The sequence below is a fragment of the Hibiscus syriacus genome, unplaced genomic scaffold (genome assembly GCF_006381635.1).
Source record: "Hibiscus syriacus cultivar Baekdansim isolate YM2019G1 unplaced genomic scaffold, ASM638163v2 tig00110422_pilon, whole genome shotgun sequence".
NCBI lineage: Eukaryota > Viridiplantae > Streptophyta > Magnoliopsida > Malvales > Malvaceae > Hibiscus > Hibiscus syriacus.
The window spans coordinates 134,097-206,038 of NW_024062732.1; the positions used below are offsets into that span (position 1 = coordinate 134,097).

At 33.9% G+C, this 71,942-nt stretch overlaps 6 protein-coding genes, 1 long non-coding RNA gene and 2 pseudogenes across 9 annotated transcripts; 1 reads left to right on the forward strand and 8 right to left on the reverse strand.

Moving 5' to 3' along the window:
- Window positions 1-10,394: 10,394 nt before the first annotated feature.
- On the reverse strand, window positions 10,395-11,015 carry LOC120124627 (ethylene-response factor C3-like). The gene has a single exon (XM_039143250.1). The coding sequence runs from the start codon at window positions 11,013-11,015 to the stop codon at window positions 10,395-10,397; it is 621 nt and encodes a 206-aa protein (XP_038999181.1).
- A 2,980-nt stretch (window positions 11,016-13,995) lies between these two features.
- Window positions 13,996-16,279, forward strand: LOC120124628. Its single transcript, XM_039143251.1, has 4 exons — window positions 13,996-14,283; window positions 14,343-15,041; window positions 15,646-15,997; window positions 16,134-16,279. The coding sequence occupies exons 1-4, from the start codon at window positions 13,996-13,998 to the stop codon at window positions 16,277-16,279; spliced, it is 1,485 nt and encodes a 494-aa protein (XP_038999182.1).
- A 7,167-nt stretch (window positions 16,280-23,446) lies between these two features.
- Window positions 23,447-24,089, reverse strand: LOC120124663. Of its 2 annotated transcripts, none has more exons than XR_005516292.1 (3): window positions 23,949-24,089; window positions 23,776-23,848; window positions 23,447-23,681 (listed from the first exon to the last, which is right to left on the reverse strand). It is a non-coding gene; the product is annotated as an uncharacterized LOC120124663 (long non-coding RNA). The 2 variants fall into 2 exon arrangements; XR_005516291.1 differs by having other exon boundaries at window positions 23,942-24,089.
- A 1,201-nt stretch (window positions 24,090-25,290) lies between these two features.
- Window positions 25,291-58,897, reverse strand: LOC120124657 (GRF1-interacting factor 1-like). Of its 2 annotated transcripts, XM_039143263.1 has the most exons (6): window positions 58,893-58,897; window positions 50,830-50,836; window positions 26,794-26,875; window positions 26,134-26,210; window positions 25,978-26,062; window positions 25,291-25,904 (listed from the first exon to the last, which is right to left on the reverse strand). In XM_039143263.1, exons 3-6 carry the CDS (start codon window positions 26,866-26,868, stop codon window positions 25,506-25,508), a joined length of 636 nt encoding a protein of 211 aa, XP_038999194.1. In that variant the 5' UTR covers window positions 26,869-26,875; window positions 50,830-50,836; window positions 58,893-58,897; the 3' UTR covers window positions 25,291-25,505. The 2 variants fall into 2 exon arrangements, with proteins under 2 accessions (XP_038999194.1, XP_038999195.1); XM_039143264.1 differs by lacking the exons at window positions 50,830-50,836; window positions 58,893-58,897 and adding an exon at window positions 27,063-27,219.
- LOC120124630 (protein ACCELERATED CELL DEATH 6-like) lies at window positions 31,131-34,556 on the reverse strand. The gene is made up of 6 exons (XM_039143252.1): window positions 33,898-34,556; window positions 33,665-33,814; window positions 33,028-33,578; window positions 32,328-32,938; window positions 31,693-31,954; window positions 31,131-31,172 (listed from the first exon to the last, which is right to left on the reverse strand). Exons 1-6 carry the CDS (start codon window positions 34,484-34,486, stop codon window positions 31,131-31,133), a joined length of 2,205 nt encoding a protein of 734 aa, XP_038999183.1. The 5' UTR covers window positions 34,487-34,556.
- On the reverse strand, window positions 44,218-45,267 carry LOC120124631 (annotated as a pseudogene).
- On the reverse strand, window positions 46,628-47,209 carry LOC120124660 (annotated as a pseudogene).
- On the reverse strand, window positions 54,395-54,990 carry LOC120124659 (pathogenesis-related protein PR-4-like). The gene is made up of 2 exons (XM_039143266.1): window positions 54,700-54,990; window positions 54,395-54,614 (listed from the first exon to the last, which is right to left on the reverse strand). Exons 1-2 carry the CDS (start codon window positions 54,955-54,957, stop codon window positions 54,444-54,446), a joined length of 429 nt encoding a protein of 142 aa, XP_038999197.1. The 5' UTR covers window positions 54,958-54,990; the 3' UTR covers window positions 54,395-54,443.
- An 8,789-nt stretch (window positions 58,898-67,686) lies between the features above and the next one.
- Window positions 67,687-68,275, reverse strand: LOC120124658 (pathogenesis-related protein PR-4-like). The gene is made up of 2 exons (XM_039143265.1): window positions 67,979-68,275; window positions 67,687-67,872 (listed from the first exon to the last, which is right to left on the reverse strand). The coding sequence occupies exons 1-2, from the start codon at window positions 68,234-68,236 to the stop codon at window positions 67,702-67,704; spliced, it is 429 nt and encodes a 142-aa protein (XP_038999196.1). The 5' UTR covers window positions 68,237-68,275; the 3' UTR covers window positions 67,687-67,701.
- Between the last annotated feature and the right edge of the window lie 3,667 nt (window positions 68,276-71,942).

A 71,942-nucleotide genomic window follows, 5' to 3' on the forward strand; every position in this document is an offset into this window, starting at 1 on the left:
GAAGTGCTTAAGCGTCGAAAATTTATTTCAAGAAAATCAAATTTGTAACTCGAAAATCGATTTCGCAATTCGAAACTTAAATTTACAACATGAAAATTGCAACTCGAAAATGAAATTCGCAACTCGAATTTTGAATTCGCAACTCGAATTTCATTTTCGAGTTGCGATTTTCGTGTTGCGAATTTAAGTTTCTTGAAATAAACTACTCTTCTTCTGCAAATTGAAGCTTGAATGAAGTGCATTACTTCAACCAACAAACAAAGGGCGATGGCATAATGTAAGTCTATTTACCAAATACTAACTTCACAGGGTTAAAGACTAAATGACTGTTTAGCAGTACTGACAGCAACCAAATGAATTTACTAAGTAATCTAAGTAAAATGATTAATCTATCTATATTATATGTAAAATATTATATTGAATTTAAATTACGAGTAAATTTAACATCAATTTAAATATGAAAATGATTAATTATCTAATAATAATACAAAATTAAGAAAACTAACCCTCGGTGGTTGATTTTCTATTTGTGGCCGTGAATGGTTGTGAGAGGTTGGCTGTGAGAGATGGAGATGGAGGGGGTCGTCGGAGATGGGGACGGATGTCGCCGGAGATGAGGACGGATGTCATCGGAGAGAGTGAGAGATGGAGATGGGACTGAGTTATGATTTAAGGGTTTAGGTTATGAGTTGCAATTTAGGGGATACACACAAAACATTTGTGTTGCAAAATTAAAAGTTGATTTACGAAATTTAAATTCGCGTTGCGAATTCGAAAATCGAGTTGCGAAAATGAAATTCACATTGCGAAATTGAAACTTGCTTTGCTAATTAGAAAATCGAGTTGCGAAAATGAAACTCGTGTTGCGAATTTAAAAATCGAGTTGCGAAAAAGAAATTCGTGTTGCAAAATTGTCAAATTTGAGTTGCGAATTCGACTTCTGTGTGCGAATTCCAAATACTGTGTTGCGAATTCGGAAACTGTGTTGCGAAATTGGCTTTCGTGTTGCGAATTCGAAATTGAGTTGTGAATTCGTTGGTTATTTTTGCAAATCCAAAACAAAGTTGGTTAAAATCGTATATTATAAGACATTTTCGATCACTCAAGTTATTTTCTCTTTTTATTTTCCCATAATGTATCCTAATTGTTGGCCTAATTCTTCTTTTGATGATTGATTCAACCTCTGATAAAAAAGATATACTATGGTTATATTTCATCTCTTCAATAAGTTTAGTAATGAGCATAACAGACCTATTGTTCCGATCTATGATTAGCTTTTCAGGAAATTTCCAAACAAACAATTTCAACGAAACCTTTCGATTTATGGTTTATGGTTGGGGCAAGCTCTTCTATTCTAGTTTATGGTTTTTCTTGGATATATAGTTCATCCGGGGGAGAGATCGAGCTTCAAGAAATAATGAATGGTCTTATCAATACACAAATGTATAACTCTCCAGGAATTTCAATTACACTTATATTCATAACTGTAGGAATTGGGTTCAAGCTTTCCCCAGCCCCTTCTCACTAATGGACTCTTAACGTATACGAACGAGTGAGGTTTGTTTGATAAATTTCTACCTCTCTATATATCTCTAAGATGTTTGGATATTTTAAAACTCCATGGACATGCAGAAAAGAAATGTTATCCTCACTCTGACCAATACATAACTTTGACTTGTTTAAATAACAATTAAGGTGAAGTAGGGTTTGGAACAACGATTCTCTTTATGATAAACAGATCTATTTTGCAAGTTCTTTATTACGGGAAGTTCTTACAAAAGATTGGACTAATGATGTATACAATACTTGAATTCTCGATGTAGATGTTGCATAGTTAGTTCTCATCCTTCAGAGACTACGAGTGTAATAAACGCATCTATTGACAAAATGATCACCCTAAGATGACCATCTCATGGCTATTGAGAACGAATCAAATCAGATGGTTCTATTTCTCAATATTTCTAACCTTCTCCAACGAACCAAGGTCGAAAATATTGAGAAAAATCAGTCATTCTCCACTGATGAAGGATTCCTCAAAAAGTTAAGGATTAGTAATATGTTTTAGAAATCGAATGGGTTCGATCTTATACATACGCGAGGAAGGTAATCAAAAAATAGAGAAAAGATAAGTTATTCTTTACTTTTATCACTTAGGAGTCGTGTGAGATGAAAGTCTCATACAAGGTTTCTAATGAGATAAAGAAGTGAGGAATCCTCTTTTCGACTCTGACTCTCCCACTCAACTCATTGCTTCTCTTTCTGTTACTTCTAAAGTAGCTTCTTCGGCTTTAACCACTCGAATTTTTTATATTCCTTTTTATTTCTCATTAAACAAATGTCATATTTTTCTAGAAATCCTAGCCATTCTTAGCATGATATTGGGGAATCTAATTGTTATTACTCAAACAAGCATGAAACGTGTGTTTGCATATTCGTCCATAGGTGAAATCGAATATGTAATTATTGGAATAATTGTTGGAGACTCGAATGGTGGATATGTGAGCATGATAACTTATATGGTGTTCTATATCTCCGTGAATCTAGGAACTTTTGCTTGCATTGTATTATTTGGTATACGTACCGAAACTGATAACATTCGAGATTATGTAGGATTATACACAAAAAATCCTTTTTTGGCTCTCTCTTTAGCTCTATGTCTCTTATCTCTAGGAGGTTTTCCTCCACTAGCAGGTTTTTCGGTAAACTCCATTTATTCTAGTATGGATGGCAGACATACCTATATTTCTTAGTTTCAATAGGAATCCTTACGAGCGTTGTTTCTTTCTACTATTATCTAAAAATAATCGAGTTTTTAATCACTAGACGAAACCAAGAAATAACCATTCACGTGCGAAATTATAAAAGAACCCCTTTAATATCAAACAATTCCATCGAATTGAGTATGATTGTATATGTGATAGTATCTACTATACCAGGAATACCAATGACCCTGATTATTACAATAACTCGGGATACCATTTTTTTGTTTAGCTTCTAGTTAGCTTCTAGAATCCATTTCTTAGTTCAAGTTCCCTCTTTACTAACTGGAATCAAAGAATTAGTAGACTTGTTCTGCCCAAAATGGGAATTCGCTAGGGTTATGAACTTTAATCTATAATCTGCTTATCGGGTCAATTCCATGATTATAAGTTCATTCCATACCGGACCAAGCCAGAATAGGGCTATATACATTGTCATTATGAGAAGGTGTTATTCGAGCGTGTCTAAATAGATACTATGTTTACATATAGATCATTACCATACAATGTTACATTCCATTTAGGATTAAGAATGGGCGTAATAGGGCCTTCTTTTTTACATATCTGTCGTTATTTGGAAACTTATTCATCTCTTTTCTTTTTTCTTCTATTGAATCAAGAAATAAATAGGTTTGATTGTCCATCTTTTTAATATAATCTATATCTATTTAATATAATCTTAATATATATATAAAATATCCTTTGGATACTTCAAATCGAAGCAATTGGATGTCTGACTCGGGCCTATATGACATGACCGATCAATAGAAATACTCCAACACTCCACCTTTGTCATATATTTATATGAACAATATATTGAGAAATTGTCCATACGTAAAACTAAAAGTTTTTACATGACAAGATCTATTAATTTCTAGCCAATTAAAAGGATCTTCTGATCAATCCAAAGATTATTTCAATTCCATTGGTAACGAGGATTCGGAATATCACACATTGATCAATCAAAGAGAGATTTAAAAACTAAAAGAAAGATTGATTCTTTGATATCATTCCTTTAAAACGAGACAATATATTTATATTGTAATTATAGTTTCATCATAAAATATTAGGTTGAGCAAGAACAAACAATTTTTATTTATGAACATGAGACTTTCATCTCCTTGTCACCCTATCTTCAATTAACCTTAACTTAGGTGAAAAGGAGAAAAACCTTCTTTTCTTATTTTAGTTAGGTTTAAGTATGACTAGAATAATATTCTATGACAAGTAATTCATTTATTTTTAACCCAATTCATTTCTTATCTATTATTTGATTGACTAATTCTTTATATTGTAATGCTTGAAGGGTCAAATGCTTTGGTAATTCCTCATGGGTGGATGAATCAAGATAATTTTATATCAGAGTTCTAGATTTTTTTCATCCCTCACTGAAATAATATCTATGCGTTTGCAAGGATAACTTGTTTATAGCTAAAAAGAAAGATCGATTCAATGGCTCTTTATGAATAATCCACATTACTATTTTCAATCAGACGGGAAATATGTCAACAAAAGTTTTGATCATATGAACAAGATAATAAGGAATTGTCCGCTCTCAGGTTGGGCAGTAAGGGTCGGAGAAGGGAAATTACTCATTCCTAAAACCAACATTCTTAAGACTAAAGAGTCGAAGGGGGAAAGCTCTTTGTTCCTAGTTCTCCTATAGCTATATCCTCATGAACCACAAGAATCCTTTGTTAGAATGGGATTCCAACTATGCACCTTTTGATAGTTTGAGAAGAGTTTCTCTTTAGAGAGCACAATACGATGAAAGTTGTAAGTTGTGTTCAAAGGGGAGTTATTGTCTATCTTTAGCCTCTATGGTAGAATCAGTCAAGGGCCTGAGAGGCAGTGGTTTAACCTATGATGGATGACAACGGTTCGAGTCTACTTATCTTCAACTCGTGAACTTAGCCAAAATAAAGTTATATGACAGTACCCAATTTTTTCGATTCGATAGTTTGATCTATGATTTATCATTCATAGACGTTGATAAGATCATTCCATTTCATTTAGCATCACCTTAGGATGACATAGCCTTAAAGTAAAGTTAAGTTAAGGGCGAGATTCAAACAAGGAAAGGCTTACGGTGGATACCTAGGCACCCAGAGACAAGGAAGGGCATAGTAAGGGAAGGGTGAAAAGAACCCCCATCAAGAAGTGAAATAGAACATGAAATTGTAAACTACTAAGCAGTGGGAGGAGCAAAGGGATCTAACCGCGTGCTTGTTAAAGAATGAACCAGCAATTCATAGGCAATGGATTGGTTAAAGGAACCCACCGGAGCTGTAACGAAAGTGAGTCTTTATAGGGTAATTGTCACTGCTTATGGACCCGAACCTTGGTGATCTATCTATGACCAAGATAAAGCTTGGGTGAAACTAAGTGTAGGTCAGAATCAACTAATGTTGAAGAATCAGTGTATGAGTTATGGTTAGAGGGTGAAATACCACTCAAACCCAGAACTAGTTGGTTCTCCCCGAAATACGTTGAGGCGCAGCAGTTGACTGGATATCTAGGGGTAAAGCACTACTTCGGTGTGGGCCACGAGAGCTGTACCAAATTGAGGTAAACTCTGAATATTAAATATGACATCAAAATAACAGAGGTCGAGGTCGACCAGTGAGACGATGGGGGTTAAGCATCATCGTCGAGAGAGATACAACTCGGATCACAAGCTAAGGCCCCTAAATAACCGCTTAGTGATAAAAGAGGTATGGGTGCAGAGATAGCCAGGATGTTTTCTAGAAACAACCACCCTTGAAAGAGTGTGTAATAGTTCACTAATCAAATGCTCTTGTGTCAAAGTTGAATGGGGCTAAGCAATTTGCCGAAGCTATGGGATGTAAAAATGCATCAGTAGGGGAGTGTTCCTCCTTAGGGGGAAGCACCATACACTTTTTAGCTATTAGGAGAACCCTAGTACTCTATTTCAGATCTATGAAAAAGGTCTCAGAGATCTTTTTTCCTTTTCAAAGATACATGAGTGAAGCAATCGACCTATTGATACTGGAAGACCCAAAAGATTCTTTCAATGTATCATTTCTAGGTCTAATGGAATTCTTAGGTATAAAAAGAAGCCTTTTCAAATAGAGATTTTTTCTTTCGGCCATATTTTGATTGTTAATACGATATATAAGGACTGCTACTACAAATAGTACTACACCTTTGATCGTGAAATGTCTAATGTGTCATTTCTAGTACAAAGTATGATACTCTAAATTCGGGGGTCCGAGAGTCTTATAAAACTTTCTTGGTGGAAAAAATGTGAATGAAAGATCTCACTGATTTGAATTGGGCCCATGAACCAAAGAAATAGTGAGAATTCTTGATCTCTCTCAATTCAAAATTCTAGGATTTGAATTGATATCATTTCATTAATTCCCCCTAAATTGCATTGATTTCTCCTAAAGATTTTATTTCAATTACAATTTGGTTATTCACCATATACAAGGATCCTCGCTAAGCATCCATGGCTGAATGGTTAAAGCGCCCAACTCATAATTGGCAAATTCGTAGGTTTAATTCCTACTAGATGCACGTCAATATGACCCTCCAATAAGTCTATTGGAATTGGCTATGTATCAATGGAATCTCATCATCTATACATAAAAAATTGGTGTTGTATATTCATATCATAACATATGAACGGTAAGAACTAACATTCTTATTGAGACTCAAACTCATAGGGAAGAAAATATATTTATAGATGGAATCAAATATGTAGTAGTTACAGACAAAAGTATTCGAGTAATGATGAAAAATCAATATATTTCAAATGTCGAATCAGGATCAACTAGGATAGAAATAAAGCATTGGGTCGAACTCTTCTTTGGTGTCAAGGTAATAGCTTTGAATAGTTATCGACTCCCTGGAAAGAGTAGAAGAATGGGACCCATTATGAGACATACAACGAATTATAGGCGTATGATCATTACGCTTCAATTGGGTTGTTCTATTCCACCTCTTAGAACGAAAAGAACTTAAATCAAAATAGTTAATAGCATGGTGATACATTTATACAAAACTTGTACCCCAGTCACACGCAATGAAGCCGTAGACAGTCAAGTGAAATCTAATCCATGAAATAATTTGATCTATGGACAACATCATTGTGGTGAAGGTCGTAATGCCAAAGGAATCATTACCGAAAGGCATAGAGGGGGAGGTCATAAGTTTCTATACCGTAAAAGAAAAGAAGGACTTGAATAATAGAAAAAGAAGATGAGCCAGATATGATTTATATAATTCTAATAGCGCTTCCTCCCCTATCTGTTAGTTATAGCCCTATCTTTTAAGTATAGTAAAAGTCTTTCCATTTCGTTACATACTAGCAGTTTCATATTCTTCTTATTCCTGGTATGAGACTCCCTATAATTAGAAAGCATGAAAGACATTGTAGACATCGTAATGACTTTTCGAATATTCAATATGATTCCACAAGATCTAATTTCGTTCAAGTAACAAATTCTAGCCAATTGAAAGGATCTTCTGATTAATCCATAGATCATATCGATTCCATTAGTAATGAGGATTCAAAATATCACACATTGATCAATTAAAGAGAGATTCAACAACTAAAAGAAAGATCGATTCTTTGGGATCCTTCATTTATTCAAACGGAATAAACGGATATAGAATCAGACTGATTCCTTAAATGCCTTTATCGATATTCCTCAATGTCCCGGCTATTCAAGGAACGTGAGAAGCGTATGAATAATCATTTTCTTCCAGAAGAAATCGAAGAATTTCTTGGGAATCCTACAAGATCCATTCGTTCTTTTTTCTTTGATAGATGGTCAGAACTTCATATGGGTTCGAATCCTACTGTGAGGTCCACTAGAGATAAGAAATTGTTGAATAAAGAACAAGATGTTTCTTTTGTCCCTTCCAGATGATCTGAAAATAAATAAATAGCTAATATATGCAAGATAATTGCATATTTATAAAATACCGTCTCAATTTATCCTATTTCATCAGATCTGGGATGTGATATGGTTCCGAAACATGATCTGGCAATTCCAATAAGATTTTATTCTTGAACAAAAATCCATTTTTTGATTTATTTTATCTATTCCATTACCAGAACATGGGGATACGCATTACACCACGATTTTGAATCTAAAGAGAAATTTCAATAAATCACATATATATCCACTCTATCAATAACCGAGTAGGAGAAGCGAAAAGAAACTAGACGTTTTAATGGCTCTCCTGTAAACCACGAGGATTAAAAGCCTTTCCTAACACCGAGTGCTAGCGCTTTACTAATAGAATATCAAGGTTCCTTTTTATGATTTTATAATCAATAACTTGTCCATGAATGAGTAATTACCCGTCAAGTACATATATAATCAACATTACTTGTCAGCATTCCACCGCCCTTTAAAACTAGACGTCACAGTAAGACGAGAAAATAATATCGCGCTGCCTCTTTCTTGTCCTTATTATATATATCACCTAGTTTCGTCATAAAACGAAAATTATATATCAGGTGATAATATATGAATATATTATATTTATAAATTATAAATTTTATTCGAATTATATATTATATAATTTTTTATTTTTATATATAACTCATAGATTGGCGTTTGGTTCGCTGGAATATTTCTGAGGGAATTGGAATCTGTGAATGAATTAGAATCTGTGAATGAATTAGAATCTGTCAGGAATTAAAATTCAATTCCATATTCTGTTTGGTTGGCAGGAAATTGAATTAGAATCCAATTTCATATTCTGTTTTGTTGGCAGACATGTCAGATGATTTGATTTCAGTAATATAAAATGACAGGATTGTCATTCTTGTTTTTTTTTTTACTTAATTTTAGTTTGTTTTATAAATTACTTGTAGCAATATATTATAAATATTTAAAAAAATATTAAATTTTAATTTTATTAATTTATTATTCATTTCAATAAATTATAAAAATCATGTTAATAAACATCATAAATTAAAATCATCCCAATTAGAGATTGTCATGGGTTGGGTTTTTAGTCGACCCGACCCGAGAACAAGGGAACCTCCATCCGAGACCCGACCCGACCAAATTAAAGTTTCACCCGACCCGACCCGAATATATGAATTAGAAACCTAACCCGACCCGAAATAATAAAAAAATTATTTTTATTCAATAAAAACAGTGACTTAATTGAAAAAAAATTATATATAGAGAGGTATTATTGTAATTATTCCTAAATATATAAGATAAAATTATATATTTTTGGGTCGAGTCAGGTCGGGTATTTTTCACCCTAAACCCGAACCCTACTCAAATATCACACTTAAAAAAAACTGACCCAATCTGACCAAAATAAAGTTTCACCTGACCTGACCCGAAATAATAAAAAATTATTTTTATTTAATAAAAGCAGGGACTTAATTGAAGAAAAAAATTATATATAGAGGGGTATTATTGTAATTATTTCTAAATATATAAGGAAAATTATATATATTTTCGATTCGAGATAGATATTTTTCACCCTAAACCCAAACTCGACCCGACCCGAATATTACACTTAAAAAAACCGATCCGACCCGACCAAAATAAAGTTTCACCCGACCTGACTCGAATATATGAATTAGAAACCCGACCCAACCTGAAATAATAAAAAATATTTTTATTAAATATATGAATAAGTTACCAAAAGATTGATGAGGGTAGTATGGTCAAATTTCAATTCCCTCCAACAAGGGGATTAAATTCCATCATAGAATTGATGGAATTCACTTTCCCTCATTTGATGGAAAGTTGAAGTCATGAGTGATTCTAATTCCCTTTAAAAATTTGAATCAAACATGAGAAAATGGTAGAATTAGATTCCAATTTCCCCTAATTTCAAGGGATTCCTGCGAACCAAACGCAGTTTAACATTTTGAATTTATTGATGAAAATAGGACACAAACTGTACATCAAGATTAATCAATGCCCTTGTCATATCCGGTAGAAAGTAATTGACACATAAAAGTTATAGATTAAGTTAGGTGATTGTTAACATTTATGACAAACCAATTATTTAAAACATAAATTTTAAATAATTATTATTGAATAGAATGTGAAAGAAAAATAACAATCACATTGTACTTTTTATTTTATAAGGAAAAAATGAAAATTTTAACGATTAAAAATGTTATTTTAGATGCCGATTTAATAGTGTCAGGATATCATCTATCATATTTCTTATTTGAGTAAACTCACACGTACAAATACTATTGTTGAAATCTAAATTATATATTAACGAAATCACTCACTAGATTGATCATTCTTATCATTAATAAATAATAATTAGAGCAGGGTTCTTTGAATAGAGTCCGCCCAACTGTAATATATCAAATGAAGCAGAGTGTCCAATCCCAGGATAGGTCTTGCCGAGGCCCCTTCCTCTGATGGTCATCTGACATTGGCTTAAAAAGTCATAAGTTAATGAAAAAGAATTACCTGTACATTCAGCTTCAAATTAAATTAATGTGATTATTATAATGATTGAATGTTTTAAGTACGATTAAACTCAAAGATTTGTAACAAACGCTGATAGGGTGTATTTAGACGATATTTAAAAAAGTTATATATCAACTAGTGTTATTTTTTTATTATGAGATCACCATAAAAAAAGGATTAATTTCTTGAAGATACACTAAATTATTCGCCAGTGAGTTGCACTGTCAGATATACTTAGAAGTTCCTCCAAATAATCAGAACCCAAATCCTCAAACACGATCATATTATCCATCTTCTCTTGCTTGATTTTCTTGGTCTCCGGTCGTTTGCGCTTCATAGAATACCTTTCCTTCATCGTCAAAACAGGAGAACAACCTTGTTGGAATCCATAGTTCATTTCCTGAAGTGACTTGTGAACTTGATCAATGGGGAAATTGAGTTTGGTCATTGGACCTCGCATTGCCAATGCAGCTTGATCATAGGCTAAAGCAGCAGCCTCAGCAGTATCAAAAGTTCCAATCCAAACTCTAACACCATTCCTGGTCGAATCCCTTATCTCAGCCGCATATTTTCCCCACGGCCTCTTCCTTACTCCTCTGTATGAAATCTCTTTCGATTCCACTTCATGATCGTCGGAGGTTTTATTAATGGAGTTTTCTGGGAGTACTTGATTTAGAACTCCGAAAAGAAGCATTTCCTGGGAATCGTTTTCGTTGAAAGGAAGGGCCGGTGCGAAGTTTTCTTGAGAAACATAGGAAGAAGATGGTTCAGGAGAGAAATGGAGACCTGGGTACTGAAAGAATGATGAAGAATCCATGTTCAAAGTAAAATTGGAGATGATAAATACTTGTTTTGAAGGTTAGGGTTATTTATAGAACAAACATTAAAAGCGTCAAAGATGATTGTTTGGTCGTTAATGGAACTCAAATGGACGTCGTCACTGTGGAGAAGAGAGTCAAAGGAAGTGGTCGTGGGGCATGGCGGCCATGTCACTTTAAATCCCTCCTCTAGCATCATCCTCATGACTTCACTTTGATTATGTCCTCCCTATCAACCCCATTTTGCTTAGCCGATGAATTACATAGTTAATAATCACAATTAGTTGGTATATGGTTTTGGGGTAATTTTAGGGATCTCATGAGTCTAGTTGGATTGGGTTTTTCGTTCAACCCAACTTTACCAAAAAAATATACACCCTTAACTCAGGTTTAGGGTAATTTCACTCAACATGAAATCCAACTCGTTATTGAGATAAAATTCGAACCGGATCAGATCAACCTGAAACAAATATATTTATAAAAAACATTATTAATTTTATTCAATAAAATATAGATTTAATTGAAAATTAATAATATACATAGGAGTATTATTGCAATCATGGTTAAATATATAATATATAATATATAATTACATTATTTTTTCGATTGGATAGAGTATTTTCCACTCTGAACCCGACTCGATTCAATCCGAACTTATCCTAAAAATCCAACCCAAACTCAAATTCAAAAGAAAGCTCAACTCAATAAAGTCAGATTGAGTAGAAACTCGTTGAATTCAGTCCCGTGCCCATTCCTAATAGTTTTAGTTTAATAAAATTTTTGGGTTTAAAATACTTTTTTTACTCTAGTATTAATTATACATATTTTAATACCTTATGCTCGAAACTTTAATGCGTATTAATAATTTTTTTCTCCGAATGGAAAGTCTGTATATAAAAAATGTTATTTTGTATCAACAAGGTTGGTTCAAGTGGTAAACAACTTGATATCGTTTAAGAAAGGTCCTAAGTTCAAGTCATTGTGTATTCAGAAAATCCATGGTGGGAGACTTACCCAAATCATATGTGCGACCCGGATTGGTCCAGATTAATCAGGACGAAGCCTTGAACTAGAGGGCAATTAGAAAAAAATAGTATTTTGTAATATTGCACGAGTGGGGCTATTTTGGATTTTAGACAATATTCAAAGAGCGCCTACCAACATGATTTATGGACCTTATTTACTGCATTATTTAAAAATATTTTGCTTTCATTTTTTTTAGACGAACGAACTCGAATCTATTGGAAAACAAAGGGATGTATTATGAAAATATCCTCTCCCTATATTTAGAAAAATCTAAAATAGAGACGTAATTTAAAAAAAATCATGCATGTATTATAGTTAATGAAATTTAATTCTTTTATAACTAATGATGGTTGGTTATCATTTTAATAATATATTTTAAAAAAATTAAACTTATTTTTTCTTAAAGGTATAATAAACGTACTTGTTGATAATTAAGCTAAATTTTGTTACATCTTAAGAGTTTTGATTTAAAAAGATGATTAAATATTAGAGGTATATATATGAGAAATAAGCTACGCCGCCTCTTCTCATTTTGAGCAAGTGATTTAATAACTATATTTTAATGTAAAACCGCATAAGAAGAACACGTGGGAACAGCAGACTTTTAACCAAATCATTAGCGAATTGAAAATTAGTACTTGGATGGGGGACCATTGTTAACTCTTTCGAAATGTGCATGAATCTAAATATCGCATATAAATCCATAAAGGAATGTTTAGGGGATTCTTTTCCTACAAAAGCCTTCAACAGTAATAATATTTTTTTACTTAATATTTGTCACGTGTACGTATTACCTGCAAGTTGCGGTTTTTGCAGTATAATCTTATTGAATTTTACAACCTTGTCTGTCCCCGGTCCAAATTAATTAGGCAGATGGAACCTAAATCATCTTTAAAATAAAAGTTGTATGAAAAGGATACAGTCCTTAGGTTTATGATTCATCCCCCCATGCAACTTTAACAATTTATCAAGGCTTCAGTTTTGAAAATTTTGTGTGGATAAGCCCATAGTATCTTTCCCGAATAAAATAGAACTAGTTGATAACCCTTTGGTGCTTAAGATTTTAGTTTTAAGGTGACACGTACCACGTCACTCAAAATAATGATATGATGTGTATCACCTCACCAAATAAACATATAAAAGTATCATGTCAATAATATATATTGACCGTTAACCAATTAACGGTTTCTATCCAATAATATAAACTATTTTAGTCAAAAATTAGAACGTTGAAAACTAAAATGCTTAAAAAAAATAAAAATGATCATTTGGGCAAAAGAGAGCTAATTTTATCATTATACCTTAATTTGATACAATATCATTGATGTGTACGAAAAAAAAGTATTACTTCGACCAATATTTCTAGGTCGGGGAATTTTGCTGCACTCCGCCTAGTGTTTTGTGGCCTTGATCGGTGTTCTCTTACTGTTTTCTATATTTGGTATAAGCATAAACAGAGTAACAGATACGGACCGACCCGTACAGAGGAATCATATTACACAAGGACCAAAGTATTGTACACCTATTTCACTATTTGTAAATGTAAGTTGAGGTATAAATAGGCACCAAGAAACAAATATCTAATATGTAATATGATCATAGTCCTTTTATTAGGATATATTATTTGTTAACCATATGCTTGTTAGGTTAACTGTTAGCTTGTTTTTTCTGTTAGCTTTGGTAGTTAGTTAGCTCATAGTGCTTGTATATAAACAGCCTGGTACATCACTTTTTTTAATATATGAAAGACGAGAATTTCATTCTTTCCTTGCTATCTTGATTCATGGTATCAAAAGTTTTGTCTCTTTTTCACGCTTCATCATGGCTACTTCATTGAGTGATAGCTTCGACAATGGGGCTAATCCCTATTCTTTGCGTCAGTTCAATAATCTCGGTGTTGTTTTGGTAACTCAACTGCTATCCAACGATAACTTCCATAGCTGAAAACTTTCGATGGTGCTTGCTCTCTCTGCCAAGAACAAACTCGGATTTGTTGATGGTTCCATTGCAACCCCTGATCCGTCCATGGTAGATCAGTTCAATGCTTGGGCTCGTGCCAATAATTTGGTGAATTCTTGGATTCTGAATCCAGTTTCCAAATATATTGTTGTCAGCTTGCTTTATCATACTTTTGCTATCAAGACTCAATCTGGTAATCGCAAGAACATGCCTTTGTGCAGTTATTGTAAAATTCTTGGTCAATCGAAGGATAGATGTTACAAATTGCAAGGTTATTCAAGAGTTATAATTCCTAAAATTCATCTTCGAATTCTTTGACTAATAGTAGTAAACGTTCTCAGGTGGCTCACACAAATTCGACGGTTTCTCAACAAGATTCTTCTTTGATTAGTGATGTTTTCACACCTCAGCAATGCCAGCAATTAATTGTTATGCTTACATCTCAGCTTCAAAATGCTTCATCTTTGGACGTTCCTTCCACGTCCATAAATAATACCATGCAAGGTAAGCTTTTATCACATATGGACAATTTATCTCTTGGAAAGTCGAATTATTGGATTATAGATTCTGGAGCTTCACAACATGTTTTGTTATTCCAAGTCTCTTTTGAATCTTTATTTCCTATCACAAGTTGTCCAGTTACTTTGCCTGATAGGTCTACAATACCAGTCAAATTTGTGGGAACATTCAGATTCTCTCCTGATTTTGTTTTGTATGGTGTATTGTTTGTACCAGATTTTCAATTCAATCTACTATCAGTTAGTGCCTTGTTAAGCAATTCTGATTTTAGTGTGTTGTTTTGCAAAACAAATTGTTTGATCCAGGACCTTCTTCATCGAGTGATTGGGAAGGGTGAGTTGTTTCAAGGTCTCTACCTGCTGCAGATGTCTTCTTGTGCATCTAGTTTTCCTTGTAATATTGTTTCTAGTGATTCGTTCATTGCTTGGCATAACAAACTAGGTCGTCCTAGTTCCCATGTTCTGCATTTTCTTAAAGATGTTTTATTTCTAAAAACTGTAAAAGCGAGAGATCCTTGTCAAGTTTGCCCATTAGCTAAGCAACAAAGATTATCGTTTCCTATTTCATGTTCTCATGCTAAGCAACATTTTGAATTAATTCACTGTGACATATGGGGACCTTATAAGCATAAAACATATTCGAATCAGACTTTGTTTCTTACTTTGGTCGATGATTTTTCGAGATCTACTTGGGTTTATTTGTTGTAACACAAATCTGATGTTAGTTCGATAATAACTGGCTTTATTTCTATGGCTAAAAAACAATTTGGTTTTGATGTTAAGCGTTTCAGGTCTGATAATGCACCCGAGATGAAATTTATTGAGTTGTTTGCTAGTTTGGGAATAGTTCATCAATTCTCTTGTGTAGAAACACCTCAACAGAATTATGTGGTTAAGAGGAAACACCAGCATTTGTTGTCTATTGCTAGAGCTTTGTATTTTCAATCAAAAGTGCCATTTAAGTTCTGAGATGATTGTCTGCTAACCGCTACATACTGATTAATCAGCTTCATTCACTTATTCTGGAAAATAAGTCTCCTTACGAGTTTTATATGGTCATTTATCGGATTATGGTCGTTTGAAAGATTTTGGATGCCTTTGTTTCATTTCCACATTGAAATCACAGATAGATAAATTTTCTCCTCGTGCTTTACCTACTGTGTTTCTTGAATATCCTCCAGGTGTAAAGGGGTATCGGGTTTATGTGCTAAAAACTCATAAGTTTATGGTTTCTCGCAACGTGGTATTTCATGAGAACATTTTTCCATTTCAAAACGTTCAGTTGCCTGATCATTTTGTTGATGTTTTCCAGGATTTTTGTTTACCACACATTGTGCGAGATTCGGTTGATCACTCACATGTTTTCGAAACTCAACATACACATAATGATTCATTGCTTGAGGAGCAAACCAATCATGACATTATTGTGGAGGAACACAATGTTTCGTCTGGTGTTGATGATGTTTCTGGCGAATCAGGTATTGCAGAAGCAAATAATTCCTAATGTGGTTCCACAGCCTGTTCGACGATCTTCTCGTGTTTCTCAAAAGTCATCCTATCTTCAACGTTATTATTGTAATAATGTCTCATCTCAATGTTATTATCCTATTGAAGATTATTTGTCTTCTTCGAGGTTGTCCTCTGAGTACAATGGTTTCGTTGCCAACATTTCTTCTCAATGTGAGCCATCCTTTTATCACCAGGCTGTCAAGTCTTCCGTTTGGAGAGATGCTATGGATGATTGTAACACCCCAATTTAGGGGCTAAATTTTAGAATTATAAAGTGGTGGATTTAATTGGTATTTTGGAAAAAATTGAGGAAAAAATTGTAAAGTCGCAAAGTTAGAATAGCTTTTTAAAACATGTCTAAACTCTCCCCGTGAGTTTTCCAGAGAATTTTTCAATTTTCCCTCCCTCGTTGACTCTCTTTTCCACTTCGATCTATTCACCGTTCGGCCTCCGTTCGACGAACCGAAACCACCATCGTGTTCGTTGTCGACCGATGAACCAAAACCCTCAAACCTTTCGTCATGAATCGTCGTCGTTCGTCGTTAATTTCAGTTGGAAGTATCGTCGGTTTTAACTCGATTTTCGTTGGTTTTTCGTCGATTCACGACGATTCGACCATCCGTTTTCGACACCTCCCGCACCATCGTGTTTCTTGCATCGTTCCGAGTCCGCCGGTGTCCTCCGTTTCTCCGTCGTCGCCGGCGCGTGGAGGGGTGAGAAAGTCAAAGTTTTTGATGTTTCGAAATCGAGCTCTTCACCGTTCAAAATTGTGAATCGAGCTCGGTAAGTGTCTCAAAATGTGTCTTAAAATAATTATTAGGAATTTTTCCGGGAATTTTTCGACACCGTATCATTGTTCACACGCCGTCACTGCGTGTAGGGGTGTTAGTTTTGTAGTTAATTTTTGTTAGGGTGATATTTGTGTAAAATTTGGGTGTTAGTTTTGTAAATATTTGTAAAAGGTGGCTAATTTTGTAATTAATTTCTGTTAGGGTGATATTTGTGTAAAACGGTCGACTGTTGACCGCTGCGTTGACCGTTGACCGGCGTTGACCACTATTGACCAGAACTTTGATCGGCGTTGAACGACCTTTGACTTTGACCAGGTATACCTATCCTGACGTTTTTCGACGTTCTGAGTCGGATTTCGTAGTCCATTTTTCGAAATTCGGACCCGAAGGCCTCGAAATTGCCAGTCAAACCCAATGACTTTGACTTTGACCGAAAAGTCATATTTTATGTTTTGACATCTCGAATCTATTTTTGGGGTCCGTTTCGCCAAACTCAAACCCGGTAAGCTGTTTTTGACTGATTTATCACCCGATTCGATCTGTTTTTCAGAATTAAGCTCCGTTTTTTTGTAATTTCTGTTGATATGGATCCGAGGAAATATTGGAAGTTGAATTAAAGATCAAAGGCGTTCGAATGGAATTTATATGGTCGATCAGTATGGTACGAAAATCGAGGTAATACTTTACTACCTCTTTATGCTTTATAGAACATGTGAATATTGGTAAATGCATGATTAAGATAATGTTGGTCTCATTTGTGTAGTTAATTAATTTAATTTATACACTCGATCCGAATACGTTAAAAAAATTCGGTAACTGATTATGACTCATATGACTATTATAAGAAATTGGAAGACAGTTGGAATTAAATTACAAGTTCTGGGATTAAGTGATAAAGGAATCAGACATGGATATGTAGATTATAATTTATTCCGTCCAAGGTTAAACGTTAAGGGCACTTGGATGAGAAAATGAGAATACCCCGGTTTGGTAAAATTACAAAAATACCCTTATGTTGTAAAATGTCAAGAATTATCCCTGTAAGTTGATTAATAACTCTGAAAGGATATATTGATCTGATAAAAGTACAGATGTACATAAGAAATGCTAGTTTGCTTAGAAATTATGGATAACCGGTTTTTGAACCCTAAGAGGGTTTGTGCAAGATACTAGAAATCTGTTAAGGAATCATTCCAAGATCAAAGAATGTTCGGGAAAGCAATTAACAATAGGATCTTTAAATTATAATTATTTTCGTTATGAGTTAATACCGAAATTATCTGATTAAGAAATTACGAAAATACCCTTGAGAGGTAAACTAGTCTGAGTTAACCCTGAATGAGAAAGTACTTTGAGAATTCGTACTTAACTCAATAAATTACGAATTTAATGGTTAAGATCCGTCTTTGTACAGAAAATTCCTGATAAAATGTTTGTAACTTCTGAGAAGCAATGACCTGAAAATTTCCGAATTAAGAATAAATTATTAAGGGTGCTCTTTTGTCAGAATTGCTCGAAAGAATTGGAAAAGATGGTACGTTTAAATTAAATAATAAGATCAGATGGGTTATAAAGGGTTGAAATACACTGGATCAGTAAAATGACCAAAATACCCTTGTAATGGAAATGACTCAAGAATATCACCAAGCCCAAGAATGAATGGACATCTTCAAGTTTTGAAATAGATGGAATAAAACTGAACACCAAAATACCCTTATGGCCTAGACTAAGTAGATGTTTTGGATTATTTAAGGACTCCAAATAAACATGGATGTTGTAGCTCTTAAAAGTTATGGAACGCAGCTTAAGTCAGTCAACCAACGCTAGTGTTATATCAATACTTGAATGGCATATATACCACTTGAATGCTTGTTCGTCTCCTCAAGATTGGATCAATGATAATTCTGGAAGTACTCAGCTAAGCTCAACTCTAGATCGCATTCGATACTAAGAAATGGATATTCGTTAGACAAATCAATCACAAAGACCAAATTGAGTTGAACGGAAGTACAATATGTATCCAAAATTCAGAAACGTCTGAATTACTCTGGGAAACCCCGAAGTAACGAGAATTAACTTGACCGCTAAATGAGCTAAGTAACCTCAATAATTGAGGATTAAGTAAGTGATTTGGATAAGTCTAGAAACTCTGATGAGTTTATAAAATGTACTGTCCTTATAGGACATGTACTACAAATCAAGCACGTTAGTATTTCATTATATTGTGGAAGCGTGGAAATGAAATAAAGACCATTGAAAGATCTATTCAGCGATGATTCCGAAGATAATCTATGAATAAGAATTTTTTGTATTAAAAAGTAAATACCCTGGAAAGATAATGTATTTATCAATCGACAAGCATTAATTCTGGGAGATATTCATCTAGAGTTGTTTGGTAATGAAATCAATCGACATAGACTGTAAATGCCCTGAACCTTCATTTCTTCCTTATCAGCTCAAGTCTCATTCTGAATAACTGATGATTCCATCAGTTATTGATCTCTTCCAATAGTGATTCTAAATTCCAACATTTTATCGACATACTGAAGATCTGTGTTTCTCTGCTTGATGAGATTATCCAGTACCTCTGAATAATATCTGTAAACTCTGGTGTGTTCCCTAATCATATAAATATTTTATCTGATTTTCAACTTGAATTCTGTTCTGAAACATGACCTGAATTCTGTTCTGATTTCTGACATGGATTCTGTTCTGATATTTGTTCTGAATTCTGTTTTGATTTATGATATATCCGTTTATGGACGGAAAAAAATGTTTTTAATTGGGGGTATTGTTGGAGGAAGTAAATCTGCAGGCTTCTCGGTTGTGTGCTCAGGGCCTCACTGGTTGTGCAGGGTGTATGGTTCCAGGGAACCTACACAAACAGATTGTGAAAAGATAAGGGTGTATATATATATATATATTTTAAAAAAATATGTATCTTTTATTGGTTTTACGGGAATACACTAGATAACCTATTATGATCTCCTGAACTTAGTCATTCGAAATACTTATCTGAACTGAAAGCTCATTGTCTGTTACCCCTGAAATATCAATAGGATCTTCGCTCAGCATAAAATCTGTAGATGTTCGGAACCAATAAGGAATATATATTTATCTGTATATGTACATTCTTCAGCATCATATGGTAGTTCTATATTACTGAGCTTTCCAAAGCTCATTCTGTTACTCATCTTTTCAGGTTAAAAGAATTGTACCAGTGCAGCTATCGACTTCAGTAAGTGAGTTCTTCCACTGTTGTATGCAGAGTATGATACATGTGATTAGGGGGCATGTAATTGTATTTTGTTTTATATACGAATCTGAAAATTTGTTTTATTTCTGGATACTGATAAATCATTTTATAAGTTACATGTTTTAATAAAAGTTTTAAATTTTTCGCTATTTTTACAGTGGGTCGCTCTGATGGCCCTGATGTGACACTCCATATCGGATCGGGTTACCCGTATCGGTCTGAGGGGGTTACAATGATGAACTTTGATCTATGGAGGTTCTTGACACTTGGTCCATTGTTCCTTTACCTGAAGGCAAGAATTCTATCGATTGCAAGTGGGTATATCGAATCAAGCATAAGGATGATGAGTCGATTGATCGTTATAAAGTTCGGCTAGTCGCCAAGGGTTTTACGCAGGTTGAAGAGATTGATTACATGGATATGTTTTCATCTGTTGCTAAAATGACTTCTTTTAGGATGTTGATTGCTCTTGCAGTAGTACGAGGGTGGTATTTGCTCCAATTAAATGTCAATAACGCTTTTCTAAATGGGGTTCTCGATGAGAAGGTTTACATGAAATTGCCTCTTTGGTACATGCCTGATCTCAAAGGTGGTAACATGGTTTGTAAGCTTCGTAAGTCTATCTAAGGGTTTAAACAAGCATCCCGACAGTGGTTCAATGCTTTTTCGAGTGTCATTCTCAAGTTTGGTTTTCAACAATCACCTGTTGAACATTCCTTGTTCACTAAAGGATTTTGTGACACTTTTGCTGCTCTCTTGTTTATGTGGACGACATTGTAATTGCTGGTGCAGATTTGTAGTTACTCCATAAGATTCAAAGTCTTCTACAACAACATTTTAAGCTAAAGGAGTTGGGCACTTTGCATTATTTTCTTGGGTTTGAGGTAGCTCGAAGTGCATCTGGAATTTAATTATCTCGGCGAAAGTATGCTTTGCAATTGCTCGAGGATGCAGGATGTTTGGGTGTGAAACATGTTGATTCTCTCATGGTTCATTCCTTGAAATTGAGTGCTGATGAAGGGGAACCATTGCTTGATCCTCAAGAATATCACCAGTTGATAGGTCAACTTCTTTACTTAACTAACATCATGCTTGACATTGCTCATACGGTGCATTTTCTAATCCAGTTCATATATTCTCCTCGTCTACCTTACATGACAGCTTTGAAACATCTTCTCGCTTATATCAAACAATCGTCTGGTCTTGGTTTCCTTTTTCCAGTTCACTCTAGTGTTCAGTTGAGTATTTTTGTTAATTCAGATTATGGTTCTTGCCCGGATACTTGACGTTCCACATCGAGGTTTTGTGTTTTTTTTTGTGATAGCCTTGTCTCTTGTAAATCGAAAAAGCAAGCCATTGTTAGTCGATCTTCATGTAAAGCAGAATATCGGGCTATGGCAGTAACCACTTGTAAGCTGGTTTGGCTTACTTCTTTGCTATCATCTTTTCATATCTTCATCGATTTTATACGTCTGTATTGTGATAACCAAGCTGCGATTAATTTGACAACTAACCAAGTTTTTCACGAACGAACTAAACACATTGAAGTTGATTGCCATTTTCTACTCGACAAGGTCAAGACTGGTTTTTTGAAGCTTTTCCACGTTCGTTCTTCAGATCAGCTAACTGACGTGTTTACAAAGACTCTTCGGGCTCCCATGCATCGTGATTTCATTGCCAAGTTGGGTCTTCTTAATATCCTTGCAGTCTCATCTTGAGGAGGGGTATTAGGATATATTATTTGTTAACCATCTGTTTGTTAGGTTAACTGTTAGTTTTTTTCTGTTAGCTTTGGTAGTTAGTTAGCTTATAGTGCTTGTATATAAACAGCTTGGTACATCACTTTTCTGATATATGAAAGACGAGAATTTCATTCTTTCATAGCTTTCTTGATTCGTATTCCATGACCTGTTTTTTTTTCCTGCACTCAACATTCGGTCTGTCACAGATTGTATCAATATTGGTTCAAAATAATTGAAGGGATACATAGTCAAATGATTCATTAGAAGTTGTAGATTACCACCATATTAAGTGGTTCATATCACATCATTTTAAAATGACATGAATTCTTACCAATATGCTTAGACCTCATCTTTCAATGGCTCGCTCTGAATAGTCTCCTTTATTGCTGGTGAAACTGAAGAATGCAGATTTTTAAGCTCTTCTAACTGTACCGAAGAAATGTACAACTCAGGTGACTCGCAACTAAAGTTCGATTTGGAGAAAATTATGGTGTGCAAATTAATCTGTTAAATGAACTGTGCGAGATTGGTCATCAGTACAAACTTGTAATGCTTAACTATAAGCTGCAACGGTTACAATACTGTGCTAAAAATGTTAAAAAATAGTAAAAACTCCTGGAGTAACATGGAAATTTGCAGGGGCGAAATGAATGCAAAAATTTCTTCAAGATAAATAGGGTGATCAATCTGATTAGTTTATGTAATCATCCTTTTGAGAGGAAAAATTCAACATGCTTGAACCATAATCGAATGACAACATAAGGAACTCATTGTGCCATGACTCAATAGTGAAGACAGAGTGGGGATTTTCATCTAAAAGTATGTGAAAATTATAGTAATAAGAATAAAGAAGCTTTTATATTTGGTTAATAATTGAACCTTGTAAACCAGTATAACAATTAGGAATGACGCTTGAACTTGTATTTGGTCGACAGGTTACTCCAATGGTCTATCATTGTTACATAAAATGCTCACATCGTAGGTTGACTGATGCTAAGTTAGTACGTATCCTGTCAAATGTTTATTCCTAAATGCCAGTGTCGTTGACTTGGACATGTGCCAACTTAATATTAGTCAACAAAGCTACGCCAACTATTTATGCAATGGTGTAAGTCCATTAGGTTAACTTGCTTCAGGGAAATGAATTTAAGCACCCAATTATACATATATATGGTGAAAAATGCTTCCTTAAACAACTAATTCAAACCATACCTCTTTGCAAGCATCCTCATGCTTGCACAATACCTCATTATACTTTCTTCGCAAATCTGACAGCTCAGCTTGTAGAGAAAAAAAACAATTAATTATCTCTCAACATTCCCTGACAAAAAACATAAATGGATGTGAACCATAAGCTTCAGAGTGTAATGTAATTAACACTTAGTTAAGCCATTTGCTAGTGTTATGTGCGGAGATTTCAGCTCCAGTACTGTATGGTCTGCAAGCATGGAAAATAACAGTAGAGTCTCTACAAGGTCAAGCATTTGCAGATATCAACAAGCAACGGGCTTTGTTACTAATTCTTTTAAATATAAGTTACTTGGATAATTCATTTTCCCTGAATCCGAGTCCGATACATTATGCTCCTCCAAGATACCGTAAAAATTAATTAAACATTATGAAATTCCAGATGATACTCTTTTTTCGGCTAAAAGTTAAAACAGCACCTAAGATATGTTTCAGACATTGCTTGTTTCTTCTGAAACAGAATTGGGTGAAACTAGTCAATTTAGTTTGAAACACAGATCTGAATATATATAAACTTGAACAGATGACATGAAAAACTCAATTGAAAGATTGAATTCTGAAACTCACTCAAGGGCTGAAGATGGTTTCTCATTTTGTTCATACAATGCAACCAAAACTACAAAATAAAAACATGGCATTAAAGGAAATCAAACACCCACATCAAGAAACATGTTAAAATAAGAGAGAATTAAAAAAAACAAATAATAAACCTTTGGTGAGAGCATCAACAACTCCACTGGATTCAAGATACTTCCTAAATGCTTCTTTCTTAGCCTCTTTTTCCTAAATCCAAAATCTGGGTATTTAGTATTCATAACTAAAAGTGTTAAATATCTATGTTTCATGTGAAAAAAAAAAACAGATAGAGAATTCGACCATTAACTAGAAAACCCAGAAGCTTCAGCAGTTGGCTTCTCTTCTTTGCCGGGAGCTTCTGTGTTATGAGCAAATCTAAGATCTAAGTTTAATGTTAAGACATAATCATCGATGATGTTTTGTTTCAGTTGCCAATTGTGTCGATTAAGGTGTTCCAAGCTGAGACCAAACTTGGAAAATTACATGTTTTCAACCATGGGATTGGGTGGAGTACAGTTGGACACAGTTCCACTTTCCAATGCTGCCTAATATTGTTGGGCCTAGCCCATTTGCACATTTTGGGTAAAAATTTTACATCTTAACCCTGCTGCACCGAATAGTAATTTGAACTTGGCGTAAAGTATAATTAAATAATAGTATTAATTTTTAAATTTATAATATCATCTCTAAAAGAATTGGTTATCTTCTCAAAAGTGTCTTTCAGTATTAATATTAAGTGTTTAAATCTTAAACTAGGTAATCTAAAAAGTATTTTTAAAAACAAGGATGATAAATAAAAGGGTCAATTACACTTATAGTACTTAAACTATCAATTTTGATATATTTTAATACCTAAACTTTTAATTTTTTTAAAATCATAACTGAAGTTTTGTTTCATTTTAGTACAATCGTTCAAAATTTAATGTTAATTTTTTAGAAAAATTAAAAGTTTATGTACTAAAACGGACTAATATTGATAGTTTAGGTATTAAACGTATTAAATTTTTAACGGCGGTTAGGGATGGCAACGGGCCGGGTTCGGGCCGGGTATTTGTCCCCCCGTCCCCGTCCCCGTTTAAAAAATCGGTACCCGTCCCCGTTTAAAAAACCGCGGGGATTTAAACGGGGATCCCCGTCGAGTAATCGGGGAAAACCGCGGGGAAACGGGTATCCCCGTTTAGCAAAACGGTTATTAAACGGGTATTGGGGTATTGGGTAGGTAGGGTATTGGGCCGGGAATCGGGCGGGATATATATATATATATAAATTAAATATATAAATATATATTTTTTATTTAAATTAAATATTAATATATATATATATATATATATAATTATTTTAATATTTATGGGTCGGGTATCGGGGCGGGTAATCGGGTAATCGGGGCGGGGATTACCAAACCCGTCCCGTTTAAAATAAATGGGTTTCCCGTCCCGTCCCCGTTTATCATCCCCGAACCCGACCCGTTTAATTCGGTTTTCGGTTTTCCCCGTCGGGTTCGGGTTTTTTTGCCATCCCTAACGGCGGTTACTAAACTGAAATAAAAACTAAAGTTAGGTATGATTTTGAAAAAAAAATGAAAATTAAGTACTAAAACAAATCAAAACTGATAGTTTATATACTATATGAGTAGTTTACCCTAAATTAAATTCATCACACATTTAAAAAGTAATTAACCCTAATAAACAAGCATGAAAACTCCACAAATTTACATCTTATATTACCCCAAGTTGCACTGTCTCATACTAGAAAACACAGCTAAAAGCTCCAAGGACATGTCTTAAAGTTGTTGTTTTGCGTCAGGAATCCTTAAGCAAAATAATGTGTGATTTTCGTCTTTCTTTCGATCACCATTAAGAAACTCTCAATTCTCGTCATCACACTGACCACCAGAGCTCCCTCCACGACCTTCAGGTGATCCGACGGCACTTCCAATATCTTGCTTGCATCCACCTTCCATTGCCTTGCCACCACCGTGAATGCCTTCTACAGAAGAGACACATGCAAAATCCGGAAACCCTCTGGCACCGAATGCTCCACCGCGACCTGCGGATCTAGCTTCACTTTGCAGTATGTTAAAGCCAGTGTTTCCGCTGGAGCTCATGCCTACCTGACCGTGCATGGCTTGTTGCTGTTGCAGGGCCGAAAATGGTTGCTGAGCATACAACATGGAGGCCCGTGAGGCCATAAGCGATTGCGGTTGAGGTTGTTGGTGCGGAATGTAGTGTCCACCTCCTGCCAGCATAATACCATTGGAAGGAAACTACAAGCAGTTGAAAAAGACAATCAGGATATCTATTATGGCTGTTGGAGGGATGGAGAAATGGGATTTGTACCTGAGCGTGCACCGCGGGCGGTTGTGGTTGAGCATCCGCAATTGCAGCCAAGTACATGAGGTTTTGTTGCAGCCTTGACTGGTTCCTGAAAGAATTAGAGGTAGCTAGTAACTTTGTAAATTTGATAGACATTAGAGACTGAAAATCAGCACTTACTCAGCACATTCACTCAATCTCCCAGAATTCTGGCTCTCAACAATCTTTAAGATCAACGACTTGTTTTCGTCGAGATACTGCAAGCATTAGAGTGAAGTTATCCTTGAACAAATTGAGAAATGCAACACTAAATTGGAAAGATGATGAAATGTAAATCGTTCCTCTGAATTCGAGTTGAAGTTATTTTCGAAATCAACCTAGCTGACGGCCGGTTTGATTCATATCCAAGTAATTTAAACATCATCACCAACTAATGTACCAGAAAATTACAGGCACAGGCACAACAATAATGATACGATGTCCAATCAAAACTTCAAGAAAAACCAGAGATAGTTTCACAAGTGTTAAGCGTCTCATTAATTAATAAAAGAGAGAGAACATCGCACACTGGTCTCATCTCAATGTGTGAGTACGTAAACATGAATAACCCTTGCAACTGCAAATTGAAGACGAGTTCCTAGCCAGCGTGAATAGCCTCATGTGTGACAGTAGCTTTTACAAGCAACACAAAGAAAACTACTGCTTCCATTGATATTTCACTAATCAAAGAAGAAGAAAAAACCCAGAAGTAATGACTACAAGGAGAATAAAAACACTGCATGACATAGTACATACAGATCAAAAACGAAAAAAAGAGAAAAGAAAGAGAAAGGGAAGGACCTGTTGAATATGATCAGTAGTGACATTATTGGGATAATAAGCTGTTACCATGGGCTGCATGAGGTGCTGTTGCATTTTCTTTCTGTATTTCCAAACACAATCTCCTCACAAAGAGAATAAGATCATAAAAGTATGTGTGTAATGTGCATACACGTCCCTTTTTACATGAAAATAAAAGACAAAACTCACTCCAAAACAATGTGAGCTGAAAGAGTAGAATGACAGCATAAAAAGTGCAAAGGAAAAGAAAGACAAATAGAGATACATACCCTTGCTTTTCTTTTTCCTATGTTTCTTTCTCGGTTACAATGACACAAAGGAGAGAGAAGCGATAGAACTGAAGAAAAAGAAAGTTTCTCTTATTCTGAAAGCTCTCTTTCATTGCTGACTAAGAACTCGGAATTTCTGGTTTCAAAATGAAAATATTAATACCACAACATGTTGCTATGCATGAACACGTAAATATCTTATAATACCAAGATAATTAATTTAAACTAAACAGGATCACGAAGAATATATGAAATATCAAAGCTTTATAAAGTTGAGAAAAAGACAGAGCCGTGCAAGCAAAGGAACAGTGAAAAAGCAAAGGTTCTTGCAGTTGCAGTAAATTTGGAGTGACATGGAAAAAGGAAAAAAGTTATTTCCTTTTTTTACTACATTCGGACATGATTGATCTTTGAGCCACTTTGTTCCAAACTCAAGTTTCTTTTCATTTCCAATTTTATTCAAATCAGTGTACTAAAATAGAGAGCTGAAAGGGTCACGTGGTTTCTGCTAAAGCTGTCCAGTCGATATCCAACTGGCTTGAAATGCAACTTTAATGTCAGTCCATTATTAATAATAAGGTCAAAGTGAGGTGACCCACAGTCTTATAATGGAAACCAACCAAACCCTAATGGCTCGGACTGTGTGGTGCGTCGGCAGTAGAGTTTAGGGTTACAAAGTAGGACGAGTTATCTAGCAAATTATTCGAGATTTATTTAATTAAAATTTGATAATTACTTGATTTGAGTTTTTAATAAATAGAAACGAATTATTTAGTTGTCGAAAAATTTATGAGTAGTTTAAAAATATAATATATTAAAATTTTGTTAAAAAATTAAATTATTAATAATATTAACATTGAATTTTTAAAAAACTTAAGATTTTCATGTATTTAAAATTTAGGTTTGAGATTTCAATATAGTTAAATTTAAGATTTCTTTTTTTATTTTAAGTTTTTTCGAGTTTCAGTTCATGATTTTAAGTTTAAGTAAAACTTAAAAATTTTAGATTCGCAAGTTTTAGAATCAAATCAATTTTTATTTCAGAATTTTAAAATCAAATTAAATTCAAAATATTCAAACTCAACCCGACTCGTTTACCGTTTTAATTGAGCTATCAAGCCACTGTTTTTGGGTCACCAAATCACTGAACGCATCTAACTTTAACAATTATTGCTCACCTTTGTTTGTGGGTTGCCCTGTCTCTAGGGGGTGTTTATTCGGTTAATTCGGTGGCCGAACCGACTGAACTACTATTTTCGAATTAACCGAACTTTTTTTTTTCTTTAACCGTTAACCGAATCGAACTTTTTTTCGAAAATATTAACCGAACCGAATAAATTTCGGTTAATTCGGTTAATTTTCGAATTAACCGAAAAATTTTAAAATTTTCTAATTTATATAAAAAATAAATATTTTATAATTCAAAAAAACAGTTTATTATTAATTTAAATAATATATAATTATAAAATAAAAATTTTATATAAAATTTTTAATTAATTAATATTGATTTAGGTTTAAAAGTTATTGAATCTTAAATTATTAATTGGGTTTTAAATGGTTTGGGTTGAGAGCATATGTCATATATAATATATTTAATATTTTTAATTCAAAAAAACAGTTTACAATTAATTTAAATAATATATAATTATAAAATAAAAATTTTATATAAATTTTTTAATTAATTAATATTGATTTAGGTTTAAAAGTTATTGGATCTTAAATTATTAATTGGATTTTAAATGGTTTGGGTTGAGCCCATATGTTATATATAATATATTTAAAATTTTATTTCGATTAATTCGGTTAATTAACCGATTTCAAACCGAATTAACCGTTAACCGAATATCCAAAAAAACCTTAATCGTTCCCCGACCGAACTAATTCGGTGGCCGACCGAATTAACCGAATTAATTCGGTTCGGTCGGTTAATTCGGTTAAAACCGAATTTTGAACACCCCTACCTGTCTCTTCCTTTTTTTTTTTGAACCCTGCACCAGCAATCTTGTATGCGAAAATGAAACAGGGGTCTGTAATTGTATAGCGCAGTACACATTTTACTACACTTTATCATGTAAAAATACATTCTGAGATAAAATTTAATACACGTAATTAACTTCATATTAATAATTTTTTTTTAAAAAAAGTGGATGCTCCCAGGTTGCCTAACGTGATGGGTGGTTAGGGTGTCTCATTGATGTGTGAACGCCCGAATTCCAACTCTTATCTTTTCGTACCTCTCTTAAGATGCTCCTCTGTTCTTGCTGCCGCCTGCCATGCCTGTCTGCTTGTTATTATCTATACTTGTTATAAATATATTTTATTTATAATTATACAAATAATAATATTATGACTATAATAAATATTTAATTCTTTTATAATTATATTCCGTTTTTCTAAAAATTAGTATATGTGTCTTTTTTATGATTTTTAAAATATCATTCAAAATATAAAAAAGTAATATATTTTTTAAATTATTTTTTGAATCTATTTTCTTTTGTTTCACATAGAATAAAAAATATTTTTTACATAAAGTATTTTTTATAAAGTATTTTCTGTCTATATGACTATTATAGGTACAATAGGACTAAAACGAAAAAAGGACCATATATATATATAACATGTCATGCCCCGATTACAATCTTCAAAAACTCAATTACTGTATGTTGAAAAGATTATGTTTGAATACTTGAAGAAATATCATATTTACACAATGTGAGATTTGATAAATTAATTATCAGATATTAATTTTGAGCTCTCAAACATAAGTCATGAACTTGATCAAATCATAACTTAAATTTTGTGAATTATTATCTTTTGAGATATTGGGGATTCCAATATAAAAAATCATCTTTGATTGTTGTAATAAAATAAATTTAATTAACTTCATAATATATTATTGATAATTAAAAAAATAATATTGTGTAGATAAAAGTTTTTAAATACCATATTAGGTAGATACATGGATAGACCGAGGAGGCGGGTGAGGGTAGTCTCCCTAAAAATTTAAAATATTTAAAATTATCATATATTTTAAATTTTTTATGTATTTTCTGTTAAAAATTTGTTTCGCCTCCTAAAATTTTAATTTTTCCTCTAGAATTTTTATTTGTCTCCTTAAAATAAAATCATTCTTCTGTTCCTATGTAGATATATGTTATTTTTGGACGAAAATCGTATAATTTTTTCGTATCTTTTTACTTATTTTTCCCTTTATTTTATTTTTAGTCTAATTTGTGTCTATACTTACGTCATGTAGGCAGAAAGCGTTTCTTTGAAGGAAAAAAATTCTAAGGCATTTTGCTTAAAAACGTGTTTGCCATGAATGGCAGAAAAGTATACTAATCTTAAAATAAACTAAAAAGGATATTATTAGTAGCAATACTAATTTTAGAATAAATTATGTATTTATTTATTTAATTATTTATAATGTTTTGTATTAATCATTTAACTGTTTTTTAAATAATATTTAAAGTTATATTTTGATCTTATGTCATTAAAAAGTTAACAATAATAATAGCGGATTATCATAAGATAATGTCACATCATTATTAAAAAAAAATAAAAAAATTCATGTCAATACTTCTGTTTATTTTTTAACAGTTATAACCAAAACAGAACTTTAGGTATGATTTCAACAAAAAAACGGATGACCAAACCGAAACTATAAAAATAATTAAGTGACTGAATACATAGTTTAATTTTATTTTTATTAGGATGATATTTAATAAACCATTTTTATTAGTCTTAAATATAAAATAAGTGCCCAAAGTATTGCGTTTTTTATGAATAAGTGTCTAAACTATTTCTTGAATGATTTCGGTGTCTAATGTTGTAAATATTACCACTTTAGTTCTTTGGACTGTCTACGACGTTCAATAGCGCTTTTTGCAAACGTTGCAAATGGTGTCTAACGGGTTGAATTGTATCACAAAAAGGTGGGTCAAATTCGAGTTGAGTGAAATCATCCTAAACTTGAGTCAAATCGAGTCACATTTCGAGTAAAAGATGTATATTTTCGAATCGAATTGGATTAACGAAAAAACCCGACTCAATCCGACCCATGTCTACCTATAGGCGGAACTTCATGGGGATGTCAAAGGAAGCTTTACCCTGCCAATTATTTTTTAAGTATTAATTAATGTTAAAAAATATATATATATTTGAAAAAAATAGAGAAAAATTTACCAATCCCCCTTAATTTAATAAAAGAAAAAGAAAATGATGTTTATAAAAAATAAAATTTATTTTAACTCGCTATAACAAATTCCTACCTGTGTCTGTCCCTAATATTGATATTATAAGTTAGAGAATACTTAGATTTAAATCTTGACCATATATAAATATTTTTGGTTCTTAATTTGAATTATATATATATATATATATTGTTTTAAAAAAATTAATATATATATATATATATATCAAATCTCTTATCAGACCTAATATAACCCGAACTTATGAAGCTGAATGTGTAATATGTTTCATGCAAAATTTATGTTAAGAATAATACAAGAAAAAAAAAATCTCAGTTGAATTTTCAACATTACTTTTCATGATATTTACAAATACAATTTACACGAGAACAGTCAAAGCTACGGGAAAAAATCTTATTTTTGATCAGTTCCATTACTACTTTCACGACGAACTCCGGAAACACCGGTGGTGCAGCATGATAAGCAGCGACGCCGCCGCCACCTACTGCATTCATTTCAGTCAACGTGCACCGTCCGCGGCTACGACCGGGTATATTCGTGCACCTATTCCCGGCCGACGGCGGAACCGGACCCCTCTGAAGTGATTGAACTATGAGATTCTCGTTGAATGAGTGCACATCATCTTCTTCATCTAGAGGTCTGGTGGCCCAAAACAATGGCGGAAATGGATGTAACGTCGAACTTATTAGTAACATAAAAACAAGCCATTAGTTTTTGGATTTTTTAGAAGAAAAATTATAAATTTGGTTTTGAAAGAATTGATCGGTCCTTGGGTGTGTGTTTGACATGAAGAATTTGGTGTTAGGGTTCGTAGCTTTATATAAGCTTTGTTGATGGTTTGACTGCTTAAAATGCCGCGGCAAAAGAGTTGAATAAATTGGGAAATCATGGACTTTGAATAAATAATATATTACCAAGTCCAAATAAACTTTTATTTTAATTTTGTGAACTAGAATTGAATTAGTCTAAATAATATAAAAGTAAATGAAGAAAAACATCAACAAATAGTTTATATTAATTTGTTCAATTTGTTTCTGCTGAGTTGACTCAGTACTTCAAGACTACAGATATGAACACAAAGGCGATACAACAAACAATTGCTATAACTGCATTAGCCAGGCCGGAAGTATGAGATAACGATGCATAGGTGCCTGAGAAAAAGGATATGACCATTGCAATAATAGCATAGATCAATAAAAATGTGCTGAGGCTTGTGTAGAAAGCAACACGATTAAGCTTTTCCATAAACGAACTGTAGAAATGGAACACCATTGATAAGGTGGACAAGGCAAATGCTATAACGTTTGCCATAACAGATACCCTGAAAGCAGATATCCCGCTAAGAGTCGGCGTTCCCTCATCTGGACCATCGCTTTTGTAGCCACCAGGCACGGTGAAACCGGCTGCAAACGACACTGTTGCAACGAGTGTCGCTACAAGTGCATCTGTGTTGCCTATTTGCTTAAGTTGGTCATAGTTGAGGTTTTTTAGTCCTTGTCCGCCTATGACTTCATCGTCCATTGCAGGTTCTAACTTCCTCTCTGGTTGTTGTGCTTGGTCTGTTTCTCTTGTTTCATTTGGTCTTGTTTTTCTACCATGCTTGTTTATTGCAAGTTCCCAACTTTGTAGACCACCATTGATTGCAGCAGTCATTGTGAACCACTTCTGCAAATTTAGAGAAAGAGCTTCTGTGGTAAGGGTGTAATCGAACCGATCTCATAACCTCGAGTAGGACTTGAAAATTTGGGTCATACCTTGAAGTCGTAACCGTGGTCCTGCATGAGAAGAATGTCCAGAATGGTGTGGCCCGCCGAGTTTGCCACGGTCTTGTCTACCCTATTGTCTTTGATCAGAAATTCGAAGATGTCCTCGCAATGTCCTTGGATCACAGCAAGGTGCAAAGCAGTGTTACCTTCATTATCTTGCTGGTTTATAAGTCCGCTGTGCGAAAGACGGTTTCGAAGAATGAACCTGACAGAAGCAAGCATTTTAGTAGCAACAGCAAGGTGAAGAGGTGTTTGGCCTTTATTATCTTGTAAATCCCAAATCTCCGGAACGAGATTTGAAAGCCTTTCCAATATGACTACTTCACCTTCTCTTGCAGCAATGTGAATGACAGACCTGCCTTTTCCATCTCTAACATGAGCAGCCGAACCATTTCCTTTATATATATATTCGGAAAACAGCTCGACAATGTCCAATGCACCAAAGTGTACTGCATAGTGCAGAGGAGTCCATCCCCTCTCATCTGTTTGCGAGAGTGCAGATCGAATTTTTTCGACCAACATCAATTGTGCAACAAGATCTAGGCCAAGAAAGAAAGGTTTAATTCAGCATGGTAAAGGAGAAAACTGAAAATGGATATCAAAAGATCAGAGCAAGTGAATTTACTCTTGTAACCGAGTTTATGGCCGGCAGCCCATATTCGACGGATAGAGCAGATTATAGCAGAAACTGACTTGAGCCCGTATTTAAAAGAAGAATCGGTCATTATATTCTGATAACTCATAAGCTCGCAGAGATAGTCAACTATTGTAAAAACTAAAAAATGGAGAAACAAAGAAAACAACAGTTAGCTTGGCTGCCAAGAAAAAGCTTTCCATTACCTTAGTGAGCAAGGTTACCTTCATGCTTTGACCGAATAGCAGCGACATGTAAGATATTAGTACCATTCCTACCGTCAATGGAGAAATCTGGAGCAACTTCCAAGATATGTTGTGCAATGTGAAGATGCCGTTTATCCAGAGCAATGAAGAGTGGGGACTCGCCAACACCATTTGTTAAAAGAGTTAACTCTGGATCTTCTCTGATCAACAGTTCCGCAACCTGATGATAACCATTTCTCACGGCATCATGAAGCGCAGTATCCTTGTTCGAATTCACCATCCTTATCAGCTTCTCTCCTGCCTCGATTTCACGACTCACGCTGTTCGCAAAGTTTACGAGGACTTGGCACGTTTTCAAACTCCCCAACCTTGCTGCAATATGCAGTGGAGTGTCGTGTTTTGAGTTCTTTTGATTAACAAGTAGCCCCGATGACGGCAATTTAACGATCTCTTGAGCGATTTGGTTAAGGTCGTATTTGGCTGCAACGTGAAGAATGTTGTCTCCGTTTGGTGTAACCTGGAAAAGAAGTGTTGAATCCGGGCCTGCTAATTCCTTCATGGACGCTACGTCACCTTTTATTACAGCTTGGTACAGTTTAGGATCCATTTCCTTTGGTGTTGTTTCTACTGCATTAGAAGGATGAATAGGTAGAGGATGTAGTACAGGGAAAAGAATTTCAGAATTGCTTCCTCTGGTTGCAAGCATGAATTCTTTGCTTGTTCCTTTTTTACAAAAACTACACGTGCATCGTGCGGGAACATATCGAATCCAAATAATTCTTTTGCAAATATGGTTTATATGAATAGAATTCTCCAGCCCCCTTTAGTGCCCCACCAATAATCAATGGACTTTTGGATTAATCTTTTAATTTCCTTAATATAATTTTTGCAGTTAATTCACCAACCGTTAACTCCAAAAAGGAAATGGAACCTTTCACTAAGCTTTTGATCAAAACCTTACATATCCAAATCATAATTTTATTCGAATCTTCTCTCAATCTTTTTATCTTCTTCTGCAACTTTTGGAGTTCCCAAACGATCCCTCTTCTTTGAGCTTAATAAGAGCTTATTGTGGCTGTTATTTCACTGAATTTACCATCCATCGGAATTTGATTCCGGCCAATTGATGAGGAGTTGATCGATTGCAACTTGCGGTCCAAGATAAATGGAAAAAGGATAGATGTGGTCGGAGTGATGCGTGAAATCGATGACTGTAAATGCAAACCTTGGGATTTGCCCGACTTTTCTGGTATAATGAGTCGAGACTTGGGGTGATTCTTCATTTTCCCGCTCGATCGGAAGTACCCGAACGAAAACGGGTTCAATCGGGCTATCAGTGTTGGTTACTGGAAAGTTATTGGAAACGATAGGAAGATAAAGTTTGGGTCTAGCTTGATCGGCATGAAGAAAACTCTGGTGTTTTTACATCGACCGAGCTCCTAAGGAAAAGTACAGCAATTAAGTTATGCACGGGTACCGTGCTATCCTCGATTAGTTCGACGGCACCAAGCACGGGCATTCCTTTTCTTTTAACTTGAATATTGAGTCTTTGGTTTGACTCCAGTTAAGGGTTCGATCCTTGAAAATTCTGGGTTTAGATACATATTATCTATGAGATTGCATTATGGTTAAGTACTTGGCATTAGTAATTACCATGTTTTTTTCCATATTGAAGGATCTTTATGCAGTAAGATGTATAGTTAGCGCTAATAGCCGCTCATTTACACTGCATTAGTGTGCATTCTTGGCTTTAGGCTTTGATGAGTTATTTTTTGTCATTTGGCTGCTATGTACGTTTAGTTCGGTAGACGAAAGAAAATAAAAGGTTACGAATTCTATGGCTTATTACAGCAATTTTTACTTCACCAGTGAAAACCAGTTAATATATTCATTATAGTACAAGATGATGATAATCATGTTAGGAAATAAACCAAGTAACAAGTAATTTCCCTATAGTCAGATTAGTGAGAATACGAAATAAAAGCGGAAAAATAATACCCGAAATTGATAACGGAGTTCAGCCAATTGTGCTTACGTCTCCGGACTGCTGCAGATCTTTTACTAAGAGAGAAAATTTACAGGTGTTTACAAAACACTCACTACTCACAAGAAAACTCTCTAGTATTGGGAGAAAGAAATGATTTTTGGGATGGTTTTGAAGCTAAATGAGCTAGGGTATTTATAGTTGAAACTTAAGGACTTAATCTTGTAAATACCCTAAAGCTTAGGGATTAATTGTGATTATCCCATTATCATTTTTCAACAAACATCTATCAAACTTTGAAAAACTATTTTTCAAAGAAACATTTACCAAACTTTGAAAACCATTTTCAAAGAAACATTTACCAAACTTTGAAAATCATTTTTTCAAAGTTGGTTACCAAACTTGAAAACCATTTTAATACTTTCAACAATCTCCCACTTGAAGACTGATTTTAATATGTCTTCACACCTCGATCAATGCAACAGCTTTTCTAGTCTTGTTACTCTAGCATGCCAACTGAAGTTGAACACAACTTCAGTTTGTCTGTAGTCACCGTCTTTGTTAACATATCTGCCGGATTTTGAGCTCCACTGATCTTTTCAAGTTTCAAAATCTCATCTTCCAGAAGAGATCGGATAAAATGATATCGCAATTGTATGTGCTTTGTCCTGGAATGAAAAGACGGATTCTTTGCTAGATGTATAGCACTTTGACTGTCGCAATACAAGATATTGTTTTCTTGTTTCTTGCCTAACTCTTCCAAGAAACTTTGGAGCCAAACCATCTCCTTGCTAGCTTCCGTAACAGCGACATATTCTGCTTCAGTTGTGGAGAGAGCAACTATCTTCTGTAGTTGAGAAACCCAACTCACTGCGGTTCCTCCTATAGTATAGACATACCCTGTAGTGCTCCTTCTGATGTCAACATTTCCGGCTAAGTCAGCATCTACATAGCCTGTTAGTATCGTATCTCCACCTTTGAAACAAAGTGCTTTGTTTGTGGTACCCCGCAGATATATGAGGATCCATTTGACTGCTTCCCAGTGTACCTTGCCTGGATTATTCATGTACCTGCTAACAGCTCCCACTGCTTGAGCAATATCTGGTCTGGTAAAAACCATGGCATACATTAGACTTCCAATCGCTGAGGCGTACGACACCTTCACCATGTGTGCACGTTCTTCCTCCGTCTTTGGTGACTGTTCTTTGGAGAGTCTGAAATGAACACCTAAAGGTCTACTTACTGGTTTAGCATCTTGCATGTTGAACCTGGAGAGTACTTTGTTGATGTACTCAGCCTATGATAATATCAAAGTCCCTGACTTTGTGTCTCTCTTGATCCTCATCCCAAGAATCTGTTTTGCAGCGCCCAGATCTTTCATAGCAAATTGATTTGACAATTTTTGCTTCAAGTTTATAATCTCTTGCATGTCTGAGCCTGCAACGAGCATGTCATCAACGTACAACAATAAAATAATGAAGCTATTGTCGAACCTCTTGATATAGCAACAATGATCTGCTTGGCATCTGGTAAAACCACTGCTACTCATGAAACTATCGAACTTCTTATACCACTGTCTAGGAGCTTATTTTAAACCATACAAGCTCTTCTTCAACCTGCATACCAGGTTTTTCTTGTCTGCCTCTATGAAGCCTTCTGGCTGCCTCATATAGATTTCTTCCTCCAAATCACCATGAAGGAAAGTTGTCTTTACATCTAACTGCTGAAGATGTAAATTCTCTGCAGTTACAATTTTCAACACCAGTCTGATTGTAGACAGTTTCATGACTGGAGAGAAAATTTCATTGTAGTCAATACCTTATTTTTGCTGAAAACCTTTGACAACCAATCTCGCTTTGTAGCGTTTGCTCCCATCGTGCTCTTCTTTGATCCTGTAAATCCACTTGTTGTGAAGCGCTTTCTTGCCTGGTGGTAATTCAACTAATTCCCACGTCTGATTTGACAAAAGCGAGTCCATCTCATCTTTCATGGAAGACTACCACTTGACTGAATCCTCCACTTGTATTGCTTCATCATAGCACTCTGGTTCACCATTGTTAGTCAGCAACAAGTAGTGCAAAGAAGAAGAATATCGTTGGGTTGGTTTAGGAATTCTGGAGGAGCGTCTTAGTTCCGGTGTGCTTGGTTCTTCTTGAACTGCTTCAGGACTGATCTGAACATCATTTCCAGAAATCTCCTCAAACTCAGCAAATTCATTTGTTTCAGCTTTGGTATTGGAGCTGCTTGATTCTACAGTTGACCTGTCTTTGTACATCACATTCTCATTGAAAATGACATCTCTGCTTCTAATGATCTTCCGATTTTCATAGTCCCAAAACCGGTAACCGAACTCATCACCGCCGTAACCAACAAAGGCACATTTATTGGACTTAGCATCAAGTTTACTTCTTTCAGCAGAGTCTATGTGTACATAAGAAATACAACCAAACACTCTTAAGTGTGAAAGGTTTATTTCTTTCTTGCTCCAAACTTCCTCTGGTATTCTGTCATCCAGAGGAACTGAGGGCCCATGGTTGATCAGGTAAGCTGCAGTGTTGATAGCTTCAGCCCATAGAAATTTGGGCAATCCGGCATGTATCCTTATGCTTCTGGCACGTTCATTCAGAGTTCTGTTCATGCGCTCTGCTACGCCATTCTGCTGCGGTGTTATGGGAACTGTTGTCTCCATCTTGATCCCATTGTTTGCGCAGAAATCTCTGAATCTACTATCTCTGTACTCTCCTCCATTGTCAGACCTCAACCGCTTGACTTTTAAACCAGTCTCATTTTCCACCATGGCCTTCCATTTTCTGAAGGTATCGAAGACTTCTGATTTCTTCTTCAGAAAATAAACCCACACCTTCCTTGTTGAATCATCGATGAAGGTGACATAATATAGTGAGCCTGCAAGAGATGGAATTGGGGATGGTCCCCATACATCAGTATGAATCAATTCTAACCTTTCTGCCTTGGGTGTCTTGCCAATCTTTGCAAAGCTGACTTTCTTTTGTTTGCCAAAGATGCAATCCTCGCATAGTCCGACATCTACATTCTTTAGATCCGGCAGCTTCCCCTTTGACAAAAGTATCTTCATCCCTTTCTCGCTCATATGGCCAAGCCTTTGGTGCCATAGGTTTGATTTTCCATCAGCATCTGCAATGATATTCTCTAAATTTGAGGTTACATAGAGAGTACCAGTCTTCTTATCATGAGCAATGACAAGTGCTCCTTTGGTAATCTTCCATTCACAACCTGAAAAGGTTGTACTGTATCCTTCTCCATCAAGCTGTCCTACAGAAATCAAATTTCTTTTGAGACCAGGAATATGTCTCACTCCTGTCAGTTTCCAGGTGGTCTGGTTTGGCAATTTTAGTCGGATGTCTCCTTTTCCGACGATCTTCAAGGTTTCATCATCAGCAAGATGAACCTTCCCAAAATCACCACTGACATAGTTCTCCATGATTTCTTGGCATGGCGTAGAGTGGAAAGATGCCCCTGAATCCAAAATCCATGATTCAATCAGACTGTTAACGCTTAAAATCATGGCATCACCTGTTTCATCCGTCATGTTGGCAGATTCCTGTGCGCCGGTATTTTTCTTCGGTGCTCGGCAATCTCTTTTGAAGTGACCCTTCTTGCCGCAATTATAACAGGTAAAATCTTTATTTCCTGTTCTTGATTTTCCCCTTCTGGATTTCGATCTGCCACGATTTGAATTTCTTTCTGAAGTTCTCTCTCTGGACTCCGTGTGCAAGGCTGAGGAGGTTGATGCTTCACCCAATTATCTCCGTCGAATTTCTTCGCTCAGTACCAGATCCCGAACATCGTCGAATTTTAATTTGCTGTTTTCCGACGAACTGCTGACTGCTGTAACAGTAGCATTCCAACTGTCTGGTAAAGATGATAAGAGAATTAAAGCTCGAACTTCATCATCAAATTCAATTTCCACTGAACTCAACTGGGTTGTGATTGTGTTGAGTTCATTTAGGTGTTGTGCCACCGATGCCCCTTCCGTCATCCGCAAATTGAATAATTGCCTCATCAAATGAACTTTGTTTGAGGCCGATGGCTTCTCATACATACTGGAGAGAGCCGTCATAAGACTCGCCGTGGTCTTTTCCTTTGCTATGTTGAAAGCAACATTGCGGGATAACGTCAGTCGGGTAACTCCGAGGGCTTGTCTGTCGAGAAGAGCCCAGTCTTCATTCTTCATGCTCTCTGGTTGTTTTCCTGAGACGGGTTGATATAGATTTTTCTGGTATAGAAAATCTTCAATTTGCATCTTGCAAAATCCAAAGTTCGCACCATCGAACTTTTTAATTTTCACATTCCCTTCGTCTGCAGCCATCGCTCCCACTCGAATCTGGCTTCGTTTGGATCGTTTCTGACAATTTCTGTGAACCGCCGTGTATTAGAACACCTCCGTCGACAAACTCGTATCGCCGATCGAATTTCACTATTCACAAAATTCACTATTCACATGAATAGTAACCCGAATAGTAACCCACAAAAAATTGACAGAATTCACAACCAAAAGCTCTGATACCAGTTGTTGGGAAATAAACCAAGTAACAAGTAATTTCCCTATAGTCAGATTAGTGAGAATACGAAATTGATAACGGAGTTCAGTCAATTGTGCTTACGTCTCCGGACTACTGCAGATCTTTTACTAAGAGAGAAAATTTACAGGTGTTTACAAAACACTCACTACTCATTAGAAAGCTCTCTAGTATTGGGAGAAAGAAATGATTTTTGGGATGGTTTTGAAGCTAAATGAGCTAGGGTATTTATAGTTGAAACTTAAAGACTTAATCTTGTAAATACCCTAAAGTCTAGGGATTAATTGTGATTATCCCATTATCATTTTTCAACAAACATCTACCAAACTTTGAAAAACTATTTTTCAAAGAAACATTTACCAAACTTTGAAAACTATTTTCAAAGAAACATTTACCAAACTTTAAAAACCATTTTTTCAAAGTTGATTACCAAACTTGAAAACCATTTTAATACTTTCAACAAATCAAACTACAGTTTAAGGAATACCGATGCTCATTCTATGAAGGGGAGTTATTCAGTTCATTGTTTTCAGGATTTTGAAGGCTGCAATATTATGTGATGTCAATTGTTTAAGTTATCTAGCGTCTTTTCTGATTGTTCTGCATCTGCATCCGCCTCCTTTTACCTTTCCTTTATTTCCATTTTCTCCTCTTAATCGGTCTGGTTTCCTTTTAAAATGGTAAAGAATAGAGTCTGGATAATCCTCCCTCATAATTTTTTCAACATAACTGTTTCCCTATATAATTAACTTCTTGATCAAATTCAGACTTATTCTATTTGATTGTCAGGATATGATGCATATTCGTAAAAGAAAAGTCTGAAAAATATGTCGGCTGCTTATCCTCAACACCCAAGTGTTACTGAAACTTTCTTTGACTTTTTCATGTTAAATCTTGAGTAGCAGTGAATCTCTGTTCCGTTGCTACGCCGAAGAAGCCTTAATTCCAAATAAACTGGAAAACCATTTTTATGAACCGCTCTTTTAAGGTCTTTTTAACAAGTTAATGGTGGGTGAATTAACTGTAAAATATATCAAGAAAATTAACAAATTAATCCATATGTCCATTAATTATTGGTGGGGTACCAATAGGAGCACTAAAAGGGGCAGGGATTTTTTTTTTGTATAAATCCGTTAGTTTTATTAAAAATAGAAAATATCTAGAATTACAATTAAGATTTATGAGCATACCCACAAACGTAAATTAAAATATAATTATGACATTTTCCCAAATTATTGACACAAAAATTAACCATCTAAATCACAAAAGGACCATAAAAGGAAAAGGTTAAAAAACATAACTAATGCTCGAACAAAATAAAGATACAAACAAATATGAATGTATCGACAAACGAATCACAAAAAGGGATAAAACTACTGAAAGACCACTGACAAATCGCAAATCAGAGTCAAGCAACATAAGAAAATTATCCACGAGCACAAAACGCATATTTAAATCAATCCGAGACTCCAAAGTAGCGAAGATCAACATGATAACAAATAAGCGCCATCTTGATCAGTCGTGGTGATGTCAAATCTAACAATGATAAAAAAATAAACGAAAACAACGGCCAAACGATCCGAAACTACTAACAGCCAGAGAAAAACGTGCCACAAAGACAGAGATAAATGTGTCAATAAAGGTAGAGATAAACGTATCATAAAAGAATGATGGTTCTTATTAAAAAACAAAAAAACAAAGAGAAAAATAACCGATCGTCAGTAATTATTATCAAAATCGGTGCTGTCGCCGACTAAACAAAATCAAAGAAGAAAAAATTAATTTGATCTATAGAAGCTGACACAAGTTATAGAAAAAAAAAAGAGGGGAAGAGAGGGAGGAGGAAAAGAGCGACTAGGATTTAGGAGGAGGAGGAAGAGAGGGGCAGGAGAATTCTTTTTTGATGGAAAGCAGTTAGTTTTATTAAAAATAGAAAATATTCAAAATTATAATGAAGATTTACGAGCATAACCGTAAACGTAAACTAAATTATAATTATGACATTTTCATATAACCATTGACACAAAAACTAGTCACCTAGATCACTCAAGGACCATAAAGGAAAAATGTTAAAAAACCTAACCAATGCTTGAACAAAATAAAAATACGGAAAAATTTAATTGCATCGGCAAATGAACCACAAAAGAGGATGAAACTACTGAAATATCACCGAAAAATCGTAAATCAGAGTCAAGCGAAGCAAGAAAACTATCCACAAGCGCAAAAACTTATCCAAATATATATGATGATCTAAATCATGGAAGATCAACATGATAACAAATAAACACCATATTGATCAATCGTGACGATGTCAAATCTAACACTGAGAAAAAAATAAACGAAAAATGGCCAAACGAATGAAAACTACCAAAAGGCAGAGAAAAATTTGCCACAAAGGCAAAGATAAATGTGTCATAAAGACAGATAAATGTGTCATAAAGGCAAAGATAAACATGACGTAAAGATAAATTTATTCTTATTAAAAACTAAAAAAACAAAGAGAAAAAACAATCGACGGATAGCAATCAATATCAAAACTGGTGTCGCCGTCGGTAAAACAAAATCAAAGAATAAAATTAATTTGATCTATAGAAATTGACACAAGTTGTAAAGATAAAAAAAATAAGAGAATGGAAGAAAGGGAAGGGAGAGAGCAGCTGAGGGATTGGAGAATTCTATTCGGTTTATACAGGGTTTCAAATAGCAGAACGCAAACGCTATAACGGCCGTTACTTTGCGGTTGCACCGTCGTCCGAAACCGATATCGACGATTTTAACGGTGGGTAACAGATTCACATTGATAGCGGTCCGTCGCGCCCGCAATTTAACGGATAACGGCGTATAACACCGATAACGGGACGCTAATAGCCTTATTCTACCGTTACCGGAAAAAACTTAAAAAAACTAAAACTTTTACCCAAAAATGCAAAGGTAAACAATCCCTAGATGTAAGTTTAAAAGAGAATAGATGATTTTTTCTTTAATTACCTGTGTTTATCATCACACGTTGACCACCACCGTTGAATATGATCTACGCTCGAAGGAGTTTTTGAGAGTTGGGAGATGGGAGTTGGAGAGGATAAAGGCAAAGTTTTTGAATTTTCTTTTTTTTTTAATTGAAAGAGATGAACTGATTTTCAATTCAAGGAAAATATAAAGTGGGCCGTCCCACTCCCACTTCACTGTTTTTTTAATAAATTATAAAATATATTTTCAAGGATATATTACTTTATCATCCTCTCACCTTTTAAAATTTATAATTTAATCCTAACTTTAGAATGTAAATTTTAGTTTTTTTTTTAATTTAGTCCTAATTTCAGTAATCTAAATTTCTACAATTTAAATTTTATACTTTTATTTTAATTCTATTTAATTTAGTTATTTTTTGTTCTTTAAGTTTATTCGAATTCCATTCAACATTTCAACATTCATTTTTCATAATTCATTACATTTTATTATCATGTTAAATTAATGTAATTAAATAGTAATTCAAATTCAATAATACATTATTTAAAAAAACTTTATGTATATACAAATTTCAAATTTTATTGAAATTGAAGCATTCTAAAATTCATTAAAAATGTTTTATTATAATTATAATTATTATGTTTTAGAATAAGTTGTGTGAAATTTAAAAAAAATCACGACCGCGACATCCGCAGTGACCGCAATGGCATCCGCTATGCCCGCAAACGCGATAAACACAACGCGACCGAAAGCTCGACCGCAAACGCTATTTGAAACCCTGGGTTTATATACATCTTAAAATTATAAAATGCAGTTATTTATATGTACTTAAAAATAGCATTTCAAGTCGAGGTCGGGCCTCCACCATTGGCACAGCCCACGAGCTTGCTTGAAATCTTGTGAAGGGCTTAAATTCACAATCAAATTTGCGGAAGGAAGAAGATGAAGTGGTTCAGAAGATTCAACACCTTGCACTCCCACTGCATTCAAAACCAGATTTTCCCAGTGAACTTAGGCTCGTTTGCCTCGAAATGGACTTGCCTCCAATTCCAAAGGATTACTTTTTTCTTCTGTGCTCGAAATAACCTATATATTCTGAGCATATGGGGTCTTCTCTATTCACAAACAAGCACGGAATCCATCCAGATATTGCAGAAAACGGATCTTTGTTTTCGACTTCAGTCTTTGAATCCTTGTTTTCATCATTCTTCGCATTGGCGAAAGCCTGCCCGGCTCTGATTATCGTCCCCGCGAATCGGATCCCATGTTTCAATGTCTCGTCTTCGATTCTCTCGATCGGAGCCGATATGTAAAGCGGATTGAAGAGGAATGATTCCAAGAACAACCCGGATTTTGCCATCGTTTTCCCGGCCAACATCGCGATGGACGCCCCTTGCGAATGACAGGTTAGCCACACTTTCGATTTCCCTGCCTTAGCTACCGTGTCTCGAACAGTATTAATGGCGATTGCGGACCGAGTCGTCCGTTCAAGACCGTTTCAGATAATGTCGATATCCAGCTGAATATCTCTGACAAGTGAGCCGAGTTTGATCAACGTGCCTCGGAAGGCGATTACATAGCGAGGGCTTTCATGAATGTTATAATGATATGAACACTCCTAAGGTTTATATTCAAAAATGGCACCGAAGATACATTCATCGCTTTCCATAAGCGGGCCTATATACCTGAACTGGAGAAACTCCCACCATGATAAAGCCAAACACTCAGGACCTCGACGTCCGTGCTGCCGGTCGCCTTCCAACATGTCAACACCCTTGACTAAAATGGCGGCCACCGATCTCTGGTGATGAGCGACCAGTCAATCCTGGTTAGGTATGTAGGTCCTGAAATGCTAAAGTAGTCATTTGCGGAAGCCATTGAAACACCAGAAATTCTAGTTTTTGATTTCCAGGAATGTAGCTGAGATTCAGGTGAAAATAAAGGTAGAGTAGAGGTGGTTTATTGGGGGACATATGCAATAAAAAAAGCAAACTGCATCTGTCATAGGACGCCATTGTTAGTTATATGAACAAATAGAAATTACAATTACAGTTAAAACAGCGCCTTTGTATGGTTTGTTGCATCCTATAATTTGGAAAGAAATTTTATCTATCAACGTATTTAGAATTTGAATCTTTTTTCACCCGAAATTTACTCTGTCCAATCTAAAATTGGAACGTCAGTAATCCTTTCCGCCTCCATTCTCCTTCATACCGAAAATGAAAGAGAAAATTTGGATGGTTGAATAAGAAAGGTAAATTCCTCTAATGAATGTCTGCCCTTTTCTTTATCCGTTAAAGCATCTCCGACTTATTCTTTTTCGTGCTGTCTTCACAATATATAAAGCTAACTTCTGACACAGCCATTCTAGGGTTCGGATTGTGAGTGAGAATGGATTTAGAGATGACGATTTGAATGAGCTTAAAGGTGGCATATAACTAGGGTTCGGATTCAACGAAGAAGAAGAAGAAGGTCAAAAACTATGCAACACACTGCCTGCTTTAGACCTTTATTTTTCCGTAAACCGTCAGCTATCTCCACTTCCATCCCCACAAAGCCAAGGCTATCCATCATCACCATCGGTTGGTTGCAGATCACCATGTCCCACAAAAGTAAAGCAGATTGGAAAATTTACAGCCAAGGTACATAAAATGAATAAAACTGAAACTGCAAAATAACAATCGTATAGTAAATTCAGTAGCTTGCAATTTGAGAAGTGATCTAAGACCAATTTGAATGCGATCTTAGACCAATTTGAATGTGATCTAAGACCAATTTACCTCCTCCATTTTTTGGATTAAATTTGATAACAATCGTACCATATTGATAACAAAAATGGAAGAAATATAGAGTAAGAAAACGAAATCACTTACAGGGATTCAATTTGAATGTGATCTAAGACCAATTTTCTTCATTCGTTTTTGGATAAAAAATATATATAGACAGCAGCAGTAAACATAAGATACTGAAACACATCCGTTGTTGAACCTTCGTTAGTTTTAATACGTGACAATATTTATCTTTTCAAATAATATTTTACATAAATTTTATGCATTATAATTTTTAATCATTGATTATTTATTATTATCAATATATTTGAGATTCAAATTTTACTAACAACAAAAGTATAAAGTGTTGATGTCAATATGGCACGAAAACGTGAAGTAAATGTAGCAGCTTGCAAGCAGCAAGTGCTACTAATATCTTTATTCCAGAATTGATTTTATTTGAGAAGTGATAGTATTTGTTATTACAAAGCATTTATTAATGAGCCAATGCTGGAACTCATTTAATCACCACAGTCAACAAAATCATAGTTGACGGTGAGGAAATCATTAGCATTGCCAATCCCATTAGTGTCAAGCTGATTAAACACATTAACATCCAAATCCAGGCCTACGTTTCTGCACTGATCCACGATTCTCACGGTCGCGTGAGTTCTACACAGAAACACAATGGAAAAAACCCTCAAAATTAATTGACATGAAAACAATGAGATCGAATAACATAATCAACTCAAAAAGTAAGATGGGAATACACAGCAGTATTTAGATACCCTTAAGCATCTGCCACAAGAAGGTTGACCTTGAGGGCCAGCAGGGCCACAAAAGGCGGTCCATCCATGTCGGCAACGCCATTCCAAGGGCCTACCGGCGTCCCATGTGGAACAAAAAACACTTGCAGTCATGTAGTCCCAGTTTATATTCTATGGGTTATAAATATGATAAGTAGCTCTCACGTTCGATGCACTTTGGGCAGCCACTGATGCCACAACACAAGCTAACACCACAATGCAAAGCTTCAATTTCTCCATCTTTTTTTTCTTCTTTTTCGTTGCCTCAAAATGTTGTGAATTTATAGGGAATTCATTCAATGAATTGCTGATTAGATTGTGTTTAGGAATAAGATAATTAGTCATCTTGTAGCTTGTTAGTTTGTTATTAGATTATTAATGGTAACGCCGAAGCTTGACAACTCCGTAATAAATTTAACTTTTTGTGTATCTTCTTACGTCGGCTAACACAGATTCTAGATGATTATGATGTGACTGAAAATTCGTTTGGTTTCTTGGATTTGATTTTTCTTATTGTTCCGCATTTATCGGATTTCTTCTTGAAAAATATGGTTCCGATATTTGTAAGCTGATTCATTGAATATCACCACTTATCTTTGGATGACTTTTTAACTAACATGGCATTCTAGGAACATAAAATTACTTTGGACGTTAGATTTACTAATAACATCAAATTAAATTATGACATAACCATGATACGGTTAATTCACATATTCATTTCACGCAAACATCTCATGTTAGAAAAATTGATCGTTACAAGGTATTAGCATTGATTGAAAAATATAAAATAAAATAATTAATTAGAACAATATTCATGTCGTAATAAATCACTGTCTTAGAAACAAATTCATCCCGACGTGTGTAATCACTACAAATAATAAATGACATCCTAAGGTTAGCACAACTTTTCAAATTTTGTACACTTGAAAGATGAAGTGAACTTTAGTGGTACTACTCTTCTCCATACTCATAATTAGGATTCAAAAAAGTCATGAAAACAATAAGAAAAATTGTAGTGTTTCTAAACAAATATTTTCTTAAGACATCTCAAATGAGAAGACTTGTCAACTATTTATAAGCTAAATAGTGATGACCAAGGACGGATACAGGATGTTATGTTAGGGGGACAAATGTGAACTTATAAAATTTTAAGAGAAAAATTTAAACTTATAAAATTTTAGAGGGATAAAAAGAATTTTCACTAAAATACATAAAAATATATATAAAAATATATGATAATTTTGCCCCCACCCCACCTTAGTCCATCACTAGTGATGACAAAAAGCCATTCCATTCAATAGCATTAAAATACTAATTAAATCAAAATTAAACAACATTAAAATGTTTTAATTCTAAGCATTAACAATATTCCCCGCTAATAAGAAAGAATACCTTCATATAAAATGATAGCGTTGGAGGTAAAACACGAGAAGAACAATAACGAGATTGTTGCGGAAGACGGCTATCGGATAGAGCAAAATCGCAACTGCTAATTTGAGAAAATAAAAATGAAGATAAAAGAGACACAAAATTTACGTGGAAAACCCCTAAAAATAGGGTAAAAACCACGAGCAACGGTAGAAAAATTTCACTATGAGAAAATAGGAATTATAACCTCTCTCGATCTACCAAGGAGAAAACAATGATAATTCTCTCTCGATAAAAGGGAGAAAACAACTCTCAAGAAACTCTCTAAATTCTCTCTAGTATTGGAAGAAAGCTAGAATGCTTTGGGATGGTTTTGAAGCTAAATGAGCTAGGGTATTTATAGTTTAAGCTTTAAGGACTAATTTGTAAATACCCTAACTTACAATGACTAAATTATGCTTATACCATTTAGCAATTTCAACAATTGGGTGCTCCTTTTGACCATTGCACCGAATTGTGCATTAATGCACCGTTTTCGGTGCTGACTTTTAACAATCTCCCACTTGAAGATTTGATTGGAACAATCATATCTTCACATCATTCTTTCTACCTTGTACCATCATGTTGCTTACGTTTCTGACAGGCCACATGAGGATCGACACCAAGTATATTTATCGGTATTGATTGCCTTTGTCATGAAATCTGCTATGTTGTCTTTGGTATGGATCTTCTGTATATCTACCGTCCCTTCTTCCACCTTTTCACGAATGAAATGGTACTGAAATCGTATGTGCTTTGTCCTTGAATGAAATGCTGGATTCCTTCTTAGATGCAAGGCGCTTTGACTGTCACAAAACAGAGAGACATACTCTTGATTGTGCCCAAGCTCCTCCAATAGCATCTTCAACCAAATTGCTTCTTTACTGGCTTGTGTAGCTGCTACATATTCTGCCTCTGTTGTGGATGTAGCCACAACTGACTGCAATTTTGAAACCCAGCTTACAGCTCCACCAGCAACTTTAAACACATATCCTGTAGTAGATTTGCTTTTATCCAAATCCCCTGCATAGTCAGAATCTACATACCCATTGATTAGTAAGTTTGATCCTCCGTAACATAATGCAACATTTGAGGTCCCTTTGATGTATCTTAGGATCCTCTTTACAATATTCCAATGCTCTTTGCCTGGATTCGCCATGTACCGACTAACCACTCCCACTGCTTGTGCAATGTCTGGTCTTGTGCATATCATAGCGAACATTAAACTTCCCACTACTGATGCATACGGTACTCGAGACATCTCCATCCTCTCTTCTTCACTGCTAGGACTCATACTGGAGGATAATTTGAAGTTAATAGGAAGAGGGGTAGAAATTGGCTTACAATCTTGCATGTTGAATCGTGACAAGATCTTCTTCAAGTAATTCTTTTGTGAAAGCCAAATCTTCCTATTACTTCTGTCTCGGTGAATTTGTATCCCTAGAATCTTGTTTGCTGATCCCAAGTCCTTCATTTCAAATTCCCTAGCCAGTTGTGCCTTCAATTCTTCAATATGATCTTTGTTGGGTCCTGCAACCAACATGTCATCCACATACAACAGTAATATAATAAAATCGTTATCATCAGACCTCTTGAAATAAGCACAAGGGTCTACATTAAGTCTGTTGTATCCAAGGCACATAATAAAGGAATCAAATCTCTTATACCAACACCTCGGCGCCTGCTTTAGACCGTACAGAGATTTGTTCAACTTGCAAACCAAGTTCTTCTTTTCGTCTTCTTCAAAACCTTCAGGCTGGAGCATATAAATCTCTTCTTCAAGATTTCCATGAAGAAAAGCTGTTTTAACATCTAGTTGTTCCAGATGTAAATTCAATGTAGCACACATTGCCAAGACTACTCGAACTGTTGTTAGTCGAACCACAGGAGAAAAAATTTCATTGAAATCAATACCTTCTTTCTGAGCATATACTTTGACCACCAGTCTTGCACGATACCTCTCCACTTGATCGTCACCATTTCGCTTGATTTTGAAAACCCATTTGTTACCAATTGGCTTCCTTCCTTGTGGTAGTGGCACAAGGTCCCATGTATTATTTTTATGAAGGGCTTCGATTTCTTCTTGCATTGCCATCATCCACAGTGAAGCATCTGAGATGTTTATTGCCTCCTGATATATTGATGGCTCACCGTCTTCTGTTAAAAGACAGTATGCAACATTTCCTTCTATAACATAATCTGAGTGCCAATTGGGACGTCTTCTCACACAATCTGATTGACGAGTTGTTGGAGCTTCAGAACTCTCTGGTTCTTGTTCATCATGTGCTGGTTCTGCTTCAGAAGAATCTCCTTGTTCAAACTCCTTTTCTACATGTATCTGTGTAGTCTCTGACTTTTCAGCGCTGTCATTGTCTTCTTTTCTTTGTAGCTTATCTTCTACAAAGATAACATCCCTGCTAATGATCACTTTGCGGGCAGTGGGATCCCACAAGCGATACCCCTTTACTCCATCAACATACCCCAAGAATTTGCATTTTCTGGATTTTGGATCCAGCTTTGAAATTTCTTGGGCGTTGTACATCACGTACACAATACTTCCAAATAAATGGAGGTTTGAATAATCAACTAGTTTACCAGTCCACATCTCCATTGGTGTCTTCAGCTCTATTGCAGTTGATGGAGCTCGATTCACCAAATAACAGGTGGTATTTACTGCTTCTGCCCAGAATGATTTTTCTAGGCCTGCGTCCCTCAACATTGCTCTTGTTCTTTCTAACAAGGTTTTGTTCATCCGCTCTGCCACTCCATTTTGTTGAGGAGTGTTCACCACTGTGAACTGTCTTTTGATGCCTTCTTTCTTGCAAAAGTCATCAAATTCTTCGCTTGTGTATTCTCCTCCACTATCTGTTCTGAAACACTTGATCTTATTTCCAGAATCAAGTTCCACCCGCGCCTTGAAGTTTTTGAAAGTTGAAAACACGTCTGACTTCTTCTTGATAGGGTACACCCAACATCTCCTGGAGTAGTCATCAATAAATGAGACAAAGTATTTTACTCCACCTAGGGATGTAACTGGTGCTTGCCATACGTCAGAGTGAACCAATTCTAGAACATTTTTGCCTCTAGAATTTTATTTGTTGAATTCCAACCGGTGCTGCTTACTTGTTATGCAATGCTCACACAAAGGAAGTGTTACCTTTGTTAAGCCTGGAAGTAGTTTTTGCTCCACAAGGACTTTCATTCCTTGTTCTGACATGTGTCCAAGTTTCTGATGCCATAGCATTGTAGAATCTGAACTACATGAGGCAACAGAGGCTTCTGCTTCTAGCAATGTCTCTCCCTTCAGTATGTACAAGTTTGCAGCTATCTTTTCACCTTTCAGCACACAAGCGCTCCACGGAACACCTTCATGATTCCTTTCCGTGTTTCAATCTTGCTTGCATTATTATCCAACAATCCGTAGGATAATAAATTTTTCTTTAGGCCTTTCACGTGCCGCACATCTCGAACAACTTTAATTGTTCCATCATACATCTTCAATTTTATGGTTCCCACGCCAATGATCTCTAAGGCATGATCATTACAACTATACACAGATCCTCCTGAGACAGGTTCATATTGATGGAACCATTCTCTTCTTGAGGTCATGTGATATGTTGCTCCTGAATCAATGAGCCATATATCTGCAAATCTTTTTCTTCCTTCCACGGTGGTTGACGCTTCACAGCATAGTGCATCTCCATCATCTGAAGTGTTTGCGGTATTACCTTGTGGATTGAAGTTTTTATTTAGACTCCAACAATCATTCTTCAAGTGACCATTCTTTCCACAGTTGTAGCACTTTAAATTCTTCTTGCTCCTCGACTTTGATCTACCATGTTTGTGACTACTGCTTTGGCCACGTTCTGTTGATCTCCCTCTCATCGTTATCAATGCCACTGCTTGTTGCAGATTTACTTGTCTGTCTTCCTTGTTTTTGCGCCGATTTTCTTCTTGGAGAACAGCATCTGCAACGTCATCGAAGACTAGACTGGTGACATTACTGTTTGTCAAGTTAATGATGAGTTGATCATACGAATCAGGTAGACTTTGAAGTAAAAGTTCAGCACGTTCTTGTTCTCCTATTGTACATCTTAAGGATGTAAGCTGAGAAAATAACGTGTTCAGTGTGTTTAAGTGCTCCGTCACTGAAGTAGATTCTGGCATACGGAGAGTGTATAATTTCATCATAAAGAAAAATTTTATTGTGCAACGATGTGGCCTCGTACAATTTGGTGAGATGATCCCATATCTCCTTAGCTGTATTCTTTTCCTCGATGCTTGACAATACTTCATCTGCTAATGCTAGATGAAAGTTTGCCATAGCATTCTCGTCCATTTCGATCCATTTGTTGTCATCTGTAAAATCTACCGACCTTTCACTGATAGCTGCTAGACATCCGTCTTTCCTCAGGATGGCCTCCATCTTCAATTTTCACAATGAGAAATTTCTCCCATTAAATTTTTCAATATCAAATTTCGTTGCCATAGCTTCTATTACGGATAGCTCCCACTATTTCACTATCATGAATAGTTCTCTGGAACCTTCAAAGAATGGGTAATACCTTCTTACTTTATTATGTTGGAGGATCCACCTTTTGGTGGCAACCACAAAGACAATAAGCAGATATTACACACTCTAATCTAGCTCTGATACCAATTGTTGCGGAAGACGGCTATCGGATAGAGCAAAATCGCAACTGATAATTTGAGAAAATAAAAATGAAGATAAAAGAGACACAAAATTTACGTGGAAAACCCCTAAAAAATAGGGTAAAAACCACGAGCAACGGTAGAAGAATTTCACTATGAGAAAATAGGAATTACAACCTCTCTCGATCTACCAAGGAGAAAACAATGATAATTCTCTCTCGATAAAAAAGAGAAAACAACTCTCAAGAAACTCTCTAAATTCTCTCTAGTATTGGAAGAAAGCTAGAATGCTTTGGGATGATTTTGAAGCTAAATGAGCTAGGGTATTTATAGTTGAAGCTTTAAGGACTAATTTGTAAATATCCTAAATTACAATGACTAAATTATGCTTATACCATTTAGCAATTTCAACAATTGTGTGCTCCTTTTGACCATTGCACCGAATTGTGCATTAATGCACCGTTTTTTGGTGCTGACTTTTAACAGAGATTAGTAGTTTAAACACTAATGACATATCTTGAACTAGTTCATAGTGACGATGAGTAATTCATCTATTAGATGAGTGAACTAATCTTAAACTTTTTAAGATTAAGGTGAATTAGAAAAATGACCCTTCAACGAATAAACTTTGGACTAGTCCCTTCAACAAATCAAGAATCGATTTCCGACTTAACCGTCAGCTTTCTCTACTTCCATCCCCACAAAGCCAACTCTATTCATGATCACCGTCAGTTGGTTGCAGATCACCATGTCCCACAAAGTGAAACAGATTGGAAAATTTACAGCCAAGGTACATACAATGAATAAAACTGAAACTGCAAAATAACAATCGTTAACATCTTGTGTATCTATTTGTCAGGAGATAATCCTCAGCAAGTGAAGACTAAGATAAGGCATTGGGCGCTAGCTGTGGCGTGCTCTGTAAAGCAGTCATGCTGCTGAGAACAAGCAAAAGAAACAAAAATGGAAGAAATATAGAGTAAGAAAACGAGATCACTTACAGGGATTCAATTTGATTGTAATCTAAGACCAATTTTCTTCATTCATTTTTGGATAAAAAGAATATAGACAGCAGCAGTAAACATAAGATACTGAAACACATCCGTTGTTGAACCTTCGTTAGTTTTAATACGTGAACAATATTTATCTTTCCAAATAATATTTTATATAAACTTTACGCATTATAATTTTTAATGGTTGATTATTTATTATCATCAATATATCTGGGATTCAAATTTTACTAACAACAAAATTATAAAGTAAGTGTTGATGTCAATATTGCACGAAAACGTGAAGTAAAATTAGCAGCTAGCAAGCAGCAAGTGCTACTGATATCTTTATTCCAGAATTGATTTTATTTGAGAAGTGATATTATTTGGTATTACCAAGCATTTATTAATGAGCCAATGCTGGAACTCATTTAGTCACCACAGTTAACAAATTCATAGTTGACTGTGAGGAACCCATTAGCTTTGCCACGCCCATTAGTGTCAAGTCGATTAAACACATTAACATCCAAATCCAGGCCTCCGTTGCTGCACTGATCCACGATTCTCACGGTCGCCTGAGCTCTGGTCGCGGTGTTAGTCACCTACAAATAAACACAATGGCAAAAACCCTCAAAATTAATTTACGTAAGTAGTACAAGATAAGAATGCGTAGTAGTATTTACATACCCTTAAGCATCTGCCACAAGAAGGTCGACCTCGAGGACCAGCAGGGCCACAAAAGGCTGTCCATCCATATCGGCGACGCCATGCCAAGGGCCTACCGGCGTCCCATGTGGCGCAGAAAACACTTGCCTTCATGTAGTCCCAGTTTATATTCTGTGGGTTATAAATGTGATAAGTAGCTCTCACGTTCGATGCACTTTGGGCAGCCACCGATGCCACAACACAAGCTAACACCACAATGCAAAGCTTCAATTTCTCCATCCTTCTTTTTTTTTTTTTTTGCTTTTTCGTTGCCTCAAAATGCTGTTAATTTATGGGGAATTCATTCCATGAATTGCTGATTAGATTGTGTTAAGACTGTTAGGAATAAGAAAATTAGTCAACTGTTAGTTTGTTAGTTTGTTGTTAGATTGTTAAATGGTTAGGCCGAAAGCTTGAAAATTTTAACTCCGAAATAAATTTTACTTTTTCTTACGTCGGCTAATAAAGATTTTAGATGACTATGATGTGACTGAAAATTCGTTTAGTTTAGTTTCTTTGATTTGATTTTTCGTATTGTTCACATTTATCGGATTTCTTCTTGAAAATATGGTTCCAATATTTGTACGCTGATTCATTGAATATCATCACTTATCTTTGGATGGGATGAGTACCTACTCGCATCGATATTTATCGATATAAATTTATAAATAGCTATTAAATTATGATAAAATAATATTTTTAGTCATTCAACTTTTAAAAAATTATAAAATAAGTATTAAATTTTAGATTTCATTAAAAAAGACACTCAACTATTGTTAAAGGCAAATGTGACGTATTAAATTAAAAAAATATCTTATTTTTCATCAATTGTGACTACAATTTTGTTTTTGATATTTTTTTTAATAATTTTAAGTAATAATTCCAAAAAAATTAGAAAAATAATTTTTAAATATATGAATTTTAAAATTTTAGTTTTGAAATTATAAATATATTTTTAAAATTATATTTAAAACTATTAGACAAAATTTAAAGAATTGAATCACACTGTTTAATAAAAAAATGATTTCATTTTCATAACTAAAATTGTCATATCTCATATCTCATAAATTATTAATTTTTAAATATAATCGCAATTAAATAAAAACTAATTATATTTTTTTGAATTAATAAATTCATATTTTTTTTAAAAAAAAATTATAATTTTATGAATAAAAATATTAATTATAAATTTATATTTAAAAATACTTTTACAATTTTAAAAATGAACCGTGAATATATATATATATATATATATATATATATATATATATATTTAAAAATTAGTTTTTAGAATTATTTTTGAAATATTAAAAATATCAAAATAAAACTTAGTTTACAATTGAGGGGGTTCAAATGATATTTTTTTTTATTAATTTAACATGTTACATTATCCCTTTAATTATAATTAAAGATGGTATATTCATTTTGAAATACAATTGAGGGGTTGAATGAGATATTATGTAACTTTTCAAAGTTTAATGTTCAAAAGGATGATTTTAGTATAGATTAACGACTATTTAAAAATTTTACCATACAAAATTAGTGGTACATTTTGGTGTATGACATGCATTGTAGAATTGTCCTCCTTGGATGACTTTTCTTTTTAACCAAAATGATAATCTTGGAACATAAAATTACTTTTGACGTTATATTTACTAATAACATCAGATTAAATTATGGCATAAGCATGTTACGTTTAATTCACATATTTATTAAACATTTTATGTTAGAAAAATTGACCGTTACGAGGTATTACATTGATTGACAAATATAAAATAACTAATTAGAACAATAATCGTGTCGTTGTAAATCACTGCCTTATAAACAATTTCATCATGAAGTGTGTAATCACTATAATGGACGAATGAAAGACACCTTAAGGTTAGTACAACTTTTTTAAATTTTGTACACTTGAAAGATTGAGTGAACTTTTGTTGTAGTACTCTTCTTCAAAGTAAGAATTAGAACTCAGTGTTAGAATATAAGAGTCTATATTATATCTATGATTGTTAAATCATTTATAATTGGTTACGTTTGGTTAATGTTTGTTGTATTTCTGTTATAGGCCGTTGAGTTTCTGTCATGGGATGTGTCTTTGGTTATTGGGCTATAAATAACCAAGGACTTTGTATTCTACAAGGAATTGTATTGATGAAAAGCTTTTTGTTCAACGTTTTCCTCTTTCGTGTATTTTCTGTTTTCAGAGATCTAATTATCTCGTTTCTCTTTATTCTTTCTGTCTATCTCAAATCTCCAATCTCCAATCACATGAGTTATAATTTTTAACATGGTATCAGAGCCAAGTTTTGGCTTACTAGCCATATGTTCCTGTGTTGTTGTGGTTCGATGAAGGAGTTTCTATTGTGGCTCGATTTATATGTTTGTTTTCTTCAGGTTCTTTGATTTATTCTCTTTTCTTACTTCTCTCTTATCTCGAGAGATATTTTGGCTATCTTTGTGCTCAGATCATTGTTTTTCTTTATCTGATTTATTGTAATTCGATAGTTTTTGTTGAAGATTTGGTGTGTTGTATTTTATGGTTTTGGTGTTGTTCAATAACCTATAATTTTTTCTTCATCTATATATTGTTCCTTCATCCTACTTCACTTACATCCTCATCTCATTCTCTATCTTTTTCTATACCACTTTATTTCTCATATCCATCATTACTTCCATCACCATCTCATACATCTTCCTATTTCCTACCACATCATTCATCATCCACATCCACATCACCTACTGCTATGGTCATGATTATTCAGAATACTCATTCTATGATCATGAGAAGTAAAGCAGAGATGTACTTTGTTTTGATCAGAAATGACACTTGGGATCTTCAGCTGTTGTCTCCCACGCGCAAACCAGTTAGGTGCAAGTGGTTTTTCAATATTAAGCGTAAGCTAGATGGATCTGTTGATCGATTTAAAGCCAGTTTGGTGGCCAAAGGGTACTCACAAGTGGTTGATACTAGTTTTCGTAAGACTTTTAGTCCGATATGGTTCAAACTGTCACTATCAGAACTATTTTTGGCAACCTCGGTTCTTCATAACTGGTCAATTAGATAAATTGATATAAACAATATGTTTCAGAATAGGCAATTATCTGAAGAGATATATATGCCTCAACCACTCAGGTTAGAGAAATATGGGCCTTTGAGTGACAAATAAGTGTGTCAGTTCAAGAAAACAATTTATGAGCTTCGACAAGCACCCAGAGCATGGTATCAAACACCACAGTCCACCATGATTTCCAAGTTGGATTTTATTGACTCTAAAGCTGATTCCTTTCTTTTTATTAGGAATTCAAAAAACTCTAGCTTATTTATGATGGTGTTTGTCGATAACATTATCATTATATGATGTAATGGTGTTGAGATTGATGAGATAATGAAGAAGATCAATGTTGAATTCTTATTGAAGGATATCGGGCAAGCTGGGTTCTTTCTTGAAATGGAAGTTCAATAATATTCTACTGGTTTGATGCTTAGTCAAAGACGATATATTGTTGAATTGTTGACCAAAATTGATATGCTACAATTTAATCCAACTTCTACTCCTAAGGTGGTTAGCCCTAAGTTAAAGTATGATGATGGGCCTATTTTTGAAGATATATATTTGTATCGCAGTGTTGTAAGAGGCCTTTAGTAAATCACTTTAACGAGGCCTGACATTGCCTTTACGGTTAATAAGGTTAGCCAATTCATGAATAACCCATATGTGGTTCACTGGAAGGCTGTTAAGTGTATCCTCAAATATTTGTGTAGTACTCTTAAACATGGGTTGTATTATCAACATTATGAGTTCTTTAATTTGGTGGGATACATTGATGCTGATTTGACAGCCTCTCTTGATGATCGTCATTCGAAGATTGGGTATTGTATTTACCTTGGTGGTAATCATGTAGCCTGGTGCTCGAAGAAGTAGACTGTGATGTCCAGTTTCACGTCAGAAGTATAATATCAAAGTCTTGTTAATTCTATTTCTAAAATTGTTTGGATTTAGCATTTGTTGACTGAAGTATGGGTTTCTCTTTCGAGAAGTCCAATAGTTTGGTATGATAATTCATCCACCATCTCAATGGCTTCTAATGCTACTCATCATACTCGTGTAAAGCATGTTAAGCTTGATATTCATTTTGTTTGTGAAAAGGTCCTTACTAGATAATTGCTTGTGAACTTTGTTTCTTCTGCAGAAAAACTTGCTGACATTCTGATAAAACCCATTCCCCTGCCTTTTTTTGTTAGTTTCAGTTTTATCATGGTGTTGTTTCCTTGAAAGAACTTTGAAGGAAAAATAGAAACCAAGAGAATGATAGTGTATAAGAGTCTGTATTATATCTAAAATAGTTAAATTAATTGTAATTGGTTACATTTGGTTAACGTTTGTTGTATTTCTGTTATGGGTCGTTGAGTTTATGTTATGGGTTGTGTCTTTGGTTATTGGGCTACAAATAACCAAGGGCTTTGTATTCTAAAAGGAAGTGAAATAATGAAATGTCTTTTAATCTATGTTTTCCTCTTTCGTATATTTTCTGTTTCCAGATATCTAACTGTTTTTTTTCTTATTAATCTTTCTGTCTATCTCAAATCTTCGATCACCGGAGTTATAATTTTGGCACTAAAAAAAGTCAGGAAGACACTAATAAGAAGAATTATAGTGTCTCAAAAAAATATTTGCTTAAAACATCTCAAATAAGAAGACTTATCCACTATTTATAAAATGAATGGTGATGACCAGGGATGGATGCAAAATGTTATGTTAGGGGAGAATGTGAACTTATAAAAGAGGGTGAACTTGAACTTGTAAAATTTTAAGGGGTGAAAATAGATTTTCAATAGAAAATACATAAAAAATCTAAAAATATATGATAATTTTAAATTTTAGGGGGTGATCGCCCCTATCCGTCCCCACCTAAGTCCATCCCTGATGATGACAAAAAATGCCATTCCATTTACTAGCATTGAAATACTTAAATGTTTTAGTTCAAAACATTAAAAATGTTTTAGTTCAAAACATTAAAAATGTTTTAGTTCAAAACATTAACAATATTCCTCCACTAATAAGAAAAAATTATTTTGTAAAAAATAACAGCGTTGAAGGTAAAACATGAGAAAAACATAGCGAGATTAGTAGCTTAAGCAATGGTGACGTAACTTGAACTAGTTCATATTGATGATAAGTAATTTCTCTCTTAGATAAGTGAATTAATCTTGAACTTTCTAAGATTAAGGTGAATTAGAAAAATGACCCAACGTTTTTCATAAAAGGTGGCTAGTCCTTCTCACTTACCAAGGTTATTTCATCAAGTTTATCTCAACATAAATCACACCCAAATCTGGGCTATGAAATAATTAAAAACTTCTACAACAACTCAACCTCACAAAAAATAAGGTAAATTTCTTCAACTTCATTAAAATAAACTACCCAAATGCCCCAAACTCTGGGATGAGGAATTATTAAGAATAAATATTCAACATCTTTAATAGGTGAATTCAATATGTCATTCTCAAATAGGATCATTCAAACTTTTGAGTTAAGAGTTTAAGAAAAATCATCCTCTCTAGTGAAAACTTTATCTAGTCATCCGCGAAAGGAATACTCACTCAACACTAGGTTATGAAATTATTAATAGTATTCATCCAAAATCGGTAAATTCATCAAGTATTTCTCACTAAAACCACCTAAAGCCTGAGCTATGAATGTATTAAGAGAAAAAAAGCTCATCACAAGTGTGCATTTTATTTTTCAAAGAGATACGAAAATAGAAATGTATACTATGAGTCTTTACATGATCTCATTTGACCACATTAAAGTTAGATAATTAAGTTGGATATCCACCATGAATTCCTCAACCAATGAACTCTAGACTCGTCCCTTCGATGAATCAAAAAATCGATTTCTGACTTAACCGTCAGCTTTCTCTACTTCCATCCCCATAAAGCCAATGTTATTCTTCATCACCGTTAGTTGATTGCAGAACACCACATCTCAAAAGCCACAAAAGTGAAACAGATTGGAAAATTTACATCCAAAGTACATATAATGGATAAAACTGAAACAACAAAAATAACAATCGTAACATGTTGTATACCTATTTGTCAGGAGATAATCCTTAGTAAGTGATGATTAAGATAAGGCAGTGAGGACAAGTTGTGGTAGAACTGGAAAACTTAATCCAAACCTGATTTATCTGATCCAATACCTGATTTCGAACATAATGATCAAATTTGATCTGAAATTCCGAACCATACACAAGCTGAACCATACCTACCCAAAATTTAGTTGACCCAATATGGACCCATATCCAGTTTGACCCAAACTGAAAATAACTCGAACCAAAATTAAACTAAATCGACAGTAACTCGAACCAAATTTAACACAGTCCTAAAGTAACCTAAACCAAAATTAAACCGAACTAAAAATCTATATATATTGATTAGACTTATAACTGAATTAAGCCTAAATGATAATATTAACAAATAAGAGGACATATAGAGGTGGCAAACATGTCATTCAGATCGTTTTTGGGTCGGGTCTTTTCGGGTTTATATTAAATTCGGTTTAATTTTATTCGGATCTGATGCAGATCTAGTTCGGATGTATGGTAAATTAGATCAAGTCGGGTCAATTTTCAAGTCGGGTGATTATCGAATCAGTTGTTTTTCGATTCAGATCAATTTCGGATCAATTGATTTTTGGATCGGGTCAATACCGGGTCGGGTTAATATCGGATTAGTTAATTTTTGGGTTGGTTTAAAACCATATCGATTAGATTTTGGGTCGGGCCAATATCGAATCAGTTGATTTTCGGTTTATGTTAACCTTTAGATCAAGTTAATTCGGGTTGAATTGGTTATGAGTCTAATCAAAATCAAGTATATAAAAAATTATTGATATATTATTGTAAAAATATGTTTCTTGTTTGTTAATCTTATCATTTAGGCCTAATTTAAATTCTTAATTGTTCAATATTTTGAATTAAACCATTATTTAGAGATGATAAATTGATAATTTGACATAAATACGATCTTATAATACATGTTAGAATTTGTTATCAAATTTCTATATTGATCTCGTATGAAATGTTTATAATTATAACTATTTGATAAAGAAATAATTTATTTATTAAAATTTTTATTTCCAATTATTAATCTAATATTTTTATTAAATTTTAAAAAATAATACATAAATTTATTTGTTAAATTTTAGTCGTAATTTCAGTAAAATTTCTATTATTTTTATTATAAATCTAATATTATTTCCTTTGTTTTAATTGTGTTAGGATTTGCAGAAGCACGAATCGATCAACCGAAAAAGTTGCAAGGGGGTGAATTGGTAAAAATTTGTTTAGGGAGTAAGGAGAGTAAACGATAAGACAATTGGCACAAGGATTTATATCGGTTCGACTTCTCAAATAAATCTACCTCTACTACCTTAGCTCCTCGCTAATGATTTTCTAACAAATTCACTAATTTGTTCTTTCTTTTTCAAGGATTAAGAGTAACATTTACAAACTATCTATCTTTTTATTTTGCTAAGATAGAACCAAAACTCTTTACAAAAAGATAAAAGAAGTAAACAAAGAAACCTCTCTAAGGTAGGTGTTTACAAATTAAAAGCTCACAAGAACAAAATATTTACAAGAGAATTAGAATAAAGAGTGAAAAGCTCTTCTCTTGTGTTTGATTACTTGGATAGGTGTTCTAACCATTCTTCAATTGTCTTGAACTTGTATTTATATGTTGGAATGAAGTTGTGGTCGTTTCTAGCCGTTGGGATGATTTTTAACTGTTTGGGGATGAAATCTCTACAAAATAAAACTGCCCAACACAGAGGGTATTGGTACTCCTAAAGGAAGTATCAGTAGTACTTTTGTTATTTTTAAATACAACTAGCCGTTACTAGCCATTGGGGCATGATGGTATCGATATTATGCCTATGATATCGATACTTTTATACAAAGTAATATCGGTACCCCTTTGGGTATCGGTACCATTTTTTGCATTATGGAATTTGAGCAATGTTGGTAGTATCGATACTACCTAGTAAGTATCAATACTCCCCTTACCTTTGGTATTGGTACTATATGAACAGTAAGAACAGTTCATGTGGCATCGATATTGTAAGAACAGTATCTGTACTGCTTGTACAAAAACATATTTTGTGCTCAATTCCAAGTAAAATGGACTTTGAATTATTTTTTAAAACTTTTAAAACTTTGAACAAATTCAATTCAAGTCCAAAAAAACATTTTGCCTTAATTGTTATATCAAAATATAGTTCACCAATCTCCCTATTTTTGATATAACAAAACATTTGAAAAATTATTTTTAGCAAAACTTCCTTTAATAAAATATTTAATGAAAAAGATACAACTTGTTGGAAAATATATGAAAATGTTCAGCTCCCCCTTTTTCATTAAGAAATTTGAATTTTTCAAACCATACTTCTCCCCCTTTTTGTTATGTCAAAAATAATTCAACTTTAAAGTTCAAAAATAACAATGGAGAGTAAGTTGTAAATTTTGAAGTAAAATCATTTGAAAAATCAAGAGTTCCTCCTAAAAAATAGCATTCCAAACAAATTTGACTTTAAAAGCTTGACACCAAAACAAAATTGAATTTCAACAAAGAGTAACAAACATGTTAGTAACACATGAAATTCAATATATCAAAGTCTAAAATACTTTATGCAATACCAATAATTGAAATTAAGTACGTGCATAAAGCTTTCCAAAAATGTTATGTATTTGAAAAATAGATAGTAATTGTTAGAGAGATATCATTTACAATAAATCACTTGCATAAACATTTAAAATTAAGGTAAAAATTTAAAATTTGTAATATCAAAGAATTTGAAAAGTTGATATCAATTTTTAGAGAAATATCATTTGCATTGAAAATCAATTTTGACCAAAATTTTTTATGATGAACTAAAATTTATTAAAACTTTAAAATATTCATCATAAAGAATTTTTCAACATACTTGAGATTAAAAACAATGTATAATCATTTAAAATCAAAACTCATGCATGCATAAACTAAATGAGCAACCAAATAACCAAAATAAAAGCATTAAACGTAGAGGTTACCCATTCCTTTTTCAAGTGTGGCTAGAGCATTTGAATATCATCACTTTTATCACCATTTCTCCCACACACCTACAAGATACATTTATTTGGATTTTGGCATCCAAATTGCTTTGGATCCCTGGACATTAGTTTCAATGCCCCTTGTTCCCATAGGAACTCATACTTGTCTAATTTTAAAAGATTTTCTTTTCTTTATGGGACAAGTGTGTTCCAAATGACCATAAAAATGGCAATGTGAGCATTTTGACATTTTCAAACATAATGAGTTGTTTTTAGAAATTGATTCTTTTTATTTTGTTAAACTCTCAAGCTTAACTTTCAAATCAAAATTTTATTTTTCTAAATCTTTGATTTTCACTTTTGAAAGCTCTAAATCATTTTTCAAAATTTCATTTTGATTTTCAAAATCAACTTTTGCTTTCAAAACCAAATTATTTTCAACTTTAAAATTTGAAATCAATTTCTTATATTTGGAATTCATGGTCTCAAATTCCAAATACAACTCATTATAAGCATCTTGTAATTCATCAAAAAATGTGAATATAAATCATTTGAGTTAGAAGATACCACTGAATCTTCTTGGATGACCATGAGGCATAGGTTGGCTACTTCATCTTCATCACTCCAAGCTGCCACAAATGCCTTTTTCTTGGATGATCCCTTCTTCTTTAGGAAGGGACATTCATACTTGACATGCCCCATTCTTTGACAATTGAAGTAAACCGGGGGACTCTTCTTCTTGCTTGATTCATGTTTTACTTCCTTGGAAGACATGAATCTCTTGAACTTTTTGAAGAGCTTGGCCATCTCTTCTTCTTCATCATCGTATTCATCCACCTCTTCATTTAAATATTGATAGCTCTCATTGGTGAACTTGAAGCAATGCCTACCTCATTCTTCTTCTCTTTCTTCTTTTTGTCCTTTTTTTCTTCATCATATTCCTCTTCCTTCACCGTCAACTCATGAGTGAGAAGAGAACCAATAAGCTCATCGAGAGTGAGAGACTTTAGGTTTTTAGCTTCGATAATCGTCGTCTTCTTCGATTGCCAAGACTTTGGAAGAGAGTAGATCATCTTCCTCACAAGCTTCTCATTAGTAATAACTTCTCCAAATCCCTTGAGACTGTTGGCAATCACAGAAAATCTATTCGTCATAGCTTTGATGTCTTCATCGGGTTTCATCTTGAAATTTTTGTAGCTATGTTTGAGAAGACTTATATTGGTTTCTCTCACTTCATCGGTTCATTCATGAGTAACTTAGAGCTTATCCCATATCTCCTTGGCGGAATAAGAGGAGACTCTTCCATATTTATATGGGCCTAATGCACAAAAGAGAATGTGCATAGCCTTAGCATTGAGTTGGAACTTCGTCTTCTCTCCATCACTCCAATCGTTCATCTCGCCGATTGGAATGTTGTATCCTTTCATGATTGAGTTCCAAGATCCTAGATTGTTGGCTTAAATGAAGAGAATCATCATATTCTTCCAATAAGCATAATTTGCTCCATTGAAGTAGGGTGTCTTATTGACCGGTTGTGAATTTTCAATGAAATAGGCACCGGAGGTTGAAGCCATCTCTTTGTCGGTTGCGTCGGAAATCGGTAGAGCTTCTTCGAGGATCGTCTCAAGGATGTGAGGCCTTCTAATGAGTCAAACTCTTATACCAATTGTTAGGATTTGCGAAAGCACAAATTGATCAACCGAAAAAGTTGCAAGGAGTGAATTGGTAAAAATTTGTTTAGGGAGTAAGGAGAGTAAAAGATAAGACAATTGACACAAGGATTTATAGTGGTTTGACTTCTCAAATAAGTTTACCTCCACTACCTTAGCTCCTTACTAAGGATTTTCTAACAAATTCACTAATTTGTTCTTTTTTTTTCAAGGATCAAGATTAATCTTTACAAACTCCATATCTTTTCAGTTGGATAAGATAGAACCAAACCTCTTTACAAAAGGATAAAAGAAGTAAACAAAGAAACCTCTCTAAGGTAGGTGTTTACAAATTAAAAGCTAACAAGAACAAAATATTTACAAGAGAATTGGAATAAAGAGTGAAAAACTCTTCTTTTGTGTTTGATTGCTTGAATAAGTGTTCTAACCCTTCTTCAAGTGTGTTGAACTTGTAGTTATATGTTGGAATGAAGTTGTGGTCGTTTCTAGCCGTTTGGGATGATTTCTAGCAGTTTGGGGATGAAATCTCTGCAAAATAAAACTGCCTAACACAGAGGGTATCAGTACTCCTAAAGGGAGTACTGGTATTACCTTTGTTATTTTTAAATACAACAGCTCGTTACTAGCCGTTGGGTCCTGATGGTATCGATACTATGCCTATGATATCGATACTACTATACAAAGTAGTATTGGTACCCCTTTGGGCATCAGTACCATTTTTGCATTATGGAATTTGATCAATGCTAGTAGTATCAATATTACCTAATGAGTATCGATACTCCCCTTACATTTGGTATCGATATCATATGAACAATATCGGTATTGTTCATGCGGTATCAATACTGTAAGAACAATATCGGTACTGTTTGTACAAAAAACGTATTTTGTGCTCAATTCCAAGTAAAATGAACTTTGAATTATTTTTGAAAACTTTGAACAAATTCAATCAAGTCCAAAAAAATATTTTGCCTTAATTGTTATATCAAACTATAGTTCAACAAGTTGATTTCTATTATTTTTATTATAAATCTAATATTTTTATTACAAGTAAAAAAAGCTAACGTTATTTATTATTGTTTTCAATCTTATAATTCCATTCTTACTTTTATATTCCTCTTAAACTTTATATTATTTTTATTATAAATATAATATTTTAAATAAATTATTAATTTTATTTAAATTAATTTATTATTAAAAATAACTTTTATCATTTAAATTAAAGTAAACTTCCTTATATATATTCAAAATCAAAATAGATTTCATTATTTAAGTTAAATTATAATTTTATTTATATATAATTTCTTTTATATATTATTTACAAATGCTATATATATAAGTACGATGTTCGGGTTAAATTCGGTTCGGTTTACTTTCGGATTGGGTTAAAATTTTATTCGGGTTAATTTTGGTTCGGGTTTTTTTTGGTTCAGTTTAATTTCACTTTCGGTTTGGGTTAATTTCGGTTCGGGTTGCTTTCATTTTTGCTAAATTTTGGATCGGGTATGGTTCGGGTCGGATATGGGTCGAGTATCGAATCAAATTTGATTATCATGTTCGGTCTTAATATCGGGTATTGGGTCAGATAAATCGGTTCGTGTAATCGGATTCTGGTCAAGTTTGCCAGGTCCAAAGACATATTAAGACCGATCCAAAGGTTAACCCAACTTTACCTGATCCAAAGGTTAACCCAAACCGAAAATCAACCGATCCGACAATCACCCAACCCGAAAACTGACCCACTCAAAAATTGAGCCAACCCGATACCCGACCTAACCCGATTTATCATAAACCCGAACTAAATTCAAACCATATCCGTTCTGGATCAAATAAAATTAAACCGAATATAATCTAGACCCCTAATGACCTGACCCAAACCCAATTCGAATGACCCGTTTGCTAACTATAAGTTGTGGCATTTTCTGTAAAGCATACATGTTTTTTTTTAATTTTTAACCAATAATATATACAAATTTTATGAATTATAGTTTATTGTAATTGGTTATTTATCATTATTAACATACTCGAAATTCAAATTATATTAACAACGAAAGTGTAAATTAAGTGTTGATATCAATAAGGCACGAAAACGAAAACGTATGGTAAATTTAGTAGCTTGCAAGCAGCAAGTGCTACTAATATCTTTATTCGACAATGGATTTTATTATGTAAGTGATATTATTTGTTATTACAAAGCATTTATTAATGAGCCAATGCTGGAACTCATTTAGTCACCACAGTTAACAAATTCATAGTTGACGGTGAGGAAGCCATTAGCATAGCCACGCCTATCAGTGTCAAGTTGATTAAACACATTAACATCCAAATCCAGGCCTCCGTTGCTGCACTGATCCACGATTCTCACGGTCGCCTGAGCTCTGGTCGCGGTGTTAGTCACCTACACAGAAACACAATGGCAAAAACCCTCAATTAATTTACGTAAAAACAATGAGTTCGAATGACTTAGTAGTATAAGATAAGAATGCATAGTAGTATTTACATACCCTTAAGCATCTGCCACAAGAAGCTTGACCTCGAGGACCAGCAGGGCCACAAAAGGCGGTCCATCCATATCGGCGACGCCATGCCAAGGGCCTATTGGCGTCCCATGTGGCGCAGAAAACGCTTGCAGTGATGTAGTTCCAGTTTATATTCTGTGGGTTATAATTGTGATAAGTAGCTCTCACGTTCGATGCACTTTGGGCAGCCACCGACGCCACCACACAAGCTAATACCACTATGCAAAGCTTCAATTTCTCCATTTCTTGTTTGCTTTTTTTTTTTATGTTTTCGTTGCCTCAAAATGTTACGAATTTATAGGGAATTCATTCCATTAATTTTTCATTACATTGCAATTGTCGTGTCATGCCCGAAAGCTTGAAAAATCCAACTCCGTAATGAAATTTTCTTTTTGTGTATCTTTTTACGTCGGCTAATACAGATTCTAGATGATTACGATGTGACTGAAAATTCGTTTAGTTTCTTTGATTTGATTTTTCTTATTGTTCCGCATTTATCGGATTTCTTCTCGAAAAACATGGTTCATGTATTTGTACTGTGATTCATTGTATATCATCGCTAAGGATGATAATCACTAATAATAAATACAATTAATTTAATTTATAAAATTTAAAATTTTAAAAGACTGAATATATAATTATAAATTAATTAAAAGAATTAAAGTTATATTATTTAAAATAAAGGGTAAACTATAACATTGATCATTTAACTATTAGGGTGTGTTTGGTTGGGGGAATGTGAGATTCTCATGGGAATGGAATCGACATTCCCCCGTTTGGTTGGCCGGAAATGTCATTCTCAGTACTCTTACATTACCAATAATTGATTTTTTGGGGTATATTACCGGGAATGTCATTACCTCTATTTCCTTAGGTATTGTTGGATTACCGATATTTTGGACTAAAATGCCCTTAAAAAAATTTCTTTTCAAAAATATCCTTATTCTGTCATTGAATAATAAAAATTCTACGAATGTTAAATTACAAATTTATCCTTAAGCTATTTTAGATTTACAAAAAAAAAAATCTATAATTAAAATTTTATATGAAGTTAAGGGGTTAAAATAAAATTTTACCCTTTCATTAAACATTTTTATATTTTCAATTTTATAAAAAAAAAGTATATAAATTTTATGAATTTAAATTTTTTAAAGAAAATATATAAATATTTTCCAACTTGTTAAAAAACAAATATATAATAAAGACAATTTGGTCAAATATACATTCTAATAATCTTTTATTCCTTTAACCAAACACGGTAATCTTACATTCTTGCTAAACCAACCAAACACAAAATACAACATTCCCAGTAATCCTACTCCCTGATAATCTTTTATTCCCACTGGTAATCTTACATTCCGTGAACCAAACACACCCTTATCTCTTTTTATTTTGACTACTATTTTTGAAATTTTATCAATTATGTCATTCAAATATTTAAATGCATTCAATTAAGCCACTTGCCGTTAATATTTAACGAATAAATTGGCGTGGTAGTTAAAATATTTGGTATAATTACATATTTGGTCACTGTTACTTATATATTATATCAATTTGATCCTAATTTTAATAAATTAAAATAAACTTAACCCTTTGACTTTTGCTTAGTAACCCAACATAATATAAATTCAATAATTAATTAATAATAAATTAATTATATCTAAAGGTTGTTTTGATTTCTACGTGCATTAATAAAAAAGATTTCTATGTGAAATTTATTCATTTCACTTGTTCTTTTTAATAAAAATAGTATCAAATTATATAGGAGATTAGTCACTTTCATTTTAATATTTAAAAATATATTTTTTGGTTAGGATTTTGCTTTTATTTGTTTATTTTTTCTTTTTAAAAATATTTAAATTGTTTTCTTCATTTTATTTTATGAAAGTCATCAACAATCCCAATGTTTATTCCTTTTACCCAGCAAAGGATACTTTTACAATTGTTGTTGTTATTATTAGCTTTGAGGGTTAAATTTATTTTAATTTATTGAAATTAGGACCAAATTGGTAGAATATATAATTAACAATGACCAAATATGTAACTATACCAAATATTTTAACTGCCACATCAGCTTCTCCGTTAAATATTAATGACAAGTGGGTAAATTGAATGCATTTAAATAGTTGAGTGATCTGATTGACAAAATTTCAAAAATGATGGTCAAAATGGAAAGGGGCAATAATTAGTGATCATTGTTATAGTTTACCCTTTATTTTAAATAATTTATCTTTAATTTTTTAATTAATTTATAATTATATGTTGAGTCATTTAGAAATATAAATTTTATAAATTGATTTAATGATGCTCATAGTTGATAGTGCGCATTTATCGGATTTATTCTCGAAAAAATGGTTCCAGTATTTGTAATGTGATTCATTATATATAATCACTTCTGACAAGACAATTCAATGTTCATGAAGTTGAAAAAAATAAATTAAGATAATTGGATAATTCTTCTACGCTCTATGAACGGCGATGAATACCACAAATGATGAACACCGATAAATGTATTCATAAAACGTTAAAATTCTAAATAATTCAACGTATAATTATAAATTAGTCAAAAATTTAAAAGTAAATTATTTAAAATAAAATGTGAACTATACCGATGACCACCTAACTATTGTCCATTTTTATTTTGACAATCATTTTTTGAATTTTGTCAATCAGATCATTCAAGTACTATTTAAATGCATTCAATAAAATCACTTGTCGTTAATATTTAACGAAAAGTTGATATGATAGTTAAAATATTTAGTATAATTACACATTTAATTACTTTTACTTATATATTTTATCAATTTGGACCTAATTTTAATAAATTAAAATAAATTTAACCCCTCAAAAATGCCAAAGTAGTTAATTGGAGAGAAATTCAATTTAATGTCGGTCAATACAAATTTTCTTTTCTCTTTATCGACTTTTATTATTTCTAATAATAAAATAAAATAAACATTTCAATGTTTTGTGATAAGATTGGAGGTAGCAAACGAGTAATTCGGATCGGGTTTGGGTCGGGTAAGGTAATTTCGGGTCTAGATTAAATTCAGTTTAATTTTGTTCGAATTAGATCAGATCTGGTGCGGATCTATTTTGGGTGTACGGTAAAACGGATCGGGTATCAGGTCAGGTCAATTTTCGAGTCAGGTGATTATCAAATCGGTTGTTTTCCGGTTCAAATCAATATCAGATCGGTTGATTTTTGGATTGGGTCAATATCAGGTCGGGTTAATATCGGATCAGATGATTTTTGGGTCTGATTAAAACCAGATAAGTTAGATTATGGGTCGAGTCAATATTGAATCGATTGATTTTCGGTTTAGGTCAACCTTTAGATCATGTTAATTCGGGTTGAATTGGTTATGAGACTAATCAAATTCAAGTATATATAGAATTATTGATATATTCGTGTAAAAATATGTCTTCTTTCTTGTTAATCTTATCTTTAGGCCTAATTTCAATTTTTAATCGTTCAATATTTTTGAATTAAACCATCATTTAGAAATGATAAATCGATAATTTGACACAAATATGATCCAATAATACATGTTAGAATTTGTTATCAAATTTTTATATTAATCTAATATGAAAGTTTATAATGATAACTATTTGATAAAGAAATAATTTTTTATTAAAAATTTATTTCCAATTATAAATTTAATATTTTATATTAAATTTTAAAAAAATAATACATAAATCTATTTGTTAAGTTTTAGTCATAACATTAGTAAACTTTAGATTATTTTTATTATAAATCTAATATTATTTCCTTTGTTTTAGTTGTTTTCTATTTTTTATTATAAATATAATATTTTTATTACAAGTAAGATAAGTTAATTTTATGTATTACTGTTTTCAATTTTACAATTAGATTCTTACTTTTATATTCCTATTTTCTATTATTTTTATTATAAATCTACTATTTTTAATAAATTATCAATTTTAT

Excerpts from the sequence above, each read along its gene's own strand:
- LOC120124627 (XM_039143250.1), bottom strand. The coding sequence starts at position 11,015 with ATGGATTCTTCATCATTCTTTCAGTACCCAGGTCTCCATTTCTCTCCT.
- LOC120124628 (XM_039143251.1), top strand. The coding sequence starts at position 13,996 with ATGGTGCTTGCTCTCTCTGCCAAGAACAAACTCGGATTTGTTGATGGT. Across the intron at positions 14,284-14,342 it reads AATTGCAAGGTTATTCAAGA|GTGGCTCACACAAATTCGAC; the intron begins GTTATAATTCCT and ends AAACGTTCTCAG. Across the intron at positions 15,998-16,133 it reads TGATGTTTCTGGCGAATCAG|ATTATTTGTCTTCTTCGAGG; the intron begins GTATTGCAGAAG and ends ATCCTATTGAAG.
- LOC120124657 (XM_039143263.1), bottom strand. The coding sequence starts at position 26,868 with ATGCAACAGCACCTCATGCAGCCCATGGTAACAGCTTATTATCCCAAT. Across the intron at positions 26,063-26,133 it reads AGATTGAGTGAATGTGCTGA|GAACCAGTCAAGGCTGCAAC; the intron begins GTAAGTGCTGAT and ends TAATTCTTTCAG. Across the intron at positions 25,905-25,977 it reads CGCCCGCGGTGCACGCTCAG|TTTCCTTCCAATGGTATTAT; the intron begins GTACAAATCCCA and ends AACTGCTTGTAG.
- LOC120124630 (XM_039143252.1), bottom strand. The coding sequence starts at position 34,486 with ATGGATCCTAAACTGTACCAAGCTGTAATAAAAGGTGACGTAGCGTCC. Across the intron at positions 33,815-33,897 it reads TATTCGGTCAAAGCATGAAG|TTTTTACAATAGTTGACTAT; the intron begins GTAACCTTGCTC and ends TCCATTTTTTAG. Across the intron at positions 32,939-33,027 it reads ACCACGGTTACGACTTCAAG|AAGTGGTTCACAATGACTGC; the intron begins GTATGACCCAAA and ends CTAAATTTGCAG.
- LOC120124659 (XM_039143266.1), bottom strand. The coding sequence starts at position 54,957 with ATGGAGAAATTGAAGCTTTGCATTGTGGTGTTAGCTTGTGTTGTGGCA. Across the intron at positions 54,615-54,699 it reads CTTGTGGCAGATGCTTAAGG|GTGACTAACACCGCGACCAG; the intron begins GTATGTAAATAC and ends GTTTATTTGTAG.
- LOC120124658 (XM_039143265.1), bottom strand. The coding sequence starts at position 68,236 with ATGGAGAAATTGAAGCTTTGCATAGTGGTATTAGCTTGTGTGGTGGCG. Across the intron at positions 67,873-67,978 it reads CTTGTGGCAGATGCTTAAGG|GTGACTAACACCGCGACCAG; the intron begins GTATGTAAATAC and ends GTTTCTGTGTAG.